This window comes from Nicotiana tabacum, chromosome 6, assembly GCF_000715075.1.
Source record: "Nicotiana tabacum cultivar K326 chromosome 6, ASM71507v2, whole genome shotgun sequence".
Classification (NCBI taxonomy): domain Eukaryota; kingdom Viridiplantae; phylum Streptophyta; class Magnoliopsida; order Solanales; family Solanaceae; genus Nicotiana; species Nicotiana tabacum.
In genome coordinates this window covers 99,832,430-99,904,518 of record NC_134085.1, presented here as the reverse complement: position 1 = coordinate 99,904,518, position 72,089 = coordinate 99,832,430, and the positions used below count along the sequence as shown (strand labels likewise).

The window sequence follows — 72,089 nt, the reverse complement described above, 5'->3', positions numbered from 1 at the left end:
GTCACGAACCGGATTTCCCACCCGTGGGGGGCGTGATGGCGCCTACTAATAGGAGCTAGGCAAGCCAAACTTAATTACTTTTTTCATTAGTAACATAATCCCTTTTAACAATTTTCGGCAATAGTGTAGAAGCAACGAAATTAAATATTAAGCGGAAGTCTTAAATTATAGAAAACTGAATAGCAATGTGGAAAATTCAACATAAGCCTCTACCCAAGACTGGTGTCACAATACTGAAAGAAAATGTAACTATTTGTCCCGAATTCAAAAGACAACAGACTGAAATGAAAGATAAAGGAGACGTCGGGCCCGCGGACGCCTGCAAGTCTACCTCGGTGTATCACTGGACTGAAGGCCTACTCTCACGCTACTGCTGCTGCTGTCCAAAACCTGGATCTGTGCAAAATAGCACAGAGTGTAGTATCAGCACAACCGACCCCATGTGCTGGTAAGTGCCTAGCCTAACCTCGGCGAAGTAGTGACGAGTGTTGTGGGGAGATAACAGTTTCAAATAAGTAATCTCAAATAAAGAAAGAAACAACAAGGCCAGAATATCAATATGAATAAGAAATCACAAACTTGCACGGCATCACCCTTCGTGCTTTACTCTCGTCCTCACCAAATCAATCGTATCAATAATCATGTGCACGACATCACCTTTCATGCTTTTACTCTCTTTCCTCACAGTATAATCAATGAATATCAGTATGGAATGGTACATCACCCTTCGTGTTTTACTCTCGTCCTCACCAAATCAATCGTATCAATAATCATGTGCACGACATCACCCTTTGTGCTTTTACTCTCTTTCCTCACAGTATAATCAATGAATATCAGTACAGAATGGTACATCATACGGCACGGCATCACCCTTCGTGCTTTACACTCTTTCCTCACAATATCAAGCAATGCACGACATCACCCTTCGTGCTTTACACTCTTTCCTCACCCAAACAACGATCACAAATAAGGGGCAAGAAAGTAAACTAATAATGATTGTAAGCACGTGATATTTGCTTCACGGACAACCGCTCCAAAAGAAAATAAAAAAATAGTGACAAATGACTTCGCTGTACAATTTTTCGAGTTTTCCGCGACATGTGTTGTTAGTCATTTGTGGGTCTGTCCATTTTGTATTTAATCATTATCAAACAAAATACAAAAAATATGTATGCATTTCTAGGTTGTAATTTAACCATTTAAAAGTTTTTATATATATATGTGTGTGAATAATTGTGTTAAGTATTGATTAATGGGTATTTCAAATTCATTTTTAATTTAGTTGTATTTCAAAAATTAGAAAAAAAAAGTGCAAGAAATCGGATTGGGCCTATGATATTTCAAAATTTTGAAAGCCCAAAACCAGTCCAAGTCAGCCAACCCAAGACCCATCCACAGGTCATCGAAACGACGTCGTCCAATACCAAGACTACGTCGTTTCAAGGACGGCTCATCTCAGCCGTTCCAACCAATCCAATCCAACGGCCTAGGCTCCCTGTCAGTAACCCATTTCCAAACCCAACCCAAGAACCAGTCCGAACCAACCCCCAACCGAGGCCAAACGGTGTCGTTCCGTTCTAAGTAAAAGATCCTGGCCATCAATCTCGATGCATCCAACGGCCAGGATCTAATTACTCTTTACGTATATAAACTTGACCCTTCACCCCACGCCCCCTATCCGAACCCCACCTTTCCTCATCTTCTTCACCAAGCCTTGACACCCCCCCCCCGAAACCCTAGCAGCCGCCCTAATTTCCCATTCACCAGAACCCGGCGGCACGAACGCCGGTGACCACCCCCTTCACACCCCTGAAACATCCAACCACCCTGAGCACGAATTCACTAACCATGTACCTCGAATCACCTCCCATCGTCTCGAATCTGGATTTGAAGATTCGAGACGAAACTCGATCTATGCCGAACCTCACCATCTTCATACCAGACACTCCCCTGACCTCCCTCGTGACCAAACCAGACCTGGTTTGGTCCGAATCTACCCACAACTCCTAAAAAACCAGATCTGAAAATCCAAAACCTAGAACACGAATAGCCTTGGAATCCGGCCGGCCTTAACAGGGGTTCGAGGTCTAATAGACCTTAATCAAGGTGTTCTCATGTGAGAACACCCTGGTTAAAGTTTGTTCGGCCTCAAATGGTCAAAGCTAAGTCGGACTTGGGTCATTTTGGTTTAAACTTTTCCAGTAAGTGTTCTCTTTTCTTTGTTTTAGTTTTGATTGAGTTGTTAGCATGATTTGTTGTGATTGTTTGTTATTATCTGTTATTTTTCCTAATTTCTTCCATCTCTGTCAAAGACCTTTTTATTTGGTCAATTGTTTTCTGTTTGTGTTCTGAATGTATCCTATGATAAACATGTCCGATTAGGATAGTCGTCGCATAAATAATCTATATAGGTTCCTAGTGATTGACCAAAGTTGTCCGAAGCCCTTTAGGTCCCTGTATGTATTTGTTTATATGAACGACTGATTGTTACCTGTTATAATTAGTATAGTCGACTTGATAAATGTCGTCGATTGACTTCCTACGACTGAATGTCCAAATATTCTAATTCGTACAAAGTGAACGAACCTGTTGATTGATAATTGGATGCTCGACATTGCCTAAGTTTAGCCTATAACTGCATTGTAAACAATGAAAAGAATCAGGCTAGGGCAGTCTTGAATTTGGACTTCCAGAAGTTCAAAAGGCCCTGATACTGCAGTGAGGCAGGACAGTAATAATCAAGGGCTAACAGGGGTAGTCTGGGATTTGAAAAGAACAGAAAAACTTAATTTAAATGAGCTAACAAGTAGGGTACTAAATTGGGATTAAACTCATGCCAATGGGGAACAAGACACAAGAGTATGGGGTTTAAAATGAATACTTAAATGAACCCATACTCTTGAACAAAAGGAATAAGCCAGGCGTGGGGAACAAATGGATGGCATCAAAAAGATGCTTAGGCATGGGGTTTAAAGGGTATGGGCAGTCTGCAAAGGGCAGGATCCAGGCAGCTTGACTGCACTGGTTGTTTGGCTTATAAATAGGCTATTTCAGAACTTAAAAAAGAGGAGGAGAAAGGCTGGAAATTTTAGTCTTGAGAGAGGTCTTGTGAGTTGAAGAAAACTGAAAAAATATAAGGAAATTTCCAGAAACACTGTAACCAAACACTGTCTGAAAACTACAGAAGAATTCATATTGGTCAAGTTGTCTTGGCCAAGTTCTGTTGTTTGCCCTGATTGAGCTGCTTGTGATTGTTGAACTGCTGGTGTTGCTGCATCGAATACTCTGTTATTTCTGTTGTTTCACTACTCTTTTCTGGGATTACTTGTTTGGTGCTCGACCATCTGTTGGTTTTCTTTGTTCTGGAAACTGTTGCTGGTTGTCTGTGGACTGTGGAAAACACTTGTGGTTGTTGGTTTGTTGCTGTGTTGTTGCTGTGTATCTGCTGTTGCTGTGTTTGTTGCATACTGCCCAGCTGATCATTCCTTTCTTCTTTTGTCCTCTATACCAGGTACACAACCAATACACTGTCAAATGTAATTGGAAAATTGAGCATGAATACAAAAAGAAAAGACCTGAAGTTGACTTTCATACATAGATTGTTACATTAGATATCATGTACTATATACTAATTTTCATTCCTGTGTTGACAATAGAAGTAGACTGTATGCCCAGTGTATATCAATATAGATTAGCTGAATGATAGTTTATATATGTATGCTGATAGGTGAAAATATTCCCAATGAAATAGGTTGTATCTTAGACTTAGTTTTACTTTGTAGTATGTCCTTTAATGTAGGCCAAGCATGAAAATCGTACTCTATTAGTTAAGTTCTTTCCTTTCTGATAAACTGCTTCATATAACTGGTAAACCATGTTTTAAGACAAAGAACACGGAGACTGCAATCTCAACCTCACGAAGGTCGAGCCCGGGTCGAAACAGACCAAGCAGGCCTGCATCGAACAAACAATGGCCCAGGTCTGGTCCATCACGCATGGGCTGGATTTGGGCCCTTAATTTTTGCTCGGCCGACTGCGTACGTGGCCGTGCTTCTGATTTTGTGCAAGCACTCGGAATTCTGTATAGATAACTTGCAAGCATGTAATTAACTAGGGCTATCTATTGTTTTCAATTAGTAGAGACAAACGCAACAAGAAACGTAGTTGCTATAGGATATCCTTTTAAAATAAGGACGAGATGAGCCTCGACAAAAAATAAAGAAAAACACACAAATTGCGGGGCCCTTGTTAAATATATATATGTTGAAGCATTCAGTCCCTAAGGTGGGTCGTTTAGCAAATCTCACGACCCTCCCGGAATAATAACGCGATAGCCTCTTTAAGCGCGTATTTAATAATTTTACCTTCTTAAATTCGGGTGTGCATTTATGTGACCCAAATCCAAATCTCGACGGATTCGAAATGTGTTTCTAATCACGGGTACATTGATTGTGACGTGGTTCGAGATGCATGTCCATGACATCGCAAATTCCTTTTAAAAATAGAACGAGACGAGCCTCGACAAACAAAACGTACAAAGCTGCGGGGCCCTCTAGATGCATGTATATATTAAAGTATTTAGAATTCGGGATGTGCCGTTTAACGAATTTTTACTACTTTCCCCAAAATAACAAGACGCTAGTTGCTTTAGGCGCGCCTTTAACAATTTATTTTCCTTAATTAGGGTGCACATTTATGTGACCCAAATCCAAATCTCAACCGAGTCGAGATATATCGATAACCACGGGTACATTGATGTAACGTGGTTCGAGATATGTTTTCACGACGTTGCAATTCTCGTAAAAATAATAATAATGACAAAAGCGGTTAAAAGATAAAATTTGCACATGGTTCATAATTGTATTTAAAATCAGATAAATAAGCCGAATATAAAAGTTGAGCGACCGTGCTAGAACCACGGAACTCGGGAATGCCTAACACCTTCTCCCGGGTTAACAGAATTCCTTATCCGGATTTCTGGTATGCAGACTGTAATATAGAGTCATCTTTTTCCTCGATTCGGGATTAAAATTGGTGACTTGGGACACCCTAAATCTCCCAAGTGGCGACTCTGAAATAAATAAACCAATCCCGTTTCGATTGTCCTTTAATTGGAAAAACTCCCCTGCGCCCTCGCGGGTGCGGAAAAAGGAGGTGTGACAATGATAGAAATCCCAGCAAGGGAATGCAATTAAACAGTTAAATCCCGGCAAAGGAACAATATCAATAAATTTCCATATCCCGGCAAGGGAGAAAATCAACAAAACAACAAAACGTCCAGGCAAGGGAATAAACCAATAACTCTTTCTCTTTCTTTCACTTTCATCTCATTGTTCACATTATCACTTGAACCAATGCTCCAAAGATTTAAATATCTCATATACCTTCACAATTTGTATTTCAACTCGAGCCAACACTCCACGAAGTTTAAAGATCACAATTTCCTTTCACACACTCTCTACAACATATAGAAATCATCAATCAAGCATGGAAGTTATAATAAAACCAGGATATTCGCAATATAAGGACTCACGGTCATGCTAGACACCAATGTATAGATACTCGTCACCATGCCTATACATCGTACTCGACAATTAGCAAGTAGCAAATAAGACTCAACTTCTATTCCCTCAAGCTAAGGTTAGACCAAACACTTACCTCAACTTCCACGGCCAAATCAATCCACAACAACCGCTTTCCCTCTCGAATTCGGCTCCAACTCAATCAAGTCTATACAATAGTGACTTCATAATATCAATATATGCTAAACAAATCAAACCCAATGCCTAATTATAGATTTCCTAGTTTGCTTCCCAAAATCCCAAGAATCGACCCTCGGGCTCGCTTGGTCAAAACGCGAGGTTCGGACCAAATTCATATCTCTCATTCACTCATGAGCCCGAATATATAATTTGTTTTCAAATTCGACCACAAAACGAGGTCTAAATCAAGAAAAAATTTAAAAGCCCTAACTCTACCCAAATTCCCAATTTTCTACCCTAAATTAAATGTTTTAGGTTTAGGAATTCATGAGATGTTGAAGAAAATGTAAGGAAACAAGCAAGGATTACTAACCCACGAAGTCTTTGGTGAAGGATAGCTTCAATGGACGCCTAAGGACCTTGGAGAAGAAGGAGTTCGTGAAAACTTAATGAAATCTTGTAGCTACTGTTTCTGAAAATTAAAAATATAACTGGGCGAAATTGCCCTTCGCATTCGTGATAGGCTGGTCGCGTTCACGAAGGGTAGGACTTAACAGACCATCGCGTTCGCGGAAGGAGGCACGCGAACGCGGAGAGTAAAATGGTGAGGCCCTGAAATTGGTCTATGCGAACGCGGAAAGAGCACGCGAACGCGAAGAAGAAATCCTTCAAAGCTACGTGAACACGAGTAGGCTTATGCGAATGCGATGAAGAAAAGAAGACTCAGCCTGTAAAGCCCCTGAAAATTTTGCTAAGTAATTTAAGATTTCGTGGAGCCAAGGTAGGCTAATTATTTTATTTTGTGTTCAAGTGAGGATTCATGATATAATGGATATCAATTGGATATGTTAATACGTGTATAATTCATATTAGAAGTGAATTGGGGTCTAAGGAGAGGCCTAAGTCTAAGCCAAGTTGGAAAATTTCATAATAGACGAAAGTTGTAAATGAGTGCGCACAAGACCTCACTTTGGACGATCATATATCCAGTTATGTAAGGAGTTGTGTGATGCACAACCTATCAAATTAAATCCCTTTGAGTCTAATTTCCAACTCAATAAACCGTTTGTCATTTGGAGGTGTATACATAAAGTTATGATCATTTTGCTGTGCATGTGTCACTAGCGTGACCATTAGCGCGATCGTGCTAGTAGACGCGCATATTACGAAGTATTTTGCCTCTGAACGCGCTAGTAGCGCGGCCATTAGCGCGAGCGCGCTAGTATCAGGTCTCTAAATACCCCAAGACCGGGTAAGAAGAGTCCCTAAGTCATTTTTTGAGCAAGGGCTTGCTCTAACAAGGGGGAATTCGTCCCATATTCCATTCCTATGATCCAAGATTTCCATTAAAATCCTTGAATTTATCAAGAACACCACAAGTGGGGATTCTCAAGATTCTTACTACAAGAGATTGAAGTTGCTTAAGTGTATTGGATCATTGTAGTATCTTTAAGGGGCAAATTTCAGGTATGTATGGCTAACTTTAACTCTTGTAGAATCCCCTTGTTGTGACGAGCATACGGTATGTGTACCTTGTATGAAAATATGTGTATTGATTGTCTTAGTTGATTTCCACACCACCATGTTATATGTGACTGTGAAAAGTGATTTGATGTGCCTACCTTATTATGTGCTAAGCTTGTAAATGCTTGAGGAGGATGATATGGGAGTATGTGTTGACGAATGAAAGAACGTTAATGTGTCCAAATGTGGAAATGTGTATAATGGCTAAAACCCTGCGTGGTAAGAGCTGTGTAACAAATGATGGAAAGAAATCGTAATTGATGCAATTGAAACAACTGTGGTAATATCATACGTGACTTGTCGTGGGCAATTATCGTTGTGACTTAAATTGTATACGGGCTGTTGCATAAGATGGAAATGGTATTGATGTTTATGAAAATTCTTTGTGAATTGTTGTTGTTGTCGTGTGAAATGTGATTGTCCGGTGGGATCGGGTTGCGCGCCGCAACACGAAGTTATAAGGTGTGGGTTATGGTGATAAGGGTGGCCGAGGTAATAAGGGTGGAAAAGTGATCGAAATCACTATTGAAATGAAAATATGTGAAAGTTGTGAAATCATTGATGTGATGAAATAATGTTGAAAAGGGAAAATGAGAGATTGTGAAACCTGTTTGGCTTTGGTTGTTCCTTTCAGGTACATTTGATTGTTGATTCTATTACTGTTTGTTATCTGTGTATTTCTTGATTTTACTTGGGCTAAAGATTGTTTATCCATACCAGTACAATTCAAATGTACTGACATCCCTTTTGCCGGGGGCGCTACATTCATGTTATGATTGTAGGTGGTTCCATAGCAGGTACTCCAGTCCACCGACAGTAGCACCTCCTCCACTTTCCGTCAGCTGTATTGGTGAGCCCCTTTTTCCTCTCGGGGCACTGCGTGGCTCATGCCGCTTTTCCTCCCGGAATCTTATTTTGGTATTTGTGTAAGATATAGCTGGAGCCTTGTTACCGGCAAGTATTGTAACACTCTTTTGTATTCCTAGAGGCTCCGTAGATAGGAAATGTGGGTTATGTACTTATGTATTTTGGGCGGTATAACTGGTAAACCATGCTAAGTAAATATGTATGTTCTGTAAATCTCGTAAGAAGGTGTTTAAATTTATAAATGGCTATTTCACTTGGTTGATGGGTAATGGAAATGCGGGGTAAAACGTGGAATAGGAAAGGCACCCAGGTCTGCTTGGTTGGGGCTACCCAGTCGAGCGCCGGTCATGTCCCTCAGTTTTGGGGCGTGACAAGCCCTCAAAGTCAAATAACCCTACGCGAACGTGAAGGCAGGGACGCGAATGCGAAGGAGGAAAAATTAGAGCATCGCGAACGTGAGAGGAACAATGTGGACGCATAGAAGAAACTGGGTCTGCAACATCTGAAGCAAATCTGCAATTTTTCTAAGTTTGAAACCACTCCGAAACACTCCCGAGCCCTCGGGGCTCCTAGCCAAACACATGCACTAACTCAACAACATTCTACGAACTTAACCATGCGATCAAATCGCAAAAAATAACATCAAAAACAACGAATCAAACCTCAAAATCACTAGTTTTTCTTCAAACTTCATAAACTTTCAAATTTAGAGTTTTAAGTCCGAAACACGTCAAACGATGTCCAATTTCAACCAAACTTCACAGAAATATCTTAAACCACATATAAGACCTGTACCGAGTGCCGAAACCAAAATACGAGCCCGATACCAATACGTTATAACCAAATTTTCATTTCAATTTTCTTTATAAATTTCAGAAAAACAATTTTACTCAAAAATTCATTTCTCGGGTTTGGGACCTCGGAATTCGATTCCGGGCATATGCTCAAGTCCCATATTTTCGGGTCCGGGTCTGTTTACCCAAAATATTGACCAGAGTCAAATTTACTCATTTTAATATCAAATATTAGCATTTTTCACAGAATTCCATATTTAAGCTTTTCGGCTACACGCCCGAACTGCGCACGCAAATTGAGATGACTAAAAATAAGGTTTTCAAGGCCTCAGAAGCTTGGAATGGGTAAGAAACAGGTGATGACCCCTTTGGGTCGTCACAATATTTCTTCCTTCGCAATTTTCAGAGGGTTTCACCATTTTTAAACGCGATTTCTAGAGCTTTAGGCAATTTTGAAGAGAGAATTCAAGGAGACTTCATTGAGGTATGGATCTTGGACCAAAAAAACATTCCTATAGTATTATTTCACGGATTAGAGCTATAATTAATGGAATTTAAGGGTTAAAATTGGGGAAACTAGGGCTTGGTATTGGAGACCTAGACTTGAGAATTTGAGGGACCATTTATGGTCAGATTTTGGTACTTTTGATATGTATGAACTCGTGGGGAGATAAGAAACCTATTGATGTGAATTTTATCGAATCCGAGACATGGTCCCCGGGGTCGGATTTTGGTAATTTCGGAATTTATGTTGTAGATTGATTATTTTCGTTTGGGCTTCGTTCCCTAAGCATATTTTGACGCCTTGATTCTGATTTTGGTTAGATTCGATGCGAGTGGAGGCCGATTCAAGGGGCAAAGGCGTCGCGGGCTAGAGTTTGGACCGGATTGAGGTGAGTAATGATTGTAAATGATGTCCTAAGGGTATGAAACCCCGGATTGCACATCGTTGTGGTATATTGAGGTGATGCACACACACGATGACGAGCGTGGGGTCGTGCACTATTGGGGATTGTGACTTAGTCCATCCCAAATAACTATTTTACCGCGTATTTGACTAAAATCTATTTGTGAACACTAAGTTTTGGGCTGAATACTATATTTGGGCCTCGTGCCAACTATTTGAACCCTTAGGGGATTTTTATTGATATTTCCTCACTGTTTTGACCTTATACATGAACTCAGTCATACTATATTCCATTGTTTTCATAACTCATCCATAATTACTCTGTTTTAACACTTAAATGATATTTTGGGCTGAGAACCACGTTTTACTATTGTCCGAGTGGCTTGTGAGAATTTTGACTGGGTAAGGCCGATGGCCTTGTTATGAGGAAACACTAATTATGATTATGAGACCGAGGGCCTGAGATTTGTACGCCACGAGGTGGCTTGTTGATATGAGGTCGAGAGCCTAGTGATGATGCCATGAGATGGCTTGATATTGCACTTGGGCTGTAAGGGCTCCCTCCAGAAGTCTGCACACCCCCAGTGAGAGTGGGTACCCATTGTGATGTGAGTTATGGTCCGAGGGGCTAGTATTGTTTTAAGATATTTCTCAAGGGGCGAATTTGTTGATATTGAGCCAGAGGGGCGAACCTTTATGTGTTTATCTTTCTGATTTGCTTGTCATTTACCTGCTTAATTGTTGGAAAGGCTTTTCACGAAGTTTAAGTTGAACTAAAATGACTCTTATGTATCCTTACTGATTTACTGTTTTACTGGCTTTTACTGCTTCATTATAGCCTGTAATGTGCCTTACGTGTTTTTCATATCTCTCAGTCGTTTATGTATGATTATTACTCACTGAGTTGGAGTACTCACTTTACTCCCTGCACCCCGTATGTAGATTCAGGCGTTGCTAATCCTGCTAGCGCGAGTTGAGAGCTCCCGACAGACTTCGGAGTCCACGAGGTAGCTGTTTGGCATTCGCAGTCCCGTGTTTCTCCCCCTTTATCTCATTTCTATCTCTTTATCAGTTATTCTGTAATAGTTTAGTAGGCATTTCAAATTTGTAGCGTATTGATAGATGTTTATAACTAGTGACACCCCAGTATCGGGCTGTGTTGGGTTGTATTTTGCAAATTGTTTGTATTGTCACTGCTTACTTTTGGATTTATATCATGTTTAAGACCAAAGCTTAATGTTAATTGCTTAAAACTGAATTGGAAATGTGTCTGCTGGCCTTGTCTTCACGAAAGGCACCATCACGACCGGGTCCGGGTTTGGAGTCATGACAAGTTGGTATTAGAGCCTAGGTTACATAGATCTCGCGAGTCATGAGCAGGTTTAGTAGAGTCTCGCGAATTGGTACGGAGACGTCTGTATTTATCCTCGAGAGACTGCAGAACCTTTAGGAAAACCTTCATATTCTTGAAATTCTTGTCGTGTGAATTTGTTGATACGAGTACTAAACTTCTGTTATTCTATTCTCTCACAGATGGTGAGGACACGCGCTACTGGTCAGGATAGACCAGTACCACCAGTTGTGGCCACTAGAGGCCGAGGATGTGGTAGGGGCAAAGGTGTGGCCCGCACAGCAGCTAGGCCAGCACCTTCAGACCCACCAGCCGCCCTAGTTCAGGATCAGGTCCCAGTTGTGGACGCTCCAGTAGCACCAGCTCAGGCACCAGCTTTGCCCATTATGATTCTGAATCTTCACGAGGCCTTGGCTCAGATTCTATCAGTTTGCACTAGCCTAGCTCAGGCGGTCTCAGTTACTATAGCCACAGCTACTTCTCAGGCCGGGGGAGGCACTCAGACTCCCGCCGGTCGCACACCTGAGCAGGTCGTGCAGGGACTTCAGACACCGGGGGCACATCCAGCCTAGGCGGTTGCATCTGCTCGGAACTATGTAGTTCCTTCCATGCCAGAGGACGAGTAGTGTAGGTTGGAGAGGTTTAGCAGACTTCAGCCTCCAACTTTCAGTGGTGCAGAGGGCGAGGATGCCCAGGATTTCTTGGATAAGTGTTAGAGGAGGTTTTGTACAACGGGTATTCTGGAGACCAGCGGGGTCGCTTTCACTGCTTATCAATTTTCTAGAGCTGCCTTCACTTGGTGGGAGGCTTTTGAGAGGCGTAGGCCTGTTGGTGCAACACCCCTTACCTGGTAGTAGTTCTCCGTTCTCTTTCTAGAGAAGTATGTGCCGCAGTCTCGCAGAGAGGAGCTACATAGGCAGTTTGAGTGGTTGCGACAGGGAGAGATGAATGTGACACAGTATAAGATGAGGTTCTCAGAGTTAGCTCGTTATGCTATTTGGTTGGTTCCGACAGATAGAGAGAGGATTAGGAGGTTTGTGGATGGCCTCACTTATCAGCTTCGTATTCTTATGACCAGGGAGAGGGTGACTGGTGCTACTTTTTAGGAGGTTGTAGACATTGCTCGAGAGATTGAGTCAGTTCATCGCCAGGAGCGAGATAAGAGGGAGGCCAAGAGTCCTCAAGGATCTGGTAGTTATATTGGTACTCTTTCGAGAGGTCAGTTTCAGCACGACAGAGGCTGTCCATTCAGGCATGCTCAACCAGCTCGCCCAGATTATCGTGGGGCATTATCGAGTCATGGTCTCACAGTTCTCATCAAGGTCGGTCATCACTTAATGCCCTACCAGCTTAGAGTTTGTCCTGTGCTCCATCAGTTCAAGGCTCTTCTATGCTAGGGACATCTGCTAGTCACTCCGGTGCTAGGGGTTCACTTCAGTCCCCTTCTTCAGCACCCGGGAGTTGCTATGAGTGTGTAGAGATGGGTCATATGTGGAGGCAGTTTCCTCGTCGTCTTGCGGGTTCATCTCAACAGAGGGGTCAGTCATCAGTTTCAGTGCTAGTTACTTCTCCACCACCCACCCAGCCAGCTAGGGGTGGAGGTCAGTCAGCTAGGGGCCGCCCTAGAGGGGGAGGTCGATCAGGTGGTGATTAGGCCTGTTTCTATGCACTTCTAGCTAGACCCAATGTTATTGCTTCCGATGTTGTTATCACAGGTATTGTTTTAGTCTACCACAGAGATGCCTCTGTATTATTTGATCCCGGTTCCACTTTTTCTTATGTGTCATCATACTTTGCTCGTTATTTGGGTATGCCTCGTGAGTCTCTTGCTTCATCTATTTATGTATCTACCCAGGTGGGCGATACTGTGGTTGTAGACCATGTGCACCGGTCGTGTGTGGTGACTATTGGGGGTTTGGAGACCCGTGTAGATCTTTTATTATTATGTATGGTGGATTTCGATGTCATCTTGGGCACGGATTGGCTATCTCCAGGTCGTGCTATTCTGGACTATCATGCCAAGACAGTCACATTGGCTATACCGGGTGTGCCACATATTGAGTGGCGAGGTGTGACTGATTATGTTCCCAGTAGAGTGATCTCATTCTTGAAGGCCCCGCGTATGGTTGGGAAGGGTTGTCTTTCGTATCTAGCCTTTGTGAGGGTTGTCGGTGTTGAGACTCCCAGTATTGATTCTGTTCCAGTTGTGAGGGATTTTCCCGATGTGTTTCCTGCAGACCTGCCGGGCATGCCACCAGACAGGGATATTGATTTTGGTATTGACCTGGTGTCGGGCACTCATCCCATTTCTATTCCGCCATATCGTATGGCACCAGCAGAGTTGAAGGAATTAAAGGAGTAGCTTTAGGAACTCTTTGATAAGGGATTCATTCGGCCTAGTGTGTTACCTTGGGGTGCGCCGATTCTATTTGTGAAGAAGAAGGACGACACTATGAGGATGTCCATTAATTATAGGCAATTGAACAAAGTAAAAGTTAAGAACAAGTATCCCTTGCCTCGCATTGATGATTTATTCGACCAGCTTCAGGGAGCGAGAGTGTTCTCTAAGATTGATCTCCGTTCGGGTTATCACCAGTTGAAGATCAGGGACTCGGATATTCTTAAGATAGTTTTCAGGACCCGATATGGTCATTATGAGTTCTTGGTGATGTCTTTTGGGCTGACCAATGCCCCAACAACGTTCATGCATTTGATGAACAACGCGTTCCAGCCTTATCTTGACTCGTTTGTCATAGTTTACATTGATGATATTTTGGTGTATTCGCGTAGTCAGGAGGAGCATGCGAAACATTTGAGAATTGTGTTGCAGATATTGGGGGAGGAGAAGCTTTATGTAAAATTCTCCAAGTGTGAGTTTTGGCTCAGTTCAGTGGCTTTCTTGGGGCATGTGGTGTCCAGCGAGGGTATTCAGGTTGATCTGAAGAAGATAGAGGCGGTTCAGAGTTAGCTCAGATCGTCTTCAGCCACAGAGATTCGCAGCTTTCTTGGTTTGGCGGGTTATTATCGCCGGTTTGTTCAGGGATTCTCATCTATCGCATTGCCCTTGACCAAGTTGACTCAGAAGGGCGCTTCATTTTTATGGTCGGATGAGTGTGATGAGAGATTTCAGAAGCTTAAGACAGCTTTGACCACAGCTCCAATATTAGTTTTGCCATCAACTTTAGGTTCATATACCGTGTATTGTCATACTTCGAGAGTTGGTATTGGTTGTTTATTGATGCAGGAGGGTAGATCTATTACTTATGCTTCTCGTCAGTTGAATCCCCATGAGAAAAACTACCCCGTTCATGATTTGGAGTTGGCTTCCATAGTTCACGCGTTGAAGATTTGGAGGCATTACTTGTATGGTGTGTCTTGTGAGGTGTTTACTGATTATCATAGCCTCTAGCACTTGTTCAAGCAGAATGATCTTAATTTGAAGCAGCGGAGATGGTTGGAATTTCTAAAGGATTATGATATCACTATATTGTACCATCCGGGAAAGGCTAATCTGGTGGCCGATGCTTTGAGCCGAAAGGCGGTGAGTATGGAGAGTTTGGTATAGGAGAGACCTCTTACGGTTGATGTTCAGGCCTTGGCCAATCAGTTTGTGAGGTTAGATATTTCGGAGCCCAGTCGGGTATTGGCTTGTGTGGTTTCTCGGTCTTCCTTATATGATCACATCAGAGAGTGCCAGTATGATGATCCGCATTTGCTTGTCCTTAAGGACAGAGTTCAGCATGATGATGCCAGAGATTCATCATCATTGGTGATGATGGGGTGTTGAGGATGCAGGGCCGGATTTGTGTGCCCAATGTGGATGGGCTTAGAGAGTTGATTCTAGAGGAGGCCCATAGCTCGCGGTATTCCATTCATCCGGGTGCCGTGAAGATGTATCAGGATTTGAGGCAGCACTATTGGTGGAGAATAATGAAGAAAGGATATTGTGGGATTTGTAGCTCGATGTCTCAATTGTCAGCAGGTGAAATATGAGCATCAGAGACCGGGTGGCTTGCTTCAATGGATGGATATTCCCGAGTGGAAGTGGGAGAGGATCACAATGGACTTTGTAGTCGGGCTTCCACGGCGTACTTTAAAGAAGTTCGATGTTATTTGGGTGATCGTGGATCGGCTGACCAAGTCCGCGCACTTTGTTCCTGTGTGTACTACTTATTCTTCGGAGCGGCTGGCAGAGATCTATATCCGGGAGATTGTTCGATTGCATGATGTCCCAGTTTCTGATAGCGTCAAGGACAAAGATATATTTAAGGACAATGATAGAGATGATAGAGTTTTGGAAGCTCCAAGGCCATTTACAAGATCTCAAGCTAAAGAGTTGCAAACTAAGGTTGCTGGACTTCAATGGCAAATAAAGAAGCTTTTAATTGTAGAGGAAGAGCTCAAGCCCAAATGAGATGAATTATCCAAGTTTTACAATTATTTGGTGGTCCAAATTGAAGTCCAAGAGGAGCAAGATTGGGTCACCAAATTAGCACTTGAAGTCCACCAAAAAGGCTCAAAATGACCTTAAAAAAGGTCCAAAAGGGGGTGTTTCAAAAGGAGCCCAATTGGAGTCCAAACCAATGGCCCAGACTAGTAGTTTTAAGGCTCAAATCTGCCCCAAAATGATTTGGCCGCCCCCACTTAAGTTTGATGACTATTGTGACCCCTAGCAGCCCCCTACCTAATTTAGATGACTTTTTAGCAACCCCCTAAATTATTTTTAAGGGCTTTTAGCTCCTATAAATAAGGAGTTCTTCTCATTCATAAGACACTACATTATTGATTAAGTCTATCATACTTTGAGAGTTCTTTTGAACCTTTGTTACTTGTGCATTCAGATTTGTCTTTCAACATTTACTAGTTCATAGTTCAAGGTAGTAAGATTATTTCTCTTTTGTGATATCTTTGATTCCTTTGTGGTATTCTTAGAAGGCGATTAATACTAGTTATTAATTGTTGTCTCAAGTTACTCGTAAAGCGGTCAAGATCCGAATATATTATTTTGATTTGCTTTTAAGTAAAGGCATTTGATTTCTTCCATAAATCAAGACGTTGTTACTTTGATCTTGTCAAGGCTATAGAACTTGCGTTCTTTGGAAGTTCTTGGAAATTCTTTCCTTGAATTTTCCCATATCCTTTATTTTCATCTCTTTAATTCTAGTTGTTCAATTCCTTGTTGTTAATGCTTCCGCATTTACTTCTCAAATTCTTACTCTAGTTTGGATTCCCGACCTAGTTGCTATCAAGTGGTATAAGAGCGGTTCTATCAAGATTTCGTTCTTGGTAAATCTTGGGATTTCTTGAATACTAAGATCAAAGAAAAGAAAAGAATTTTTTTTAAAAAAAAATAGAAAAAATGAAAATCAGTTTTTTAGAAAAAATACTTGCTCTCAAAAAAAATTTCTTTTGTATCTAATTTGTTTCCAAAAGTTAGCAAAGGAAACAAGAAAAGGGGATCCTAGATTTTCTTACTCTTCTAGTCTACATATTTATCCTTTCTTTTTTTTGTTCGTGTCTTGTTTCAACCGAGCCTAATAGTTCTAGGATTTGTTTTTTTTAGTTCCCAAAGAAATATCTGAATTTTACTACTAAGAACTTCATACAAGTTGGGTTTAACTATAAATCTACAAAGTATTTTGTTCAAAGGCTATTCCGAGAGGAAAAAAAAGAAGCTAATTTTTGTGATACAGTTTATACTTTTTTTAAAAATGTCGCGTACAGGTAGTGATAATGAACGAAGGATTCTCCAAGAAGCTGAAATCAAAGCAAGAAATGATCTTACCTTGCAAGCTATGCATCAACAATTTGAAAGGTTGAATTTGCAACTCCAAGAGATTAGGTATACCATTGTTGATCAAAATGATACAATAGCTGAACTTAGGAGGGAAAATAATGTTAGGCCCCAAGCTAGGAGAAATGTATCCCATGCTCCCATTGTAAATCAAAAAAAACCCTATAGATGATTTTAATGATATTGATTTTGATAGGGTGGGAAGAGATATGAGGGGACAAAGAGGTAGAGAAGATGACAATATAAGTAGTATAAAGTTGAAGATGTCATTATTCAAGGGAACAAGGGACCCAGACTTGTACCTTGATTGGGAGAGAAAGGTTGAAGCCATCTTTGATTATCACAACTACTCTGAGGGTAAGAAAGTTAAACTTGTTGTTGTTGAGTTTTCTGACTATGCTGCTATTTGGTGGAAAAAGCTAACTAGGGATAGATTGCAAGAAGGACAAGAACCAGTTGCTACTTGGGCTGAGATGAATAGGATGATGAGGAAGAGATTCGTGCCATCACACTTTCAAAAAGAGCTACAGCAACGTCTTCAAACATTGAAGCAAGGGTCCATGTATGTGGATGAGTACTTTAAGGCTATGGATATGACTATGATCCAAGCTAATTGTACAGAGGAAGAAGAGGCTAAATGTCTAGGTTTTTAAATGGTTTAAATAAGGAAATAACCGATGTAGTAGAGTTACAACAATATGTAACAATAGATGAGTTAGTAGATTTGTGTGTAAAGGTAGAAAATCAAAATAAAAGAAAGCAGACTAGCTCGTGGAAAGGTCGGACAGGCACCATCTCCTAGAAGCCATGACCAAATCATGAGATGAAGAGTTCTTCTAGACCTCAAGAAGACAAGGGTAAAGGTAAATTTGAGAACAAAAAGGGAGGTAAAAGCTTTAACCCTAAACCTTTTACACTTTCTAGTTTTATTCAATGTCATAAATGTAAAGGAAGGGGACATATGATGCATGAATGTCCAAGTAGAAGAAACATCATTCTTAGAGAAGATAGAGGATATGAGAGTGAAAAAAGTGAGGGAGAAGAAGAGGGAGATGTGAGTGATGCAGATGATGTAGAACTACCTAATGAGGGCATGATTGGGGTAGTTAGAAGGATTATGACTATCAATTTGGCAAGCAATAATGAATAACAAAGGGAGAATATATTCCATACTAGGTGTGGGATAAAGGGAAAAACTTATTTTTCCTCTATGATCATTGATAGTAGTAGTTGTGCTAATGTGGTGAGTTCATACTTTGTAGAAAAATTGGGACTTGCATGCATGAAACACCCTACTCCCTAGAGACTCCAATGGTTAAATGATAGTGGTGAACTAAAGGTAAAAAAATAGTGCATGATTTCATTTAATGTTGGTAGATATGAGGATGATATTCTTTGTGACATAATACCTATGCAAGCTTGTCATATCTTACTAGGTTGTCTTGGCAGTATGACAGGAATGAGTTTCATGATGGAAGAAAGAATAGATATTCTCTTGAATGAAATGGCAGGAAATTTACTCTTGTACCTTTATCTCCTTCTCAAGTGTTTGAAGATCAAAAGAGATTAAGGGAAACAATGGGAAAACCAAGGGGAGGGATAAAAAGTGAGCTTGAGGAAAAAGAAAAGAAAGGAGGCCAAGAATTAGAAAAAAAGAGAGAAGGCCAAGAGAAAGAGAGAGAGAGGGCAGCAATTTGAGAGAAGAGATAAAAAGGGGTTCGAATGAAAAAATAGACAGTCTTGGTGAGAGGAAAGAGGCAAAAGAAAGAAAATAAGAGAGTTTCTATATAAAAGCCAAAGAGTGTTTATATGCAAGAAAAAAGGGGCTGCCCATAATACTACTTACTTACAAAGAGGCTTTGATTAATTCTGAGTTGCTAACTTCTTCTTTGCCAAGTAGTATTTCTTCTCTTTTGCAGGATTTTGAAGATGTCTTTCCAGAAGATATTCCTAATGGATTGCCACCTTTACGTGGCATTGAGCATCAAATTGATTTTGTACATGGATCACAAATCCCAAATAGGCCAGCCTATATAAGTAATCCAAAAGAGACAAAAGAACTTCAAAGGCAAGTTGAGGAGTTGCTTGAGAAAGGCTTTGTGAGAGAGAGCATGAGCCCTTGCTCTGTTCATGTCCTATTGGTACCAAAAAAGGATGGAACTTGGAGGATGCATGTGGATTGTAGAGAAATCAACAAGATTACGGTAAAGTATCGCCACCCTATTCCTCGTCTTGATGACATGTTGGATCAATTACATGGATCCAAAATCTTTTCTAAAATTGATCTAAAAAGTGGTTACCATCAGATTTGAATGAATCCGGGAGATGAATAGAAAACTGCTTTTAAGACCAAATATGAGCTTTATGAGCGGTTAGTTATGCCTTTCGGCTTGACTAATGCACCTAGCACTTTCATGAGATTAATGAATCATGTTTTTAAGGATTTTCATGGAAAATTTGTTGTGGTGTACTTCGATGATATCTTGGTCTTTTCTAACACTTTAGAAGAACATGTAGAACACCTAAAACAAGTTTTTGAAGTTCTTAGAAAGCAATTTTTATTTGCTAATCTTAAAAAGTATACTTTTTATGTGGATCTTGTGATTTTCTTGGGTTTTGTAGTTAGTTCTAAAGGAGTTGAGGTTGATGAAGAGAAAATAAAAGCAATAAAAGAATGGCCTAAATCTAAGAGTGTAACTGAAGTTAGGAGTTTTCAAGGACTTGCTAGTTTTTATAGGAGTTTTGTGAGAGACTTTAGCACCATTGCTTCTCCTTTAACTGAAGTTATTAAAAAGGATAAGATTTTTAAATAGGGAAAAGAACAATATGATGCTTTTAACTTGTTGAAAGAAAAGTTATGTTCTGCTCCATTGTTACAATTGCCTGATTTTTCTAAATCTTTTGAAATTGAATGTGATGCTTCGGGCAAAGGAATAGGTGCTATTTTGATGCAAGATTCTAAACTTATTGCCTACTTTAGTGAAAAGTTGAGTGGAGCCACATTGAACTATTCCACTTATGACAAAGAGCTATATGCTTTGGTAAGGGTTTTAGCCACATGACAACATTACTTGTGGCCAAGAGAGTTTTTATTAAAACTAACCATGAATCCTTGAAATACTTGAAGAGTCAAGGTAAGCTTAGTAGAAGGCATGCTAAGTGGATTGAATTCATTGAAACGTTTCCTTATGTAATTTCTTACAAACAAGGGAAAGAAAATATTGTTGCTGATGCACTTTCAAGGAGGTATGTCTTAGTTTCTACCTGACTTCTAAATTGATGGGTTTTGATCAAATCAAAGGACTTTATGCTAATGATGTAGATTTTGGGAAAATTTTTGCAGATTGTAAGTTAAGTCTTTTTGAGAGGTTTAACCTCCAAGATGGGTTTCTCTTTAAGGAAAATAAGTTGTGTATTCCTAATTGCCCTTTATGTGAAGTATTTGTAAGGGAAGCACATTGTGGAGTGCTTATGGGACATTTTGGAGTCCCAAAGACACTAGACATACTGGCTGAAAATTTCTTTTGGCCTGGAATGAGAAAAGATATTGAAAGAATGTGCGCATAGTGTTATGTAAACAAGATAAATCCAAAGTGTTACCACATGGTCTTTACACGCCATTACATGTTCCTATTTTACCTTGGATTGATATTTCTATGGATTTTGTGTTAGGTTTGCCTAGAACAAGGTATGGTAAGGATAGTATATTTGTTGTGGTAGATAGGTTCTCCAAAATGGCTCATTTTATTCCTTGTTTAAAGACTAATGATGCTTCACATGTTGCTGATCTTTTTGTAAAAGAGGTTGTCAAATTTCATGGTATACCTAGAACTATTGTTAGTGATAGGGATACTAAGTTTTTGAGCCACTTTTCGCATGTGTTTTGGGGGAAGTTAGACACTAAATTATTGTTTTCTACTTCTTGTCACCCACAAACTGAAGTAGTTAATAGAACCTTAAGAAACATGTTGAGGGCTATTTTAAAAGGTAAATTAACTTCATGAGAAGATCACTTACCTATGATTAAATTTGCTTACAATAGAACAATCTATTTTTCTACAAGTATGTCTCCTTTTGAGGTTGTTTATGGTTTTAATCCCTTCGCTCCCCTTGATTTATTACCATTACAAACTAATGACATGGCTAATCTTGATTGTAGGACAAAGGCTGAGATGATGAAAAAAATTCATGAACAAACAAGGCTTACAATTGAGAAGAAAAATAAGCAAACTGCCTTGAGAAAGAATAAGGGACGAAAGCAAGTTATTTTTAAACCTGGAGATTTAGTTTGGGTTCACCTTAGAAAGGAGAGATTTCCTTCCAAAAGGAAGTCAAAGTTGCATCCTAGAGGAGATGACCCATTTCAAGTCCTTGAAAGGATTGGAGACAATGCTTACAAGTTGGACCTTCCTGGTGAGTTCCAAGTAAGTGCCACATTCAATGTTGCTGACTTATCTTTGTTTGATGTAGGATCGAATTCGGGGACGAATTATTTTCAAGAAGGGAGGATGATAGCATCAAGGACAAGGATATAATTAAGAACAATGATAGAGTTTTGGAAGCTCCAAGGCCATTTACAAGATCTCAAGCTAAAGAGTTGCAAACTAAGGTTGCTGGACTTCAATGACAAATAAAGAAGCTTTTAATTATAGATGAAGAGCTCAAGACCAAAAGAGATGAATTGTCCAAGTTTTACAATTATTTGGTGGTCCAAATTGAAGTCCAAGAGGAGGAAGATTGGGTCACCAAATCAGCCCTTGAAGTCCACCAAAAGGGCTCAAAATGACCTTAAAAGAGGTCCAAAAGGGGGTATTTCAAAAGGAGCCCAATTGGAGTCCAAACCAATGGCCCAAACTAGTAGTTTTAAGACCCAAATCTTCCCCAAAAGGATTTGGCCGCCCCCCACTTAAGTTTGATGGCTATTGTGATCCCTAGCAGCCCCCTACCTAATTTAGATGACTTTTTAGCAACCCACTAAATTATTTTTAAGGGCTTTTAACTCTTATAAATAAGGAGTTCTTCTCATTCATAAGACACTACATTATTGATTAAGTATATCATACTTTGAGAGTTCTTTTGAACCTTTGTTACTTGTGCTTTGAGATTTATCTTTCAACCTTTACTATTTCATAGTTCAAGGTAGTAAGATTACTTCTTTTTTGTGATATCTTTGATTCCTTTGTGATATTCTTAGTAGGCGATTAATACTAATTATTAATTGTTGTCTCAAGTTACTCGTAAAGCGGTTAAGATCCGAATCTATTGTTTTGATTTGCTTTTAAGTAAAGGCGTTTGATTTCTTCCATAAATCAAGACGTTGTTACTTTGATCTTGTCAGGGCTATAGAACTTGCGTTCTTGGAAGTTCTTGGCAATTCTTTCCTTGAATTTTCCCATATCCTTTATTTTCGTCTCTTTAATTCTAGTTGTTCAATTCCTTGTTGCTATTGCTTCCGCATTTTCTTCTCAAATTCTTACTCTAGTTTGGATTCCCGACCTAGTTGCTATCAGTTTCCATTATCTCAGATAGGGGCACTCAGTTTACTTCGCAGTTTTGGTGGTCTGTGCAGCGAGAGTTGGCACTCAAGTTGATTTGAGCACAACTTTTCACCCTCAGACGGACGAGCAGTCCGAGCGCACTATTCAGATATTGGAAGACATGTTGTGTGCTTGTGTCATTGATTTCGAAGGGTCATGAGATCAGTTTTTACTACTTGCAGAGTTTGCTTATAACAACAACTACCAGTCGGGTATTCAGATGGCTCCATATGAGGCCTTGTATGGGAGGCGGTGTAGATCTCCAGTTGGTTGGTTCGAGCCGGGTGAGGCTAGGCTATTGGGGACAGACTTGGTGCAGGATGCCTTAGAAAAGGTGAAGGTAATTCAGGAGAGACTTCGTACAGTGCAATCGAGACAAAAACGTTATACTGACAGGAAGGTTCGAGATGTGTCCTACATGGTTGGCGAGAAGGTTGAAGGTTTCGCCCATGAAGGGTGTCATGAGATTTGAGAAGAAGGGTAAATTGAGCCCTCGGTTCATTGGGCCTTTTGACGTGCTTCGGAGGATTGGGGAGGTGGCTTATGAGCTTGCTTTTGTTACGTCTCGCATTTTCGTACGTTAAAATTTTATTTTCAGTTAACCGACGTAGACTCGGGGATGAGTTCATCTTGACGTTAACATACATACGCTATTTATAACAAGTGTTAAATAAGTGGTATGAAGGACAAAGGGGTACACGGATTAAAGAAAACAAGTTTCGTTGAAAGTGGCCAATTTGGAATAAAATACGATTCGAGCGATAATACCCGATAATTATGAACTATTACCATGCAAGGTACTATATGACCATGGTAGTATAATGTATAAATTATATATGAAGTATTTTAAAAATAAATAGAATTTTAAGTAATTTGTGGTAATTTTTAAATTATGCGGGTAATTGATTAATTACCGGGTAACAAAACATTACCCAGTTAACTAATAAGTGGATAAATAACTAATAAATTAACCCCCACACACGTGTCAAAGAGCCACAAACTTAGAAAAATGACTAAGTAGTCATAATTCTAGGTGGCTACATAGAATCAAGACTTAAAGATTAAGTTTTAAAAAGCAACTTCACATTTCTGTCTTTAGTATGATTTTCTGAATGTAAATTTATGCCTTTTCAAGGGGTTTATGTTTAGTTTGAGGTCCTATTGAAGTTTACTACATTTTCAATGAGAGAGGTGTTTGTGAAAGGGGGAAGTTACAGAACTTTTATTGAATAGAATAGCTATTGAAATTGGAGGATAATGTTTAACCAGAATTCGTATTTAGTTATGCAATTTGATTTATCGGAGGAATCTCTCAAGTATTCCTTTGTTTAATTGATCTGCAAAAGCTAGAAATAGAAAGCAACTTCAACAACGTTGGAATTAATTTGACATTTAGATTTAATCCATTTTGGGTTCACAAAGCGTTAAACAGAAGCAAAATTCTGTTGAAGCAAATTTCAAGCTTCTAAAAAAAAGAGTACGGAGTTTTTCCTACTCCAGGTATGTTAAGGCTAAGCCCTTATTTCATTTTGTATGATCTTTTCATTACATGATTTTGTTAATGAGCCATAAAGAAAAATTCATATCCCGAAATTTACGTATATTTTGCTAGTCTCACAAATTGCGTATATTTTTCTAGTGTTGTAAGTTATAATATTCTCCTTATCGGGACTTCATATTCAGTTGAATATTTTCTTTTTCCAGTCAAGAGAGCAGAGAAGTTTATATATACCGTATTAAAAGTATTTTCATTACCATCGATCTATAATCGATGGGCAGGCCCCTATTGGGCAACCTCTGATCAGATGATAAGTTATATGATGATCCTACTATGGCCGAGCGCATTTGAGCGAGCCCAGTTGGTCGAGATACAGAGCCTAGTATGGCCATGCGCTTATGAGCGAGCCTACTACGACAGAGCAGATATATATGTATACCGAGCCTTATAGGGCCGGACCACTATTTTACTCACTATATTGAGAGAATTGAGTCAGTACTAGCAGATGAGCATACTTTCAGATTTTTTTAACTCCCAGTAGTTCTCAGTTATTATATTATCAGTTCAATTTCAGCTTCAATATATTGCCTTACATACTCGGTACATTATTTCTCACAAGGGCGCTGCATTTCATGCATGCAGGTTCAGACAGACAGACGGGTAGACCTCCTTAGTAGGTGTTGCCCGAGTTCAGCTTTATCGGTAAGCTCCCATTCTTTTGGAGTTGCCGGGTCTAGCAGTGTGGTGTGTATCTTGTGTATATATGTAGATAGGTTATGGGTAGGTCGGGGCCCTGTTCCGATCATAGTACACTATCAGTAGAGGCTTGTAAATACATCCTGTCAGTTAGTACAGTATGTTGGGCTTGTAGGCCCTGTATATATATTTTGTTGGCTTGTCAGTTGTAGTAATTATGATGGCCTTGCCGACCTTGCCGGCCCAGCTTTATGTTAACGGTTAGTCAGTATTAGTCTCTATTCAGTTTTATATTTTGCATCGCACATGATCTTGCAATGTGGCCCGTGGCCAAAAATATGATATTACATGTTCAGAGTCTCTTAGTCACAAGTGATACGCAAGGATAGTTGAGGCACTGAGTGCTGGTCTCACCCCTAGGCTTGGGGCGTGACAAAAATGGTATCAGAGCAATTCTGTCCTAGGGAGTCTCCAATCCGTCTCTAGTAGGGTCTTGTTTATAAATGTGTGGTGCATCATATTATATAAGCAGGGGACTACATGGCATTTAGGAGTTGGTTACCCTTCTTTCAAATCTAAATCGTGATGTAGCACTGAGTTATAGAAAATTTGAGTTAAACTTACGTGTTGACGTTTACAAGCACAAATGACGATAACTAGGAAGACTACGGCTAGCCAGAGGAGAGAACCAGCAGTAGGTGAGGGGACTAGCAGGGTACCGTCCAACAGATGGGGCCCAATCGGAGTCGCAGGGAAAGACCCCTACTCAGCAATTACCGGCTCCTCCACCACCTGAGGAGATTCCTAGGGAGACCGCACATCTAGTTCCCGCTCCGCTTCCATCAAATCAGGACTTGAGGAGTGCGGTGTATTTGTTGGCACAGTTGGTAGCTACCCAGCAACATGCTAGGCCATCCGCTAGTGCAGGACCTTATGAGGGATCTGGGAGTTCAAGGGTCCGAGAGTTTATTGCTTTGAATCCCCTAGAGTTCACGGGGACAGATCAAAGGGAGGACCCGCTGGATTTCATAGATCAGCTTCATAGGATCTTTCGAGTTATGCATGCCACGGAAAAAGAGGCAGTTGAGTTAGCAGCTTTTCGACTCCGAGATATAGCCATCCTTTGGTATGAGGGATAGGAAAGGTCCAGGGGACGTGATGCACCTCCTGCTATTTGGGAGAATTTTTCAGATGCCTTCCTTGACTAGTACTTACCACGAGAAATCCGACAGGCCCGACTCGATCAGTTTCTAGCCCTCAAGCAGGGCAATATGAGTGTTCGAGAATATAGTCTCCATTTTGACTCATTGGCCAGATATGCACCATCCATAGTTGCTACTATGCAGGATAGAATCCACAGGGTTATAGCAGGGTTGACCCTAGAGTTGACCGAGGCGTGTGCCACCGCTGCATTACAGGATAGTATGGATATCTCGCGAATTCAGGAATTTTCCCAGAATATAAAGAGGGGTAGGCGTCGGCAGCAGAGTACGGAGAGGATTGAGTCAGGGCAGCGTAAGAGGACGAGATTTGCCAGGTCTCAGGAGCAGTCTCAGGGGAGCTACAGGCCCCAGTACTTTGAACGGCCACCTAGACCTCCGCCACCTTAGCTATAGGGTTACAGGTATGACCGCTATACTTAGTCAGGACCAAGTGAGAGCCCCCAGGCATCAAGTTTGCAGCAACAATGAGGTTTGAGACAGACAGGGTCATTCCAGCCGTGATGTGCCATCTGCGGTCGAGGACACTTGGGCCAATGCCGAGCCGGTTCCAATGCTTGCTATACATGTGGACGTCTAGGGCATATGATGCGAGATTACCCAAATAAAGATTTTGGGGGTATGGCACAACCAGCAAATTTAGCAATATGATCAGCTATGTCTGTACATCCTTCAAGCATGAGTCTTAGTCTTCGGTTGGTAGAGGTCGAGGCAGAGGTAGAGGGTCCAGTTCAGGTGGTAACCAGAATCGTATCTATGCGCTAGCAGGTCAACAGGACCAAGAGTCCTCACCATACGTTGTGACAGGTATGTTGACCATTTGTTCTCACGATATTTATGCCTTGATAGACCCAGGATCTAATTTATCATGTGTTACCCCATTTGTCGCGCGGAAATTTGGCATAGTGCCTAAAATACTAAGTGATCCTTTTGCGGTATCTACACCGGTTGGAGAATTGATTATCGCTAGATGCATTTACCGAGGTTGTACGATAACAGTTTGTGGTTGTCAAACCTCAGCCGACCTAGTTGAACTAGAGATGTTGGATTTCGATGCTATCATGGGCATGGACTGGTTGGCAGCTTGTTATGCCACAGTTGATTGTCGAGCAAAGACAACTAGATTTCATTTTTCGGGTGAGCCAATCATTGAATGGGTAGGTAATACAGCGACACCCAAAGGTAGGTTTATTTCCTATCTGAAGGCAAGGAAAATGATCGCAAAAGGGTGCATTTATCATATTGTGCGTGTTAAAGATGCAGATGCTGAGATACCTACACTTCAGTCTATTCTAGTAGTAAAGGAGTACATAGATGTATTTCCAGATGAACTTCCAGGTATTCCTCCAGAGCGAGAGATTGATTTTAGCATCGATTTGCTTCCGGGAACACAACCAATATCCATCCCTCTGTATAGAATGGCACCTGCCGAATTAAAGGAGTTGAAGGAGCAGTTAAAAGATTTACTGGAGAAAGGTTTCATCAGACCCAGTACCTCACCTTGGGGTGCACCGGTATTGTTTGTACAGAAGAAAGCCTGCTTCGCTAAGGATGTGTATCGACTATAGGCAACTGAATAAGGTAACTATTAAGAATAAGTACCCCTTTCCAAGGATAGACGACTTGTTTGATCAGTTGCAGGGAGCTAGATGCTTTTCAAAGATAGATTTGAGGTCAGGGTACCACCAGGCCAGAGTTCGGGAGGAAGATAATCTCAAGACCGACTTTAGGACCCGATATGACCACTTTGAGTTCCTTGTTATGTCCTTCAGGATGACGAATGCACCTGCCATATTTATGGACTTGATGAATAGCCTATTTCGGCCATATTTAGATCTGTTCGTGATAGTCTTTATTGATGATATTCTGGTTTATTCACATTCAGGGGATGAGCATATGGATCACCTACAAGTACGAGCAGTACTCCAAACCCTCCTCGATAATAAATTGTATGCTAAGTTTTCTAAGTGTGAGTTCTGGTTAAAATCCGTAGGATTCTTGGGGCATATTGTATCTGACAGAGGTATAAAGGTAGACACTCAGAAGATTGAGGCTGTGAAATCCTGGCCTAGACCTACCACTCCGACAGAGATTCGTAGCTTTCTAGGCTTAGCAGGATATTACCGGAGGTTCGTAGAGGGTTTTTCTCCTCTTTCAGCACTATTAACAAAGTTGACGTAGAAAGCAACTAAGTTTAAGTGGACAGAGGCCTGTGAGAAGAGTTTCCAAGAGCTTAAGAACAAGTTGACCTCAACGCCAGTTCTAGCACTTCCAGAAGGTCCAAATGGTTATGCCATGTATTGTGATGCATCAGGTGTCGGGTTAGGATGTGTCCTGATGCAACATGGGAAGGTAATTGCGTATGCTTCAAGGCAGTTAAGGAAGCACGAGAGGAATTATCCGACCCAAGACCTCGAGTTAGCTGCGGTTGTCCATGCACTTAAGATATGGCGGCATTATTTATATGGTGTGCATGTTGATATATTCACAGATCATAAGAGCCTGCAATATATCTTCAAGCAAAAAGAGTTGAATTTGCGACAAAGGCGATGGCTTGAGTTATTGAAAGACTACGATGTTAACATTCTCTACCATCCAGGGAAAGCTAATGTTATAGCAGATGCTTTAAGTCGCTGATCTATGGATAGCTTAGCACATGTAGAGGCCAAGAAAAGACAATTAACAAAAGAGATTCATCAATTGGCTTGTTTGGGGGTTCGGTTAGTAGACTCTGGTAATGGAGGAGTTGTACTCCAAAATACTGCAAAATTATCTCTCATAGCTGAAGTGAAGGAGAGGCAATACGAGGATCCAGAGTTAGTCAAGTTGAGAGAGCGGGTTCCACAATAGAAGAAGCCGTTGTTAGAACTCAATGGAGATGGGGTTCTCAGATACAAGGGTCATTTGTGTGTTCCAGATGTAGTAGGGCTATGAGACACGATTATGTCAGAGGCACATTATTCATGGTATTCCATTCACCCTTGGTCGACAAAAATGTATCATGGCATTAATGATGTGTATTGGTGGAACGATATGAAGAAGAACATTGCTGAGTATGTCGCTCAATGCCCTAGTTGCCAGCAGGTGAAAATAGAGCACCAGAAGCCCGAAGGGCTAATGCAGACTATAGAGATCCCAACATGGAAATGGGAGGCGATAAACATGGACTTTATCACAGGGTTACCTCATTCCCATCGTAAGTTTGATTCCATATGAGTGATAGTCGACATGCTCATGAAATCAGCTCATTTATTACCGGTCAGATCTACCTATACAGTAGAGGATTATGCAAAATTATATATTAAGGAGATAGTGCGACTACATAGAGTACCCATATCTATTATATTTGACCGTGGGGCCTAGTTTACATCATATTTTTGGAGGTCATTTCAGAAAGGTCTAGGAACTCAGGTGAATCTCAGCACAGCTTTTTATCCACAAATAGATGGACAAGCTGAGCGCACGATTCAGACGCTCGAGGATATGTTGCGAGCATGTGTGCTGGATTTTAAGAAAAGTTGGGATGAACATCTACCTCTTATCGAGTTTTCATATAATAACAGTTACCATTCCAGTATCCAGATGGCTCCGTACGAGGCTTTGTATGGGCGCAGGTGCAGATCTCCCATAGGGTGGTTCGATGTTAGAGAATCTGGGTTATATGGTCTAGACCTGGTTCAGAAGGCCATAGAAAAAGTAAAGCTTATCCGGGAGCGACTGTTGACAGCTCAGAGTCGACAGAAGTCATATTTTGATGTGCGACGACGAGATTTAAAGTTCGGGGTTAATGACTGGGTATTCTTAAAGGTGTCGCCTATGAAAGGTATAATGAGATTTGGCAAGAAAGGCAAGTTTAGCCCACGGTATATTGGGCCTTATAGGATCATTCAGAGAGTGGTCCAAGTAGCTTACGAGTTAGAATTGCCCTCGGAATTGGAGTCTGTCCATCCAGTTTTTCACGTATCTATGTTACGAAAGTGCATTGGCGATCCTACCCGAGTAGTGCCCACGGATGATGTACAGATTACAGAGAACTTAGCATACGAGGAAGTTTCAATTGCCATCCTAGACAGACAAATCCGCAAGCTGCGGAATAAGGAGGTAGCCTCCGTGAAAGTACTTTGGAGGAACAACAATGTGGAAGAAAGGACTTGGGAGGCCGAGGAAGACATGAAGTCTAGATATCTCTACCTATTCCCTCCTCCAGAGAAGGGTCCGACTATGACGTCAAAATCATAAGGTACGTGTATAAATTCTTGTGTTGGTTATTGCTATTGGTCACAAGAGGCCATTGTCATTATGCATAATCATGGTCGTGTGTGTTGTTAGGTTATTAAGCTTCTACGAGAAGAATTGGTAGTGGTGTTGTTACAAAGACGACCATGCCAAAGTTATACAGAACATGGGGAGTTGAACATTCGAGGACGAATGTCTCTAAGGGGGGAAGGATGTTACGTCTTGCATTTTTGTACATTAAAATTTCGTTTTCAGTTAACCGACGTAGACTCCGGGATGAGATCATCTTGACGTTAACATACTTACGCTATTTATAACAAGCGGTAAATAAGTGGTATAAAGAATAAAGGGGTACACGGATTAAAGAAAACGAGTTTCGTTGAAAGTGGCCAATTTGGAATAAAATACGGTTCGAGCGATAATACCCGATAATTATGAACTAGTACCATGCAAGGTACCATATGACCACGGTAGTATAATATATAAAGTATATATGAAGTATTTTAAAAATAAATAGAATTTTAAGTAATTTGTGGTAATTTTTAAATTATGCGGGTAATTAATTAATTACCGGGTAACAAAACATTACCCAGTTAACTAATAAGTGGATAAATAATTAATAAATTAACCCCCACACACGTATCAAGGAGCCGCAAACTTAGAAAAATGACTAAGTAGTCATAATTCTAGGAGGCTACATAGAATCAAAACTTAATGATTAAGTCTTAAAAAGCAACTTCACGTTTCTGTCTTTAGTATGATTTTCTGAATGTAAATTTATGCCTTTTCAAGGGTTTTATGTTTAGTTTGAGGTCCTATTGAAGTTTACTACATTTTCAATGAGAGAGGTGTTTGTGAAAGGGGGAAGTTACAGAACTTTTATTGAATAGAATATGTATTGAAATTGGAGGATAATGCTTAATCAGAATTCATATTTAGTTATGCAATTTGATTTATCGGAGGAGTCTCTCAATTATTCCTTTGTTTAATTGATTTGCAAAAGCTAGAAATAGAAAGCAACTTCAACAACATTGGAATAAAGTTGACATTTAGATTGAATCCATTTTGGGTTCACAAAGCGTTAAACAGAAGCAAAATTCTGTTGAAGCAAATTTCAAGCTTCTAAAAAAAAGAGTACGGAGTTTTTCCTACTCCAGGTATGTTAAGGCTAAGCCCTTATTTCATTTTTCATGATCTTATCATCACACAATTTTGTTAATGAGCCAAAAGAAAAATTCATATCCTGGAATTTACGTGTATTTTGCTAGTCTCGCAAATTGCGTATATTTTTCTTGTTTTGTAAGTTATAATATTCTCCTTATCGGGACTTCATATTCAGTTGAGTATTTCCTTTTTCCAGTCAAGAGAGCAGAAAAGTTTATATATACAGTATTAAAAGTATTTTCATTACCATCGAGCTATAATCGATGGCCAGGCCCCTATTGGGCAACCTCTGATCAGATGGTAAGTTATATGACGATCCTACTGTGGCCAAGAGCATATGAGCGAGCCCAGTTGGTTGAGATACAGAGCTTAGTATGACCGAGCGCTTATGACCGAGCCTACTACGGCAGAACAGATATATATATGTATACCGGGCCTTATAGGGCCGGGCAACTATTTTACTCACTATATTGAGAGAATTGAGTCAGTATCAGTAGATGAGCATACTTTCAGATTTTCTTTAACTCCCAGTTGTTCTCAGTTATTATATTATCAGTTCAGTTTCAGCCTTAGTATATTGCCTTACATACTCGGTACATTATTTCGTATAGACGTCCCTTTCTGGGGGCGCTGCATTTCATGCATGCAGGTTCAGACAGACAGACGAGTAGACCTCCTCAGTAGGTGTTGCCCGAGTTCAGCTTTATCGGTAAACTCCCCTTCTTTCGGAGTTGTCGGGTCTAGCAGTGTTGTGTGTATCTTGTGTATATATGTAGATAGGTTATGGGTAGGTCGGGATCCTATTCCAATCATAGTACACTATCAGTAGAGGCTTGTAGATACATCCTGTCAATTAGTATAGTATGTTGGGCTTGTAGACCCCATACGTATATTTTGTTGGCTTGTCAGTTGTAGTAATTACGACGGCCTTGCCGACCCAACTTTATGTTGACGGTTAGTCAGCGTTAGTCTCTATTCAATTTAATATTTTGTATCACACATTATCTTGCAATGTGGCCCGTGGCCAAAAATATGACATTACATGTTCAGAGTCTCTTAGTCACAAGTGATACGCAAGGATAGTTGAGGCACTAAGTGCTGGTCTCACCCCTAGGTTTGGGGTGTCACAGCTTTGTCACCCAGCTTGTCGAGTGTGTACCCAATATTTCATGTTTCTATGCTCCTAAAGTATATTGGGGATCCGTCTCATGTTCTGGATTTCAGCACGGTTCAGTTGGATGATGATTTGACCAATGATGTGGAGCCAATAGCTATTTTGGGTCGTCAGGTTCAAAAGTTGAGGTCAAAAGATATAGCTTCCGTAAAAGTGCAGTGGAGAGGTCCGCCCATGGAGGAGGATACCTGGGAGACCGAGCGGGAGATGCGGAGCAGATATCCTCACCTGTTTGAGGCTTCGGTATGTTTCTTGACTCGTTCGTGGACAAACATTTGTTTAAGTTGGGAAGGATGTGACGACCCAACCAGTCGTCTCATGAGTTACCGCTCCATTTCCCCCATTTCTATTTCTTATTGCTTTGTCTATCGATTCTATATGTGATCGAGTTGGTTGGCTCGGGTTCGGAAAGGATTTGGTAAGGTTTGAGACACTTAGTCTCTTTTGAGGAAGCTTAAGTTGGAAAAAGTCAACCAGATGTTGACTTATGTGTTAAAGGGCTCGGATGTGAGTTCCGATGGTTCGGATAGCTTCGGGAGGTGATTTGGGACTTAGGAGCGTGATCAGAATGAAGTTTGGAAGTCCGGAGTAGATTTAGGCTTGAATTGGCGAAATTAGAATTTTGGTGTTTTCCGGTTGATAGGTGAGATTTTGATATAGGGATCGGAATGGAATTCTGAGAGTTGCAGTAGTTCCGTTGTGTCATTTGGGATGTGTGTGCAAAATTTCAGGTCATTCGGACGTGGTTTGGGTGGGTTTTTGATCAAAAGCGAAATTCGGAAGATTTTGGAAACTTAGGCTTTAATCCGATGTGTTTTGATAGATTCGATATTGTTTGAGGTGTTTTGAAGATTGATATAAGTTTGAATAAGGTTATGGGATATGTTTGTACTTTTGGTTGAGGTCCCGGGGGCTTCGGGGTGATTTCGGATATGTTTGTACTTTTTTGTGAATGAGAACACATTAATAAATCTATGGGAACATTTTTTACACTAGTTTATTTTACTTCAAGTGACGTATTCAAAATCCTTAAATTACTTCAAAAAGATAATTATATTAAGTAAAATTATAATATCTAAGATTTTGCCTAAAATATAAGAATTTCAAGTTTAGCTGGGTACGGAAAAAAAATGTCACGACCCAAACTGAAGGGCCATGACTAGCACCCGACCACACTTGCCGAGCACCAACGTACATTTTATCTAACCTTCATTATTATCTTTTAGGGCTGACGAGATCAATATAAATGGTGGACCTAGATCATGGACAGCCAGCAATAAAATATGACGGCATGAACATACATAGCAGGGGATGACCAGACAATCAAGAAACTACATATAAGGTATGAGCTACCACGCTACTATGAAAGACTATACAACAAAAACTAGCCGACAAGGCATACCAAACTATACAGGAGCCGACACCTGTCTATGAGCCTCTAAAAGAACATAAGTGTTGCAACATAGCCGGAACAGGGCCCTGACATACCCATAATGTCTATAACAAAAATTGCATACCAAGACCAAGGCAAGTCCGGAGAAGGGATCTCGCCAATCACCGCTGAACTGGACAGTCTACTGTGGTGGGGGAGCTGCACCTGCCTGTCTATCAGGACCTGCAGCACGACATGCAGCGTCCACAAATAAAAGGACGTCAGTACGAATAAAGTACTGAGTATGTAAGGCAAGGAACCATAAATACGATCAGTAATGTAAGCAAGGATAGAGAATATACAACCTGTAACATCTTAGTACCTCTGAGGGCTACTTACATGAAATGCATGATACATATGTATAAATACATAAACCTTTAAAGCATTCGCCTCTGTGGGCATCATCATCATCATATCGTACCCGGCCATAATAGGCTCGGTAAAAAAAACGTACCCGGCCATCATAAGGCTCGGTATAATCGTACCCGGCCACGTGGAGCTTGGTAAAACCCAACTGATCAGTGGTTGCACAATAGGTGCCGTACCCGGCCAACTATAGCGTGGCTCGGTAGAGTAAAATAGATACATATATATAATGCATGCTCGACTCATGGAATCACATTCTAAACCTTTCGGAGTGACGTAAGGTCGGTATCCTCTGTGCACGTTATTAGGACTAACTCTTCACTATGAACCTTATAAGAATCAGGAAGTACCAACAACATTGATAACATAAGAATAAGAGAAGCAACATTAACATCAATCGTTCCATAAGAGGGAAAACAATGTAAGTACTGCTAGCTTCTAAGAGTAGAGTATCTTGGACGCTCGTTCATTACATTATGTACAATTGGAGTCGTGAAAAAGAAGGAAAGGGATAGCCTCACATACCTTGTATATACTGCCCCAATCTCAAGCTATGCAATTGTCAAAACTCCTTAGTCTACAATAAGAGAAACGATACTATCGTTATCATTTAAGCGTCATAACTATTATGTATCGACCACAACCTATTTTACGATGAAACGGACAGCACCTCCCCTATATATATGACCTCACACCATTCAAAACAGTCACCAAACAGCCTAAACAACATCAATAATAAACATATTGAGCCTCCCAAAATAGTCCACACACAGCCTAATCACTCCATACATACGACGACCACCGTAGTCGTGTCAAACAACCTGGAAATGTTACGAATAACTATCAGCCCATAACCCTACATATATATGGTGTTTCTCCACACCCTTACTCCTCCAAAACTCCACAAGATAGTAGTAAAATACGCAGCCCAACAACAACGCAAAATAGTCCACAAAACAATAACATTACTTCCAAGCCTTTAGATATATATTTCACAAGTTCTAGCTTCAATGGCTTAGCTGCAACTTGGATAATCTTAAATACATATAGAGTAAGAGGTTCCTTACCTTTATACAGAAAGAACAACTCCAATTTGACCTTAAATTTCCATGAAATATCCCTCCAATGCTGCCACAACAACAAAAAAGCGAAACTAGCGATCAATTAGTGTTTTTCGGCACTAGAATCACTTTAGAAGGCTTGAAATCACCTAGGATTGATATTAAGAATATGAGGGAGTATTTACAGAACATAAACCATTTAAAACAACCTCCCACACGAGCTGGAACGACACAAAAATGAGCAACAACAAGAAGAACAAGAGACTTACTAGCGCCACGGAATTTCCGACACTTGATTTTTGTTGTTTGCCCTTTTTTGGGTCTTGAATCTTGAGAGAACCTTGAGAGGTTCCTAGGGTTCTAAGGTCTGAAATAGTGAGAATAAATGACTTAAAACGGGTTGGAGGCATCCTATATAGGTCCAAATATCTTAAACCGCCTTAGTGGGCCCCATAGAGAGGTGCTTGGCGCAGTCTCGCGAAAACGTGAATATCTCTCTACTCCGAGATCGTATCGATGAACGGTTTAATGATTTTGAAACTAGACTCATAGATCTTTAATTTTATTTGTAGATCACCCCGTAATTCCTTGTAAATTATGAGAAAAGATTAGAAACATTTGACCTAATGTTTAAGTAAAATTATGAACCTAAGTTGCGACAACTTTTGTCGACTTTTGTTTCATAACTCGTTTGACTTCAAGACTTATGATACAGATATTATATGATTAAAATACCTTAATAAATGACCTCTTGAGTGTATTAAGCACCACTAGATTACCTGAAAATACGAGTTACAACATCCTTGATTCGTTTAACTTCTAATACTGGTTAATCACCCTTATACACTCTTGTATCACTTAAGACCAATAGGATTGACTTCTTATCATCTCAAAGATAATTTCTTCTTGGATTTATGTTAACTAATATATGGCATGAACTAACACATGTGGATATGGGTTGTAACACCCTCCCCCTTAGGAACATTCGTCCTCGAATGTAAGGGTTTATGGGGAGTTTAAATCATCGTGGATTCCAATGGAAATTTCCAATCAATTTTCCCCTATAAAATGGTCACTAGCAAAACTTGCAAGTAATTAAGCCCAACATATGGCTTCACAAGGCTACACAAAGCATTATGCGTATTTACATTATCTACATATCACCATTTTGTATTAAGGAGGAGTATTCTCAAATTATTGCTTACCTCATAGAGCCGTTTCACCTTCCAATGTATCCTGTCTTCCACCAGCATCCTTGTTATCTTCATTCTGGAATAAGTAAGGGTATTTAGACTTCATCTCCTCTTCTGCTTCCCATGTCATTTCTTCCATATTTTTGTTCCTGATGCATAAGCAATCACATTCCCACGCTGCATCAATACGCACCCCAAACCTATACCTGAGGCATCACAATATACCACATAACCTTCTGTTCCTTCAGGAAGAGTGAGCACTGGTGCAGATGTCAATCGATTCTTCAGCTCTTGAAAGCTACGTTCACAAGTGTCAGACCACTGGAATTTGGTAGCTTTTTGTGTTAACTTAGTCAATGGTGATGATATAGAGGAAAATCCTTCTACAAACCGCCTATAATATCCTGCTAGCCCTAGGAAGCTGCGGACTTCTGATGGTGTTGTAGGTCTCGGCCAATTCTTTACTGCATCGATCTTCTGAGTGTCGACACTAATACCCTCATCAGATATCACATGACCAAGGAATGCTACTGAGTTCAGCCAGAATTCATATTTGGAGAGCTTAGCATATAACTTACGATCCTGAAGCGTCTGTAATACTATCCGCAAGTGGCCCGCATGTTCCGTCTCCGAACGAGAATACACTAGAATGTCATCAATGAATACAATCACGAACACATCAAGATAGGACCTGAATATAGTATTCATGAGATCCATAAAAGCTGCTGGGGCATTTGTTAGCCCGAACGACATCACCAAGAACTCAAAGTGCCCATATCTTGTCCGGAAGGCCGTCTTTGGAATATCCTTCTCCCTAACCCTCACCTGATGATACCCTGAACGTAAATCAATCTTAGAGAAATACTTGGCACCCTGGAGTTGGTCAAACAGGTCATCACTGAAAAAAATCAAGGTGAATATTAGAGTCGAACACTTACGACTCAACTCTACGCACGATCTAGATTTAGGAAGAAGGTAACAACCCTAGATGTCATGTAGCCTCCTGATTATAAATGTGGCGCGCTACACATCCATAATCAAGACTCTACTAGACACGGCTCATAGACAACCCCTAGGACAGACTTGCTCTGATACCAAGTTTGTCACGACCCAAACTGAAGGGCCATGACTAGCACCCGACCACACTTGCCGAGCACCAACGTACATTTTATCTAACCTTCATTATTATCTTTTAGGGCTGACGAGATCAATATAAATGGTGGACCTAGATCATGGACAACCAACAATAAAATATGATGGCATGAACATACATAGCAGGGGATGACCAGACAATCAAGAAACTACATATAAGGTATGAGCTACCACGCTACTATGAAAGACTATACAACAAAAACTAGCCGACAAGGCATACCAAACTATACATGAGCCGACACCTGTCTATGAGCCTCTAAAAGAACATAAGTGTTGCAACATAGCCGGAACAGGGCCTCGACATACCCATAATGTCTATAACAAAAATTGCATACCAAGACCAAGGCAAGTCCGGAGAAGGGATCTCGCCAATCACCGCTGAACTGGACAGTCTACTGTGGTGGGGGAGCTGCACCTGCCTGTCTATCAGGACCTGCAGCACGACATGCAGCGTCCACAAATAAAAGGACGTCAGTACGAATAAAGTACTGAGTATGTAAGGCAAGGAACCATAAATACGATCAGTAATGTAAGCAAGGATAGAGAATATACAACCTGTAACATCTTAGTACCTCTGAGGGCTACTTATATGAAATGCATGATACATATGTATAAATACATAAACCTTTAAAGCATTCGCCTCTGTGGGCGTGTCAAACAATCTGGAAATGTTACGAATAACTATCAGCCCATAACCCTACATATATATGGTGTTTCTCCACACCCTTACTCCTCCAAAACTCCACAAGATAGTAGTAAAATACGCAGCCCAGCAACAATGCAAAACAGTCCACAAAACAATAACATTACTTCCAAGCCTTTCGATATATATTTCACAAGTTCTAGCTTCAATGGCTTAGCTGCAACTTGGATAATCTTAAATACATATAGAGTAAGAGGTTCCTTACCTTTATACAGAAAGAACAACTCCAATTTGACCTTAAATTTCCATGAAATATCCCTCCAATGCTGCCACAACAACAAAAAAGCGAAACTAGCGATCAATTAGTGTTTTTGGCACTAGAATCACTTTAGAAGGCTTGAAATCACCTAGGATTGATATTAAGAACATGAGGGAGTATTTACAGAACATAAACCCTTTAAAACAACCTCCCACACGAGCTGGAACGACACAAAAATGAGCAACAACAAGAAGAACAAGAGACTTACTAGCGCCACGGAATTTCCGACACTTGATTTGTGTTGTTTGCCCTTTTTGGGTCTTGAATCTTGAGAGAACCTTGAGAGGATGTTCCTAGGGTTCTAAGGTCTGAAAATAGTGAGAAGAAATGACTTAAAACGGGTTGGAGGCATCCTATATAGGTCCAAATATCTTAAACCGCCTTAGTGGGCCCCATAGAGAGGTGCTTGGCGCAGTCTCGCGAAAACGTGAATATCTCTCTACTCCGAGATCGTATCGATGAACGGTTTAATGCGTTGGAAACTAGACTCATAGATCTTTAATTTGATTGGTAGATCACCCCGTAATTCCTTGTAAATTATGAGAAAAGATTAGAATCATTTAACCTAATGTTTAAGTAAAATTATGAACCTAAGTTGCGACAACTTTTGTCGACTTTTGTTTCATAACTCGTTTGACTTCAAGACTTATGATACAGATATTATATGATTAAAATACCTTAATAAATGACCTCTTGAGTGTATTAAGCACCGCTAGATTACCTGAAAATACGAGTTACAACATCCTTGATTCGTTTAACTTCTAATACTGGTTAATCACCCTTATACACTCTTGTATCACTTAAGACCAATAGGATTGACTTGTTATCATCTCAAAGATAATTCCTTCTTGGATTTATGTTAACTAATATATGGCATGAACTAACACATGTGGATATGGGTTGTAACAAAAAATCTTTACGTTGACTTTAATATCCTTCAAAGTTGAATTATTTATTGAAATGTAATATCCTTCAAAGCTGAATTATTTATTGAAATATATAATTTATATTTGATAAATTAATTGTTATATAAGACTTTTTTGAAGTATACTAATGATATTTTTTGAATTTTTTTTTGCAATAATTGTGGAGTTACGACGCCATACTAATCACACTTGGATAGGCATCTTAAACCACTCAATTTGATACCCGCAAGACCAGAAGGATTTATATAGTGAGTATTTCCATATGAGTTCATTCTAAAATTATTCATCCAAGAATTTTTAGAAAATTCCACGCCGAGGTAAGGAGAGTTTTACTCAATATTTTATAGCAAGTGACTTTGTGGTCAACGAGTTTGTAAATTAAATAAAGAAGCTTCGACAAAGTTATTTGCAATATAAAACTTATCACAACACATCAGAGGAATTCGTGCCAATCTGAGGGGGAAAGAAATGAAGAAGTAAAAAATCATGTATCAACTAAATATATGGTAAACAGAAAATAATTTGACTGTTGAATAACTTGCCGACTACTTGTTCCTTTGCATTCAAAAGATCCAAATATCAGCCTCCTCCTTCGTTCTATGTATCAAAATAATTCTTAACGAGCAGTTCAAGTTCATTCACCAATATTATATAAACAAGTCTTAGGTAGATCACAATGCATATGTATAAACTATAAGCACACATATTATTATATATCTAACTATCTTAATTAATTTTTTATTATTATAGGTTTAAACAACGACCAATCAATTCAATTCAAGTAAAAGTAAAGTAATAACACTAATTTTAGGATTCAAATGATTGTTGTATTTTCACGTGAATATCTTTACAATAATTTTTTATTCTTGCAATTTAACTTTGTTTCTTCATATAAATAATTAAATCTACATGTAAAAAGAGAAGAAAGACGAGAAGTTTTATTTTGTGTCTCATACAACTGACACTAGTTGTATGAGACTCCTTTTTATCTTACAAATTTGTGGACCCCAATCTTACATTTATGGGTCCACAAAATTGTGACACAAAAAAATTGTCTCATACAACTAATGTCAATTATATAATTGTATGAGACACAAAATAAAATTTTACAAGAAAGACAAAGAAACAGGAAAATAAAAGCAACCAATCAAAATCATGGAGAAGATGAGGCATAGACGGTTATTTGGACAATGTTGTGGCGTTTGGCTCCTTTTTCTTTAAATATCCTTCCTTTCCCCTCGGCATATGCTCCCCGAATCTCTCCTTATCCTCCCCTCTGTCTCTTTCTCCCCTTACACTTTCAATTACAAAATCCTCACTCCAAAACCCGCTGAGCTAACAGCTAACAGCTTACAACTTACAACCTTCTCTCTCTAATGGCGTCCTCGGCGCCAGTGCTTCAGCAGCACAACAATTTCCTCTTCACTTTCAGCTCAAAAACTAAAAATACCAACTCAATTTTCTTCTTCAACTCTTATAACTCTTCTCTCAATTGCGTAACAAAGCCTCTCGCCTCTACATCTTCGTCTCTGTTTTCATCGCCATTTCAAACCTCCTCGCGTCCTTTAATTCGCCTCACGCGCGTTTCCACAGCACCCGTAGAGTACGTGCCGCCAGCTCCCGACTTCGATTTTCACAAAGAAATCGCCAGGCTTAAAGCTTTGAAATCGAAGCTTGATCATTGTACTAATTTGAAGGACAGAATCAGAGTGATTGACTCTGATAGTCGTGTGAATTCCTTTTTCTTTTCGCATAAGAATTCGTTTTCTAGGGTTTTGGAGACTTTGCATTTGGATGAATTTGAAGTTTTTTTGCTTAAATGTGTGGTTGCTGCTGGGCAACAGCATGTGTTCGGTGATGTTTGTACAGAATTTGAGCAGAAAAGAATTTCGCTGAAGAGTGCTTTGTATGCTTTGGCGGAAATGATTGAGAATTGGGATGTAAATGGCGGTAGTGGTGGCGGTGGCGGTGGTGTGAATGGTTATGGTATAGGAACTGAAGAGCATGAGGCATTGAGGTCAATGTTGAAAATTATTGGAGAGGTTGAGCGGTTTTATGATTGCATTGGAGGAATAATAGGGTTAGTTCTCTATGCTTTACTTTGTTTTGAGATCCTTCACTGGAGTATAGTCATAGCTTAGAGTGCCTGAACAGAGACATAATGGAAATAACAAATTGCGTTTGGCTAGAGAGTGAAGGCCTTTTAAAAACTTAAAATCGTAGTTAAAATTTGAAGCTTGTAAATAAATAGTTTTAAGTTACTTCCTTATGTCCTAGTGGGAGGCACGTACCCAGTAGAATAGTCGAGCTAGCCTGGACACCTTCGTCATAAAAGAAGAAGAAGAAAAATATAGTTTAAGTTACTAAATTTGAAGTACTTATGAAAATTCCTTTTCTAATTTGAAGTATAGAGTTTATGCAATCTGAATTCTTTGCTGAGCTTGTAACATAATTATTCTCTTTCATTTTAAAACCTCACTTATTCATCAAAAAACATAACCTTACTATGTGGAGGAAGTGTTTGCCATAATGTTTTTGAATGCAAGCATGAAGGTAGTACATGTTTGATTATTAATGAGCATATACAAACTTTTTGTGCTCAAACTTGCCGAAAGTTTTTGGCCGGATGTAATGTAACACTATTAAACATCTTTACCGTTCAATTCACTTTTTCAAAGTGTTTAAATAATATAAAGGAAGAAACAGCAAGTGTTCAAAAGTAAGTTCCTTTACAGATTTTTGTGGATAAACTTGAGATAGCATAAATTGTTTAAGGCTGCTTAACTACCTCCAACTTTTCCCGTAAATGTTAGTTTCCTTATTTATGTACTGTTCATCCATTTAACGTTTGCCGAGCCTCCATACTCTGATATCTTTCGCCAAATTAGCAAGCTATTATTATTCTACTTTATAAGTCTTTCCTTTAAGCTTTTTACACAAGTAGCATTGAGAAATCTTTCTTTATGATTTTCTTTTATGTAGTTATTGTGTAATTTTTTTGAACTATTTGTTGAGATGTTCTAGACCTTTTTAAGCTAGTTGAACTAATGAAATACAAGAATTTTGCTGCAGGTATCAGATAATGGTCCTTGAGCTTCTTGCTCAGTCAACTTTTGAACGACAGAGTCTGTCCCATCACTCAAATAAATCTCTCAAGCGTGAGATAATAGAAATTCATCCTCCACATGCACTTGATCTTTCTCAGGATTTAGAATATGCATCTCAAGCAGCTATTTGGGGAATTGAAGTTAGTCAATGCACTATATCTTGTAGATGTCAATGGATGTACTTATGGCATTGATCTAATCATTGTTTAACTCTTTTGAAGGGATTGCCAAACCTGGGAGAAATATATCCTCTTGGTGGCTCGGCAGACAGGCTGGGTTTGGTTGACCCTGACTCAGGTGAATGTCTACCTGCTGCAATGCTTCCGTACTGTGGGCGTAGTCTATTGGAAGGTCTTATAAGAGATCTTCAGGTAACAGAAATATCCTTATCAAGCGACTGTTTCTGCATTCATAGTGTTCTAAATCAAATCAAAACCAATACGATGATATCCTTTAACTATATGCAAGGCTAGGGAGTACCTGTATTTCAAGTTATACGGCAAACAATGCATCACTCCAGTTGCAATAATGACAAGTGCAGCAAAAAGCAATCATGAGCGTGTCACCTCACTGTGTGAGGAACTCCACTGGTTCGGAAGAGGAAGATCAAATTTTAAACTTTTCGAACAGGTAGAAATTCACATGCTTCCCATTCCTATGACTCGATGAATTAATGTGTGTTCTTATATTTATTACATAAGCTGTTCATTTGGTGATTTAAATTGTCAAATTGCTAGCCTCTTGTTCCAGCTGTTAGTGCAGAAGATGGACAATGGTTGGCGAGTGGACCATTCAAACCTATATGCAAACCAGGTGGTCATGGGGTGATCTGGAAACTTGCCTATAATGAAGGTGTTTTCCAGTGGTTTTATGATCATGGAAGACGAGGTGCGACTGTGAGACAAGTCAGGTCAATTTCAAATTGATATTTGCTGTTTCAAGATAATTACTAGCTTTCAGTGGCAAGAGATAATGGGGGATAATTTATGTCCTGAATATGGTAGACATTGTTGACTTTGCAGTAACGTTGTGGCATCTACAGATTTGACTCTTTTGGCTTTAGCTGGACTTGGTTTGCGTCAGGGAAAGGTAAGGTTTAACATATCATGTCAGTTTTAAAAGCATCGAATTTGGGCAGTAGAAAAGTTAGAGAATTGGATTTGATTTGACTTGTCTTCAAGCTATTCTTGATAGTTCTGTATTCCTGAAATTGGATTGAGAGAACTTTGCTGATTAGGCAAAATAATGAATCCTTTTAGTTCATGAAATTAGTGTCACCTTGGAAAAAATAATCAATTCTTTTAAATGCTTGGACAAGCTGGAACAATTTATGGAACACAAAATATATTTAGGTTTCTTGCCTGCTTGGACAAGCCAAAACAAGAGTATATTTAGGTCTAAGCCATGCGCTGAATCCTTGACTTCGTGCCTTATTTCTTGCTTGCTCTGCACTGGAATCAATCTTCTATTTACTTTTTATAATCTTTGGTCAAATTCAAAATTTCCAGAAACTGGGCTTTGCTTCATGCAAGCGAAATGCGGGTGCTACTGAAGGCATAAATGTTCTAATTGAGAAGAAGAATCTTGAGGGGAAATGGACCTATGGTATATCCTGCATAGAATATACCGAGTTTGACAAGTTTGGAATGACGGATAATTCTCTTTCTTCTTACAGGTACTCTATGTCCTTCCTTATTCAAATGCAAAGAATGATGGCTTTAATTGGAACCTTTTGGTATCTTCCATTATGGGTTTTAAGACAATTACAACAATCTCAGTGTATGTAAATTATGTCAAAATGACTTTCTGCTTGTGACAGTGGCTTTGGCAATTTGATGAACCCTGTATTTTGTCTGTTCAGAGTACCGGCTGATGTTTAGAATTCTCTACTACAAATTGATGCTGTCAACTGTAGATTTTGCAATCAACTTGTCTAAATAGTTTTTAAGTCTTGCTACTGAAAAGTTCCCTGAAACTGGGATTATGTCTCTGATTTGAGATTGATGATGCCATGGGGTCTTCCTAAAAATTACCTTCTGCTCTCAGTTGCTTTGCTGGAAGTGTAGAAACTAATTTTGTAGTGATGATATTAAACTTGAGATTTGGCGTTACTGCATAAAGGACTCCTATTTCATGCGGGAAAACCTATCACCATGATAGTTCGTTTTCTTGTTCATTGGGTTTGTTTGGTGATACAAGGGCATGTGTGATGCAAAAGAGTGAAGTTTCAAGCACTTCTTGTCTGTCTATATGATATTCGTTGTCCTTTTGGATTAACCACCCAACCCTTCATTTCCTGTGCTGTTCTTCATTTCTTTGTTGATGCTTCTGTGATATTGTATTTCACTGAGGTGTCAAGCTGGCCTCTTGGTTGTAGATATATGCATACTTTAGCTTATTAGGTTTTCATCCTTCTATCTAACTTTCCACGGTAATGATGATATTACTATAATTACATGTCATTCTGGAAAATTCTAATTTCCTACCTTCTTCCTTTGTTAAGTTTACAGGGCGAGTTTCCTGCCAATACAAATATTCTATATGTTGATTTGCCCTCTGCTGAGCTAGTTGCGTCAAGTAATGATGAGACTAGTTTGCCTGGAATGGTGCTTAATGTGAAAAAGGCAATCACATATGTGGACCAGTTCGGAAGCAAGCATAGGTACATCTTCCAGTTGTGAAAGCTATTCTAAAGGTCTCTTTGTCTTCACTGGATGGAACATGTGCTTATTATCAAATTTATTGCTGATAGATACCATGATTACAAAAAGTGCATTGAACTCCATAGTTGAAAGTATCTTGTTTTTTATAACTTCCAACTCACGTTCCCAAGTAGAAATTAGAAAGGATCATATAAGATTAAAATGGTTCCTGCATGAAATACAAAGTTCTTTTGTTACACCTCTTGCATTAGCAGTTTCCTGCCTCTAGCTGCAAAGGAACTAATATGTCACACTTGTCACCCAGAAAAAAGAAAATGTCCATAATTTTTATCTTGATGTTGTTGAGCACACCAAGTGGACTTCCGTTGGCATTCCTAGTCGACTTAGAAATTACGAAAAATTCAGTTTTAATTTGGTTTTGAAATACTAAGTAACTAACCGTGCAATCAGAAATATCAAGACTAGTTAGAAGTATGAACTTTGCCACATTTGATGTGACATACTCCTCATTTTTGAGAGGAACAAAAAAGAAGAATGTGACATACTCTCCTTTTCCTGAAAGTCTTTTTTCTGTTAACACGTGAACTTGAATGGCGCTCTAATGATGTGATTGACATTTTCAAAGAACCCAAATTTATAAAGAATTCAGAATTAATTTGTGTTTTAACTGTCACGCACAATAGCCGTATATTCATGTGTCTGCACTGCATTACTGAAAAAGAAGCATTTACTTGGCCTTCTTTCTTGGATTTGGTTACTTTTTAAGTTTTATGTCTATTTAAAGTTGCTATATGTGTTTGGAAGTCTTCACATCATACTATCTTTGTTACTGCATGATTACTGGGTCAAAATAATGTCCTTGTTACTGCAGTAGCTTCTTATTTTAATGAGTTCCAAATACAGGATTCAATGAGATTTTACTTTCTGTTTCGTTCCAGTGTCCCAGGTGGCCGCCTTGAGTGCACAATGCAAAACCTTGCTGATAACTTTTTCAATACACGCTCATGTCGATGTTATGATGGTGTTGAAGGTCTACATGGCCACTTTCAGTAAATTTTTCTTTTTATCACATACCATAAATCTTCCCTTCTGATCCAGTTTTAAATGAAATGACTTTGCTTATATTGCAGATGGACTAGATACTTTTATTGTATACAACGAAAGAAAGAAGGTGACATCTTCTGCCAAGAAGAAACGTAGACATGGTGACAAGTCGTTGCACCAGGTTATACAGAATTTAGTAGCTTCTTTATGAGAAATTTGGAACAGAGCATATTTTCCTTGATAGGCAGACACTCGACCCGGCCTTGAAATTCAGTTCTTCTAGCTTCTCGGTTTAAGTAATATTACAGAGGTCAAAAGAACTGCACTGCCTCTGTAGTAACAATCACATAAAGCTATGTCTCTGCTTTTTGAATTTTTGGGTACTGTTTCTTCTCATGAGATGCGTAGCATGTTCTTGTTCCCAGAACTCTGCATGGTTTTTTGGCCTCATGATGTGTGTCATACTAAAATACTTGAATCTCCAAATGTTCACATTTTCTTGTAAAAGTATCAATTAAATGAGGACACACCTAAGAAATGTGTCGAATCAAATGTCATGGGTTGAAGCTTTATCAATTATATGAGCTTAGTTACAGCTGAGGAGAAAAGAAACTAATGGCGATATATTTCTTGTCCATGAGAGTCAAAGCCCAGAGGCTAACATCACAGTTCTGGAGGATATGTATTTTAAAGTCTGTGTTTATTTTTTTCAGAAACTAGATTAGATCCGAAGTATTATTATAACTCATTGGCATTGAAATTGGTCCTTGCAGACTCCAGATGGCTCGCTGTTGGATATAATGCGTAATGCCTATGATATTCTTTCCCACTGTGAGATAAAAATTCCAAAGGTATTTTGCGGGACTGAACTTTCATCATTTGTATCCTTATCTATTGGAATATTCTGACCTAGTTACTTGAACTTGGTTAGTATATAACATGTTAGCGAGCAATTTATTCGAGTCTTCTTCCGCAAAGTACCTGTTTTTGTTGAAGTTGGTATACTTTTTTAAACTCCTTTTATGTATCTGCAGATTGAAGGTAACGAGAAGTATGTTGACTCTGGGCCTCCATTTCTTATTCTTCTCCATCCTGCTGTAGGTCCCCTTTGGGAAGTAACTAGACAGAAGGTAATCTGGCAATTGCCTTTCATTGTTTTAATATACTGCAGTTTTCCCTGATGTCGTGGATTTTCTTCTGAAACCCCCAAAACATAGAGTTTTGACTATGATTTGAAAAATTGACCTTGAAAGTTGATGTCTGCACCTAATTCATTCGCTGGCCTATTGTGTTCTTCTCCCGGCCATCATCTATCCATCGTCTAGGCTCTAGTAGCTAATTAATTGATTTACTATCTTCAAGTTTGACTACTATCTTCACTTTTTGTCCTTCTTGATTGTTTAGGAGAGAAGTCATGGGGCATGCTCTACTGTCATGAAAGTTGTAACCATTTCTTTTTGCTTTGTCTCTCTTAGTTCTACCGAGGTTCCATATCCAGGGGTTCAGAGTTGCAAATAGAGGTTGCTGAGTTCTTGTGGAGAGATGTGCAGGTTAGGATTCTTGGTTTGTGCAGCCAGGCCATGCTTTTCATATCGTTATGACCTATTTACTTGGCTGTGTTTTCCAGCTTGATGGGAGTTTGATCATTTTAGCTGAGAATATATTAGGTTCAACCACAATTGATGAAAATGGTGAAACCATTCTACAGTATGGAAAAAGGTAATGAAGTCTACCTGGTGAAAATTCTTGAAACTACTAGTTTGATAGATGTCCATTTAATGATAAAATCCTTTATGTAGGTGTGGGAGATGTAAGCTGGAGAATGTCAAGATATTGAATGATGGAATTAATTGGAATTCAAAAGAAAACTTATACTGGAAGCACGATGTGCAGCGATTTGAGGCAGTTAATGTGTTACTGCACGGAAATGCAGAATTTGAAGCAGCAGATGTTGTGTTGCAGGTTCGCTTAACCCTAGAGTATATGATTAGCATTTCAACATGCAAATGTGTAGTTGTTAATTTTCATTGTACTTTGGGAGGTAGTTAAGATTATTAGTGACTTCTTTGTGAAGTTGTATGTTAGTTTTTAGTCCCAGATTTCCCTTTGGCAGGCGGGGTAGGGGTTGTTTTTTGGTTAAACTTCAAAATTTTATTTTACCAAGCATATCAATATGCACATATGACTCATTTGGACTCATGAGTCAGTTTTGTTTTTTGGTTAAACTTCAAAATTTTATTTTACCAAGCATATCAATATGCACATATGACTCATTTGGACTCATGAGTCAGTTCTCAGCAAGCAGACTACTACCGAGTACCGACTATTCTGTCCTATCCTCAATCCAGTAGAGTTACTGGATAGTATCAACAATGGGTACAATCTCTAAGATAGTGTGCTATACTGGGTAACTATTCAGACACTCTAAATGCTTTTGCCATTTACAGAATTTCTGCCCATAGATGTGTAGCTGTAAAACAATTTCTCTTATCAGCTGCCAGAGAATCTTTGGTTCCTGAATCTTCTAGCATTCCTCTCGGACCAAATTTGATATACACTAGCTGCAAACAGGAACCCAATGATGCCTGCTCTGGCCTGGTGTTATTGCTTTTCTTAGCTGCCCATTGTACTTAATTGATTTATCTCCTCTCCTAGCCAGTCCAGGATGGTGTTCCATATAAGCTTTGAGTACAGTCAAAGAAGAGATGCTCCAAAGTCTCCATTACACTGGTAGGGGTTGTTGGAAGTAAATTAAAAAGCTAAGTGCAGGATAATATCACCTATATTGACAGTTAACTGCCTTTTCTAGGGGTCGTCTTACCATGATTTTTTGCTTCTGTTAAGAAGGAATTTGAAGTATATGGTTTACATGACATCTTATTATGCATGCCCTATTGGAAAATCTATAACTGTGCTTTTTTTTATTTTTATTTTATCAAATGCTGATATGCTCTTTTATCTTGTTTTCCAAATGCAGGGTAATCATGTTTTTGAAGTTCCAAATGGTTACAAAATGAAGATAACAACAGGAGACTCAGGTTTTTAGAAGATTTTGATCTAATATATTCTTAAGTTGCTCTTTTGTTATCATATTATTTTTACCAAGGCATTTCATATTGATTAACAGTTACATTAAATTGTTTCCTGTTATTGTACAAAAAATTTAATTTAGTAGCTAACTATTACTATATGAAACTGACTCTTTAATCAAGTCTCTAATAATCACAAAAACAACCACGACTACGCCTCAGTCCCAAACAAAGCTAGGTCGGTGATATGAATCCTCAATTCTTTCTTTAAGCTCTATTCATATCATCAAGACAAAATAACATAAGAGTAGTAGGGAAAATACGTGAAATATATATGTAAATAATACTAGTAATAATAAGAATAAATAATAATATTCCCTCCGTCTCATATTATCAGTCGTGGTTACTAAAAATAGTTGTCTCAAATTATTTGTCATTTTAGAAGTTCAACACAAAATTGATTATTTTTTCCCCTTTTTACCGTTAGTAATAATTATCCTTGAAGACTACAAACACCTTAATTACGGATAACTTTGTTCAAATTTCAATAAGTCAACCTTGTTTTCTTAAACACTTTATCATGTAAAATTACACAAATGCAATCAATTAACACCGGAATCCTAAAAACTTCTACCATTCTACACATAAATTGAGAAAATATTCAATGAAGAAAGATTAAATATTAAGACATGAATAAGGGTAAAGTAGTCAAAATCTCATTCTAACTAATTTTTCTTAAGGGGCGTGTATAAGAGAATCATGACAGATAATATGAGACGGAGGGAGTAATAATATTAAAGCTTCTCTAACAAATTTAGAGCTCCTAACTAGCAAGTATCACCTATATGGATCCTTTTCTTTCCATTGTACCCAATCTTTAGCTAAGCCTGCATTGATTCCAAGGATTTGTAGGTCTTTCGAGACAACTTCCTTACATGTGATTTTAGGTCTATCCCGTCCTTTTTAAGACTTTCACTCACTATTGTTTTACACCTAAGTACTGGTGCATTTATATTTTATAGAGAGCCGCAAGACATAACCAAACCATCTCAAGCGACTACCTCGCATTTTATCCTCAATGCGTGCTACTTGCATCTTCTGGCAAATGTGTTCATTTTTAATAATCACTTGTTAAATAATCAAAAACAGGTTTGATAATCCAAACCAAACAAGCCTATATTAAGGTATTGCTCTTCTGGACACTTAAGTGAGTTGGAGATATTATTGTCATAGTATCCCTCTTCGCATTTTGTCACAATCACATTTTCCTCTTAGTTGGTATTAGTTAAAATAGCATAGAAGATGTTGCACCATTATAGCTGGCAGCACATAAATGTACCTGGATCGATTAACAGAAGGTCTTGTAGAGTCTAACTCACTTCTTGTGAACGTGTTGTGAAATGTGGACAGAAGTGCAAAACCTTTAGTTGCATTCATAACATTTGTATATTGATTATGACAAATATGTGGTGAGCAAGGTACACATGCAGTGTCCCAGTAGGATAGCTGAAATACCTTGGCAGCATCGTATTGGGCGTAGACCTTTTCTTTGGGTTGAAAATACTAAATTTATTTACTAATTGTTGTTTCCTATCATTCAGGATTAGCAGTCGAACTTAAACCTATTGAGAAGAAGTTGATGGAGTGTGGAAGCTGGTTTTGGAACTACAAGATAATGGGCAAACATGTTCAGTTGGAATTGGTGGAGTTATAGGATGACTGACAGATGCCTTACCAACTTCGTTTGTGAATCGTGGTTCACAACTGGGGCTTGTAACTCACTTTCAGGCTTGGTTGAACAAAAGTTGAACCACTCGAACTCTCTGATCAGTTTTGTGATTAATTGCAGCTGTTTGTAATTTAGTTGTAAATCATGTCTAATAGTAATTTGACAACTCTAATACCACAGTAGTATTTTTTTCTTTCCTTTTTTTTCGTGTAAATGTAAATAATTCATGTTTCCCTCCGGGTTTCTTGGTCATTGTTGTATGCTTTTTGAGCATCTGTAACAAAATCGATTCCATGAAGATGAATGCTCGTGGCATCTATGTTTATTTTTATGTTAGGGATACCTCTTTATTTGATTGAAGTTGCAGGGCTTTATTTTTGAGAAAAAAAGGAAACAAGCCCAATAAAATATGAAGATAGTTAGAAGTTGCAGATTTTTTCTTTTCACGGCAAGGGTCTAATTAGTGTTTGAACAATGTATTATTATTGATTATGTTGGCCGGAGAAGAGGCTGTTTTTATCGGTAGTCTAATTGGAGAGAAACAACGTGCCAGCAAGCGTTTATGGCTGGATTCAAACACTTGGACATTTTACTCTTACTTTTCTCACGTTTCTGCTTTGCCACTTCATTCCCTATCCAGTGATCGCTTCTCTGGATACTAATGTTAATCCATAAGGTTTCATAGTTGTCAGAGGACCCATGAAATGCAATTATATTTCGAACTCTTTGATCGAAGTTTCCAGTTTAAATCTCCATTTGAATGTTCTTATCTTACTGTCTCTTGTTTGCATTTTGGCAGTGCTTTCACTGACTATGCTTTATGTGCTGACAAAGCAGGGACAATATTTGATGAGCGATGGTTTCCCCTTGATTTTCTCCTCTGTGCTCTTTCATGCTCAAAGAGAGCAGATTTTCATGAGCAAAGTGCTGAAAGTAATATACTGACTCATAATAATTTGCATTTCAATGTGGCTTCGATGAAGAAGAGTTTTACAACTTGATTGGATGTTATCAGGTTTATGGTGAAAGGGATAAAGGTTGAATTACAGTAACTTAATGTGAAAAGTATTTCCATCCATTTACATTCTTGTTAACAGTGTATTCATTTCTCTCATCCATCAGGCTTACTGAGATTGAGAGCAGCATCTATTAAGTAGTCTTAGAAGAGCGTCAGCCTTTCTTCGAGCTCTCAGGGATCCATCAGCAGCCAAGCTTTGGAGAGAAGGAATACTTCTTGGATTCATTAGTAATTTTCCTGCAACCTCCTCTCCACTATCCTTGCAGAGTCCCAGCAGTAGTGTTATTGAATGATCCTTCCCTTTTGAAGATCCAAATCTCAAGAGATCAACAAGAAGAGGAACCAAGATCCTACTCTTTCTCAACGCTTGTAGCCCTTCGTTGCAGCCCAAGACAAGTGCAAGAACCGCCAGCGCATCATCAGTTATACCAGCTTTGTCATCCATCAGAAGATTAATAAGTAGAGGAATAGCTCCAGCAAGCACTATACTTGGCCTGTTAGCATCATAGACTGCAAGGTTAAAGAGTGCTATAGCAGCATCCTTTTTCCCTGCTGTAGTTCCTTCTTCTAAGAGTCCGACCAAAGCTGGAATCGCTCTGGTACGTGCCCCTATGATTACTTTGTATTCGTCGATTACAGACAAGCTGAATATTGCTGCTGCTGCATTTTCTCTTGCTTCCATCGTTTTCCCACATTGGAGGACTTCAATTAAGCTGTCGATAACACCAGCAGACATAATCAGGATCTTGTTATTCTCATGTATTGAAAGATTGAGTAATGCTGTGACTGCATTCTCCTGGATTCTTGGATCACGGGAACTAAGTAGAGTCATCAGAAATGGAATAGCTCCAGACTCAGCTATGATCCTGCGATTGTCCATGCCAGTTTTTGCTAGCAATCTTAGTTCATATGCTGCCTGTCTCTGTATATCTGGAGATCCTGTTGCCAGTTTCCCAACTAAAAACTCTGCTGTCATTTTCACAGCATCTGTGGCAGCTTTAGTCGCAGAAATGTAGTCAATCGCCTTGTCACATTTCTTAATCTTACTGCTGCTGCTACTCTCTGAATCTGAAGGAGATAATGTAGGTTCTGTTATTGGGATGTTGTTCTCTTGGCACCATTGATGGATTAGACTTTTTAGTGCATAGTTAGGAATGAGAGCCATATGTATAAGCCTCTGCCCACTTTTTGGACAGGTGTGGTGCCCTGAATTTACCCACTGAGCGATTGAATTTCGATCATAAGTATGGCCTGATGCTATTATCACGGGATCCCTCATCAAGTCAAGTGAAATTGGACAGCGGAGTTCATCAGGGATGTCGGAAACCACTGAATAGCATGAGGAGGATTGATCAGCACGAGCACTCATCGGTGCTGGCTGCTTCAAATTTTGCTTAATCATTAGGTGTTCTTCCAAAATTGCAGTTTTTGATAAGGAGATCAAGGATATTAGGCTGTTGATATTCGAGATGGCGATCAGTCCACCCGTGCCTGCCTGTTTCTCAGCTTCTGCCTCCAATTTCGAGATCTCTTCCTCATAATCTAATGAGCTTCTCAAACCAATGCTTCTCATAGTGTCCTTCATTCTCCGAAAGTCAATGAAGCCTTTGTTCTTGCTGTTCTTATCACAGTTATTAGTAGCCATCAACTGGAGAATCTCTTCCCTTTTCTGAATTTCTCGAGGATCAATGAACAAGTCAGCCCTTTTCGCCTGCTTATGAAGTAGCACCACTTGCTCCTTGGTGTCTACAGTTACATGAAGCAATCTCAAAGGTAAAATATCAAGCGCCTTTTCCATCTCCTTCATCAGTGCATGAAATTGGTTTGAAATCAATTCTGTCTGCATGAGATTCCACAAAGAGCTGCTCTCTTTGCAACTTCCTATGAGGAGCTTTACCTTTCTTATGACAGAGAAAAGCTCAGTCAAACAGAGGATTGAGGATGGTGGAAGTACTGCAGTGGATGATGTTTCTTGAATTTCTTCAAACAATGAAGAAAGAATCTTGATCCTTCTTACCATTGTTGAGATGTTTTTCACCTGTAAAAATGGAAGCTTTTCCATTGACAATACTTCGTTAGAGATGTGAATCAGAGTTTCCACCAAATTCCCACTTGGGAGAAATCCTGAGGAAACCATGAGTGGAAGTGGAAGTTCATTCATGCTTGAGCAATGCGTTGAATATGTATCATCAGTTAATGACTCAGTAATGATCAAGGTTTTCTTGTAGGGTTTAGATTAGTTGTTGAAACTTTCTAAATTCTGTTAAGGGGAAAAAAATATTAAAGTTATGAACAGTATTGACTTTTCCTGCTTGTACTGTTTTGTGTAAGCGACAGTAAGATGGCTGGTTGAAGGGGAAAGCAAAAGTCTTGAATTGCTGCCACTTGGAGGACATACTAGGCTGCAGGTTTTTGTATTATTCCTATTGCTAATTTTATATTCCCATTTGACTAATGGGGTAATATATTTGTCAAACGAGAGAGGATTCCGTGTACTTTCATTTTGGTGGCCGAACTTTCTTATTCGAAAATCCCTTAGTTTTGTCCTATTCTACCTAGCTGCTAAAACTGGATTTCATGTTTTTATGTCTAAGTTTTGTGCACTTATAGCGTATGTATTTTTGCCCCAGGTTAAGTCAATGATCTTAATGATATGACAGTATGAAAATAAAATAATAGCTTGCTATAATTGAGTAATTTGCATTTATAATTATAGAAGAATCGTATTACACTGTTTGTTGTTAGAAAATAATAAACAAAAATGGCTTTGAGGCGTGAAAATCGACTGTCCTTAAAGAGTTATCGCCGGTATACTAATTTAGGGAAATACAAAACGATTCTCTTCAGGATACAACAAAGCCTGAAATAATACTTGTGATTTTCTATCCTACTTCGTTGGAAATTCTTCTGTATTTATAGGCAACTAACAGACCCTTTCAGAAAAAATGTCTTGTTTCACAAACAATCATATTCGGTTGGACCCTTTCATAACAGACATAACTATTTATTCGAATTTTGAATTTAAAATTCAAATAAATTTAATTTTTCTGTCACAAAATAAATAATTAATTTTAGGATCCGACCCGGCCCGCGCCAAAGCCTCAAGTCCAAGTCCAAGTCTTTGATTATAATATATAAATATATAGTGTACTTAATTGCACACACTTAAAAGTATGTGTCCTAAATCAAAGACATAAAAGGGACAAGTGCTTAAAAGGCTTCAAAATTGCCTTCTCTCTTCCGATGTGGGATCAACCCACTTCCCAACTGGAATAACAAACTATCTTACAATCCCCCTCTAGTTTGTTATTTCACTCCATAATACTTGTGAATAATAGAAAGTATTTTATATAGATTTGAACTTTCCTTTAGTGTAAGTACTTTAAAGCTTTGACGAAGTTATTGGTATTTTAAGATTTGAACCACAACTCCTTATGCCAAAACCGAAAGTACCATACACACAGTGTTATCTAGTAGCTTAGAAAATCCAGTATTCGCTTTAGCACGTCTACGACCATGTGCTCATCCTGAATTCATGAATATACAAGATCAACCCTTTAAATCTTGCTAGAAGCGGCACCACTTCAATATTCATATAGGTGAAATTAGTTACTATGTCCTTGTTACTCCAGACATTAATAATTCCATTAAGATTAATCAACCTTTTCATGTAACAATATGCACTTTGGAGTTTGTCTTTATGCCCCTGTTATAACAAGCATTTAACAACTCCTCACATAACAGTAAGTAGTACAATAGAATTAGGGCTCCTAAAGAGGAGATCAATGCTTAAACAATACAAGTAACTTGTTATTACCCATTGAACTTATATTGTTAGAGTATATACTAACTCAAAGTGAGGTTCCCATTCCTTGCATTTAATTTAAGGGTCTCAGCCCCATCCCTTTACAAGTTTGTTGTACTATATCTCTACCCAATGGCTTCGTAAATGGATTAACCAAATTCTTATTTGATCTCACATATATTATAGCTATAGCTCCATTTGTAATTAATTCTCTTATATAAGCATGTCTCAAGCTTATATGTCTCGATTTCCCATTGTATATTTTATTGTGAGCAACACACATTGTAGTCTCATAGGTTGTGGCCACAACTTTATATCAAGTAACATATTCCTCAGCCATTCATTCTGCTTCTTTTCCAGCAACTGCTAATGCAATGACTTCAGATTCCATAGTAGAATGAGAAATACATGTTTGTTTCTTGGATGCCCAACTAATGGCTCCACCACCTAGAGTAAATATCCATCCTGATGTGGATTATTATTATTAACACTTGTAATCTAACTTGCATTAGAATATCCCTCTAATACATTAGGAAAACCATTATAGCAAATGCCCAAGTGCTTTGTATATTTTAAATATCCAAGTACTCTACTTATTGCTTTCTAATGATCATTACCTGGATTACTGGTAAACTTTGAAAGTTTACAAACATCAAATGCTATGCTGGGTCTAGTGCAATGCATTGAATACATCATACTACCTATTGCACTTGCATACTCCAACTGTGCTACTGCTCTTCCAGTATTTGCAGATAGCTTAACACTAGAATCATAAGGAGTATTATACTCCTTTATTTCTAAATGACTGAATTTAGTAAGGATTTTATCAATATAATGCGTTTGTGACAAAGTCGTTCGCTTGTTATCTCTTTTGAACTTGATTTCCAAAATAGTATCAACTTCATTTAAATCTTTCATTTTAAAAACTGAAGTTAGATACTTCTTGGTCTCAGTAATTCCTCGCAGATTCGTACCAAAAATCAGCATGTCATCGACATATAAACAAATTATTACTCCATATTCTTTTGTAAATTTAGAGTAAATGCACTTGTCTGCACTATCATGTACGAACCTCGTTTGATAGTATTACACTATCAAATCTTTCATGCCACTGTTTAGGCGCTTGTTTGAGACCATAGAGAGACTTTATCAATTTACAAACTTCCTTCTCGTTTTCCGGAAGAACAAACCCTTCAGGTTGTTGCATATATATTGCTTCACTAAGGTTTCCATTTAAAAAGGTCATCTTAACATCCATTTGATGTACATAAAGATCATAAATGGAGGCCAAGGATAAAAAGACTCTAATGGATGTTATTCTTGCAGCAGGAGCATATGTATCAAAATAGTCTATGCCTTCCTTTTGGGTGAAACCTTTTGCAACTAATCTTGCTTTGAAGGTTTGGACAGAACCATCTATATTGTACTCTCTTCTAAAGACCCACTTACAACCTATAGGCTTTGATCCAAGAGGAAGATCAACTAAAATCCAAGTGTTGTTGGATATAATTGAGTCCATTTCATCATCACTGGCTTCTTTCCAAAAGGCAGCGTCTCTAGAAGACATTGCTTCTTGAAACGTCTTTGGGTCTTCTTCAACATTCAATACAAAAGGAATTTGATTACAAACGTTTGTCCTATCTCCTTCAACAAGTAATACTATAGACTGTGAAGAAATAAAATCAGAACCAAGATGTTTTTCTTTTCTTATTCTTTGGCTTTTCCTTGGTTCTATTTGCATATCATCACTTCTTTCTTTATTTGTAATAATTTCAGAAGGTGACAATCTATTAGCATCAATACGTTTTCCATTTACTTAAGTCATTTCATTAACATGTTATAAATCTATTTTTAATAAACTCAATATGTATAGATTCTATAATGACATTAGATTCTAGATCTAGCAGTCTATATGCTTTGGAGTGTTGTGCATATCCTACAAAAACACTTTTAATTCCTCTAGAACCCAATTTTGTTCTTTGATGGTCAGGTACTCTATATTAGGATATACAACCCCACACTTTAAAATAATTTAAATTTTGTTTTCTACCATTCCAAAGCTCATAAGGCGAAATATACATACTTTTTGAAGGCACTCTATTTAAAATATAACATGCAGTTAGTAGTGCTTCACCCCATAAATTATGTGGCAAATGTGCATTAAGTAACATAGCGTTAACCATGTCCACCAAAGTTCTATTTTTTCTTTCCGCTAACCCATTTTGTTGAGGAGTATAAGGGGCACTCATTTGATGTATTAGGCCATGCTCTTCACAGAACTTATTAAATTCGTTAGGAAAATATTCTCCGCCTCTGTCACTTCGAATAATTTTAATTTTCCTACTCCTTTGATTTTCCACAACAGACTTGTATTCTTTAAACTTTGGAAAGCTTCATCTTTAGTTCTAAGTAGGTAAACACATGTAAATCTAGAGAAGTCATCTATAAAAGTAATAAAATATCTTTTGCCTCCTCTAGTTAATTCTCCATTTAATTCACACAAGTCTGAATTATTAAATCTAATAGTTCTGTGGATCTTTCAACTTTACGAAATGGTTTCTTTGTCATCTTTGCTTGTATGCAAATTTCACATTTTATATGTTGAGTTTTACATGAGATATAATCATTTTTGGACATATAATTCAAGGAGCGAAAATTTAAATGTCCTAGTCTAGCATGCCATAAACAAGAATCAGACTCAACGATATAAGCAGAAACATAATTTATTTCATTAATATTCAATTTGAACATGTCGTTACAGTTATAGCCTTTTCCAAGAAAAACTCCATTCTTAGACACTATTACATGATCAGACTCAATAACTATCTTGAAGCCTTTCTTTGACAGCAAAGCATCGGACATTAATTTTTTCTTCATATCAGGAACATGATACACATTCAGTAATGTCAACTTCTGGCCGGATGTGAAGTTAATTTTGTCACGACCCGGATTTCCCATCCTCGGGAGTCGTGATAACGCCTACTAATGTGAGCTAGGCAAGCCAATCCTTAACAACTTACTTCATTAACAAATCACTTCTTTTAATGATTATCAGTGATAGCATGAAAAAAACGGAATTTAATTAATGTACGAAAGACTTAAATTAAAGAAACTGAACATAATGCGGAAATCAACATATGCCTCTAGCCAAGAACTGGTGTCACATTACTCATGAACTTCTAAGAGTACTAAATACAACCGTTTGAAAGAAAAATATAAACTGTTTGTCTCAAATACATGAGATAACAAACTGAAATAAAGATAGAGGAGACGCCGGGCCTGCGGACGCTTGTAAGTCTACCTCGGTGTCTTACTGGACTGAAAGCTGGTTCCCGCGCTACTGCTGCTGTCCAAGATCTGGATCTGTGCAAAAGGGCACAGAGTGTAGTATCAGCACAACCGACCCCATGTGCTGGTAAGTGTCGGGCCTAACCCCGGTGAGGTAGTGACGAGGCAAGGACCAGACTCCAGATAAACCTGTGCAATTATATACTATATGGCGGAAAAGTAAACAGGTAATAAGCAATCAAAACTGGGAAAGGGGAAACATGCTCCGGGAGTAGCAGATAAAACAAAATACCAAAGAATAGTAAGGAAACTACAATTTAACTTCTAACACGGATAAAGAGAAATAAGGCAACTTTCACTTTCAGTTTCATCTTGTTGCAGGCGTGCAACCCGATCCCATTTCTCATATCTTGTGGTAAGCGTACCACCCGCTCCCATTTCAGTATATCTTGTGGTAGGCGTACCACCCGCTCCCATTTCATTATATCTCGTGGTAGGCGTACCACCCGCTCCCATTTCATTATATCTTGTGGTAGGCATACCACCCGCTCCCTTTTACATTTCATCACACAATCACAAGAACAAGAAATCCCGGCAAGGGAACATAAATAATATAATAACTTCCCGGCAAGGGAACACAACAATGTTATAATGTTCCCGGCAAGGGAACAACAATATTGAATTAGTCGTCCCGGCAAGGGAGAATCAGTTATAACCAACCTCAACTCAACTTGTACTCAGTTCAATTATTGAAAATGCTCAATCATAGAAGATCATTAAGTAAAGCACCCAAGTGTCATTTAAGAACACAACAACTTTCAATTTAAGACTCACGACCATGCTTGACACCAACGTATAGATACTCATGACCATGCCTATACGCCATACTCAACAAGAAGCAAGTAGCAAGTATGACTCAACTCCTAATCCCTCAAGCTAGGGTTAGACCAAACACTTACCTCGATGCCTTGATCACCACTCAAGTCTCAACTATAGCTTTACCCCTTGATTCCACCACCAATCCACTCGAATCTAGTCACAAGTTACTTAATTACATCAATAAGTGCTAAATGAATCAACCCCAATGCATGAAAATGAGTTTTCTAAAGTTTTACCCAAAGTCAGAAATCACCCCCGGGCCCACGTGGTCGAATCCCGAGGTTCGGACCAAAACCTGATTACCCATTCCCCCACGAATCCAAATATATAATTTGTTTTGAAATCGGACCTCAAATTGAGGTCCAAATCCCCAATTTTACAAAACCTAGGTTCTACCCAAAACACCCAATTTCCCCCATGAAAATCTTTGATTTGAAGTTGAAATCATGTTAAAAGATGTTAAGGAGTGAAGAAAATGAGTTAGAAATCACTTACCAACATTTTGGAGAAGAAAGATTGTTTGAAAAATCGTCTCTTATGTTTTTGGGGTTTTGAAAAAGTGAAAAATAACTAAAATTCCCGTTTATTTATACCCCTCTCAGACCCCCAGTACGGACCGCATCAAATGGACCACGACTGTACAACTTCCACCGCGGACCGCACAAAGGCAACCACGCTGCGCTGGCCCCTCCCTAAAGACCTGCAGTTCAGCACCCTGGGCGGACCGCACAAAGGCGACTGCGGTCGCACAGCCTCCGTCGGGGACCGCACAAAGGCGACCGCGGCCGCGGCCGCGCTGGCCCCTCCGCGGTCGCACATGATTTCTCGCGGACCGCACTAGAGGGTTCAGAGACTGCAACTTCCTAAACCTGCAACATCTGTCTTTCTAAGCCTAAGGCATTCCGGAGCCCACTCAAAACTCACCCGAGCTCTCAAAACTCCAACCCAAGTATACACACAACCTCAAAAATATCCTACGGACATATTCGTGTACTCAAATGACCAAAATAACATCACGAGCATCGAATTAAACCTCGAGATCAATGAAATTTCTCAAAACTCTTTTAAACATCAAATTTCTCAATTAAGGTCCGGATCACGTCAAACGACGTCCGTTTTTAACCAAATTTCACAGGAATGGCTCAAGTCATATATAAGACATGTACCGGGCGTCGGAACCAAAATACGGGCCCGATACCATTGCTTTCTAATCAGTTTTCACTTCAAATTTCCTTGAACAATTTCTGAAAACAAGTTCACTTAAAAATTCATTTCTCGGGCTAGGGACCTCGGATTCCGATTTCGGGCATACGCCCAAGTCCCATATTTTCCTACAGACCCTCCGGGACCGTCAAATCACGGGTTCGGGTCAGTTTACCCAAAATGTTGACCGAAGTCAAATTTATTCATTTTAAAGTCAATACTTAACATTTTTCACAGAATTTCATATTTATATTTTTCGGCTACGCGCCCGAACTGCGCACGCAAATTGAAGCGACTCTAAATGAGGTTTTCAAGGCCTCAGAAGCACATAAACGGGTAAGAAAATAGGTGATGACCCTTTGGGTCGTTACATTCTCCACCTCTAAAACAACCGTTCATCCTCGAACGGACAGAAGAAGGAAGTACTTGAGTCGGGGAATAAATGACGATAACGGCTCCGCATATCGAACTCGGACTCCCAGGTCGATGCCTCAAGAGGCTGACCTCTCCACTGAACACGAACCGAAGGAAAACTCTTCGATCTCAACTGACGGACCTGCCGGTCTAGAATAGCCACTGACTCCTCCTCATAAGACAAGTCCTTGTCCAACTGGACAGTACTGAAATCTAACACGTGGGATGGATTGCCGTGATACTTTCGAAGCATGGACACATGAAATACTTGATGCACGACTGATAAGCTAGGCGGCAATGCAAGTCTATAAGCCACCTCTCCCACTCGATCAAGAATCTCAAATGGACCAATGAACCTAGGGCTAAGCTTGCCCTTCTTCCCAAATCTCATCACGCCCTTCATAGGCGACACTCGAAGCAATACCCGCTCACCAACCATAAAAGCCACATCTCGAACTTTGCGGTCTGCATAACTCTTTTGCCTGGACTGAGCCGTACGAAGCCTCTCCTGAATGATCCTGACCTTGTCCAAGGCCTCCTGAACCAGATCCGTACCCAACAACCGAGCCTCCCTCGGCTCAAACCATCCAACCGGAGATCGACATCGCCTACTGTACAAAGCCTTATAAGGAGCTATTTGGATACTTGACTGGTAGCTATTGTTGTAGGCAAACTCTGCTAAAGACAAAAATTGATCCCACTAACCTCCAAAATCAATGACACAAGCTCGGAGCATATCCTACAGAATCTGAATAGTCCGCTCGGAGTGGCCGTCCGTCTGGGGATGAAAAGATGTACTCAACTCCACCTGAGTGCCCAACTCTCGCTAAACTGCTCTCCAGAAACACAAGGTAAACTGCGTACCTCGGTCCGAAATGATAGACACAGACACACCATGAAGGCGAACAATCTCCCGGATATTGATCTCAGCTAACCTCTCAGATGAATAGGAGACTTCCACAGGAATGAAATGCGCTGACTTGGTCAGCCTATCAACAATGACCCAAACTGCGTCGAACTTCTTCTGAGTCAGCGGAAGTCCAGTAACGAAGTCTATAGTGATCCGCTCCCACTTCCACTCGGGAAGCTCAATCCTCTGAAACAATCCACCAGGCCTCTAATGCTCATACTTAACCTGCTGATAATTCAAATATCGAGCCACATATGCAACAATATCCTTCTTCATTCTACGCCACCAATAATGCTGCCGCAAATCCTGATACATCTTCGCGGCGCCTGGATGAATAGAGTACCGGGAACTATGAGCCTCCTCTAAAATCAACTCTCGAAGCCCATCCATATTAGGCACACAAACTCGCCCCTGCAATCTTAAAACTCCATCATTACCTAAGGTAACCTGCTTGGCACCTCCACGCTGCACTGTGTCTCTATGGACACACAAATGGGGATCATCAAACTGTCGATCACGGATACGCTCCAATAATGAAGATCGAGCGCCCGTGCAAGTTAATACTCGACTAGGCTCAGAGATATCCAATCTCACAAATCGATTGGCCAAAGCCTGAACATCCAATGCAAGCGGTCTCTCACCGACCGGAATATAAGCAAGACTGCCCATGCTGGCTGACTTTCTACTCAGAGCATCGGCCACCACATTGGCCTTTCCCGGGTGATATAAGATAGTGATATCATAATCCTTCAACAACTCCAGCCATCTCCTCTGCCTCAAATTCAACTCCTTTTGCTTGAACAAATACTGAAGACTCTTGTGATTAGTGAACACCTCACATGCCACGCCATACAGATAATGCCTCCAAATCTTCAATGCATGAACAATGGCTGCCAACTCTAAATCGTGGACTGGATAGTTCTTCTCAAGAATCTTCAACTGCCTCGAAGCATAGGCAATGACCTTTCCATCCTGCATCAACACTGCACCAAGCCCAATACGGGAAGCATTGCAATAGATTGTGTAAGGCCCTGAACCTGTGGGCAAACCCAACACCGGTGCAGTAGTCAGAGTTGTCTTAAGCTTCTGAAATCTCGCCTCACACTCGTCCGACCATCTGAACTGGCACCCTTCTGGGTCAACCTGGTCATCGGGGCTGCAATAGATGAGAACCCCTCTACAAACCGACGATAGTAGCCTGCCAATCCCAAGAAACTCCGAATCTCTGTAGCTGATGTTGGTCTAGACCAGTTCTTGACTGCCTCAATCTTCTTCGAATCAACATGAATACCCTCTGCTGATACAACATGACCCAGAAATGCAACTGAACTCAGCCAGAACTCACACTTCGAGAACTTAGCATATAACTGACTATCCTTCAGAGTCTGAAGAACCACTCTGAGATGCTGCTCGTGCTCCTCCTGGATACGGGAATATATCTAAATATCTTCAATGAAGACTATTACGAACGAGTCCAAATAAGGCCTGAACGCTCGATTCATCAAATCCATAAAAGCCGCTGGGGCATTTGTCAACCCAACTGACATGACCAAGAACTCATAATGCCCGTACCGAGTGCGGAAAGCTGTCTTAGGGACATCAGATGCCCTAATCCTCAACTGATGGTAGCCAGATCTCAAGTCGATCTTTGAAAATACCTTGGCACCCTGAAGTTGATCGAACAAATCATCGATCCTCGGCAGTGGATACTTATTCTTGATGGTGACCTTGTTCAACTACCGATAATCAATGCACATTCTCATCGAACCATCCTTTTTCTTAACAAACAACACCGGCGCACCCGAAGGCGAACACTGAGTCTAATGAAACCCTTCTTAAGCAAGTCCTGCAACTGCTCCTTCAACTTTTTCAACTCAGGCGGGGCCATGCGATACGACGGAATAGAAATGGGCTGAGTGCCCGGAGCCAAATCAATGCAAAAGTCAATATCCCCGTCGGGAGACATACCCAGCAACTCACGAACCACGGGCACAAAATCAATAGAGGAAACCTCCGCACTAGAATCACGAACATTAGCTAAATAGGCCAAGCACCCCTTCTCGACCATACGCCGAGACTTCACATAAGAAATGACATTATGGGTAGAATGACCAGGAGTCCCTCTCCACTCTAAACGAGGCATACCCGGTAAAGCTAAGGTCACAGTCTTGGCGTGATAGTTCAAGATAGCGTGGTAAGGTGATAGTCAGTCCATCCCCAATATGACATCGAAATCGACCATGTCTAGAGGCAACAAATCCACACGAGTCTCAAGACCCCCAATCACAACTACACAAGAGTGATAGACTCGATCTACCACAATAGAATCACCCACCTGCGTAGACACATAAACAGGAATACTCAACGAATCACTAGGCATGACCTGATACGGTGCAAAATAAGATAACACATACGAGTATGTAGAACATGGATCAAATAACACTGAATCATCTCTATCACAAACCAGAACTGTACCTGTAATAACTGCATCTAAAGCCTCAGCCTCGGGCCTGGCTGGGAGAGCATAACATCGGGGCTGGGCCCCACCACCCTGAACTACCTCTCTAGGACGGCCTACTGCTGGCTGGCCTCCACCTCTGGCGGCCAGAGCTCCACCTCTAGGACCTCTACCTCCACCTCTAGCACCTCTACCCCCACCTCTAGCTGGCTGGGTGGGCTGTGGAACATCTGGTGCCTGAACCATAGCACGGGAACCCTGATTCGGAGAACTGCTCGAAGGCTGAGGGCAATACCTAGCAATGTGCCTCGTGTCGCCACAAGTAAAACAAGCCCTTGGCTGCTGGGGCTGACGACCCTGAAAACTCTGAAGCGGTGGTGCACTGATAGGTGCTGGTGGTGCACTGAAGGACTGCTGATCAGAATACTGAATCGGAGGACCACGACCACCTAAAGAGCTAACTGAAAGGGCCTAGAAGGATGGCCTCTACCATATGAATCTCTACCTCCAAACGAGGTACCACTGAATCTACCTGAATGACGGGGACACTTATCCGAACCCTGACCACCTCCCTGCGACAGAACCATTTCAACTCTACGGGCCACATTTAGCCGCCTCCTGAAAAGTGATCTCAGTCCTAGCCTCCTTGGCCATCTGAAGACGAATCGGCTAAATAAGACCGTCAATAAACCTCCTCACCCTCTCTCTCAGTAGGAAGTATGACAAGAGCATGGCGAGCTAAGTCGATGAACCTGGTCTCATACTGGGTGACAGTCATAGAACCCTGCTGGAGGCGCTTGAACTGCCTCCGATAGGCCTCTCTCTGAGTAACGGGGAGAAACTTCTCTAGAAACAATATTGTAAACTGCTCCCAAGTCAAAGATGGCGACCCGACTGGCCTAGCTAAGAAATAATCCCTCCACCAAGTCTTGGCGAATCCAGACAAGCAAAATGTAGCAAAATCGACCCTATTGGTCTCAACAATACCCATGTTCCTGAGAACCTTGTGACAGCTATATAGAAAATCCTGGGGATCCTCAGAAGAAGCACCGCTGAAAGTAGTAGTGAAGAGCTTGGTGAACCTATCCAGCCTCCACAAAGCATCATCAGACATAACCGCTCCATCACCGGCCTGAGCTACTACACCCAGTTGAACTGCTCCAACTGGCTGAACCGCTGGAATCTGAATCTGAGGAGTTACCTACTCTAGAGTGCGTGTAGCAGGAGTCTGAGCCCCTCCTCCAGCTTGACAAGTGGCTGGGGCTACAGGAAGCAAACCTGCTCGGGTGACACTCTTCACGAGGCCCACCAATCGTACCAGAGCATCCTGAAGAACTGGGGTAGCAATAAACCCCTCTGGGACATGAGCTGGGCCCACCGGAACTGCTGGGGCCGGAACCTCTTCCTCAAAATCAACCTGAGGCTCCGCCACTGGTGCTACTGCTCGGGGCTGAACTCTGCCCCTAACTCGGCCTCGGCCTCTAGCACGGCCTCGGCCTCTGCACCTAGTGGGAGCTGCTACTGGGGGCTCGGGTTGCTGAGCGGTAGATGAGGAAACGCGTGTTCTCGCCATCTGCGAGAGAATAGAGTAGAAATCCAATTAGCATTTGAGGAACAAATCCGCACGACAAGAAAGAACAAATGTGAGATTTTCCTAACTCTGTAGCCTCTGGGGGATAAATACAGACGTCTCCATACCGATCCCTCAGACTCTACTGAGCTTGTCCGTGATTTGTGAGACCTATGTAAGCTAGAACTCTGATACCAACTTGTCACGACCTGGATTTCCCACCCTCGGGAGTCGTGATGGCGCCTACTAATGTGAGCTAGGCAAGCCAATCCTTAACAACTTACTTTATTAACAAATACCTTTTTTTAACGATTATCAGTGATAGCATGAAAACATCGAAATTTAATAAATGTACGGAAGACTTAAATTAAAGAAAATGAACAATAATACGGAAATCAACATATGCCTCTACCCAAGAACTGGTGTCACATTACTCACGAACTTCTAAGAGTACTAAATACAACCGTTTGAAAGAAAAATATAAACTGTTTGTCTCGAATACATGAGATAACATACTGAAATAAAGATAGAGGAAACGCCCGGTCAGCAGACGCTTGAAGGCTACCTCGATGTCTCACTAGACTGAAAGCTGGCTCCCGCGCTACTGCTGCTGTCCAAGACCTGGATCTGTGCATAAGAGCACAGAGTGTAGTATCAGCACAACCGACCCCATGTGCTGGTAAGAGTCTGGCCTAACCCCGGCGAGGTAGTGACGAGGCTAGGACCAGACGCCAGATAAACTTGTGCAGTTATATACTATATGGCGGAAAAGTAAACAGGCAATAAGCAATCAAAACTGGGAAATGGGAAACATGCTCCGGGGGTAGAAGATAAAATAGAATACCAAAGAATAGTAAGGAAACTACAATTTAACTTCTAACACGGATAAAGAGAAATATGGCAACTTTCACTTTCATCTTGTTGCAGGCGTGCAACCCGATCCCATTTCTCATATCTTGTGGTAGGCGTACCACCCGCTCCCATTTCAGTATATCTTGTGGTAGGCGTACCACCCGCTCCTATTTCATTATATCTCGTGGTAGGCGTACCACCCGCTCCCATTTTATTATATCTTGTGGTAGGCGTACCACCCACTCCCATTTCATTATATCTTGTGGTAGGCGTACCACCCGCTCCTATTTCATTATATCTCGTGGTAGGCATACCACCCGCTCCCATTTTATTATATCTTGTGGTAGGCGTACCACCCGCTCCCATTTCATTATATCTCGTGGTAGGCGTACCACCCGCTCCCATTTCATTATATCTCGTGGTAGGCGTACCACCCGCTCCCATTTCATTATATCTCGTGGTAGGCGTACCACCCGCTCCCATTTTACTATATCTTGTGGTAGGTGTACCACCCGCTCCCTTTTACATTTCATCACATAATCACAAGAAATCCCGGCAAGGGAACACAACAATGTTATAATGTTCCCGACAGGGGAACAACAATATTGAATTAGTCATCCTGGCAAGGGAGAATCAACTATAACCAACCTCAACTCAACTTGTACTCAGTTCAATTATTGAAAATGCTCAATCATAGAAGATCATTAAGTAAAGCACCCAAGTGTCATTTAAGAACACAACAACTTTCAATTTAAGACTCACGACCATACTTGACACCAACGTATAGATACTCGTCACCATGCCTATACGTTGTACTCAACAAAAAGCAAGTAGCAAGTATGACTCAACTCCTAATCCCTCATGCTAGGGTTAGACCAAACACTTACCTCGATGCCTTCATCACCACTCAAGTATCAACTATAGCTTTACCCCTTGATTCCACCACCAATCCGCTCGAATCTAGTCACAAGTTACTTAATTACATCAATAAGTGCTAAATGAATCAACCCCAATACATGAAAATGAGTTTTCTAAAGTTTTACCCAAAAGTCAGAAATCATTCCTCGGGCCCACATGGTCGAATCCTGAGGTTCGGACCAAAAACCCGATTACCCATTCCTCTACGAATCCAAATATATAATTTGTTTTGAAATCGGACCTCAAATTGAGGTCCAAATCCCCAATATTAGAAAACCTAGGTTCTACCCAAAACACCCAATTTCCCCCATAAAAATCTTTGATTTGAAGTTGAAATTATGTTAAAAGATGTTAAGGAGTGAAGAAAATGAGTTAGAAATCACTTACCAACGTTTTGGAGAAGAAAGTTGTTTGAAAAATCGCCTCTTATGTTTTGGGGTTTTGAAAAAGTGAAAAATAACTGTAATTCCCGTTTATTTATAACCCTCTTAGACCCCCTGTGCGGACTGTATCAAATGGACCGCGGTGGCACAGTCTCCACCGTGGACCGCACAAAGGCGACCGCGGCCGCGCTGTCCCCTCCCTAAAGACTTGTAGTTCAGCACCCTGGGCGGACCGCACAAAGGCGACTGCGACCACACAGCCTCCACCGCGGACCATACAAAGGCGACCGCGACCGCGGCCGCGCTAGCCCCTCCGCGATCGCACACAATTTCTCGCAGACCGTACTACAGGGTTCAGAGACTACAACTTCCTGAACCTGCAACTCTGACTTTCTAAGCCTAAGGCATTCCGGATCTCACTCGAAACTCATCCGAGCCCTCGAAACTCCAACCCAAGTATACACACAATCTCAAAAACATCCTACGGACATATTCGTGTACTCAAATGACCAAAATAACATCACGAGCATCGAATTAAACCTCGAGATCAATAAAATTTCTCAAAACTCTTTTAAACATCAAATTTCTCAATTAAGGTCCGGATCACGTCAAACGACGTCCGTTTTTAACCAAATTTCACAGGAATGACTCAAGTCATATATAAGACCTATACCGAGCCCCGGAACCAAAATACAGGCCCAATACCATTGCTTTCTAATCAGTTTTCACTTCAAATTTCCTTAAACAATTTCTGAAAATAATTTCACTTAAAAATTCATTTCTCGGGCTAGGGACCTCGGATTCCGATTCCGGGCATACGCCCAAGTCCATATTTTCCCACGGACCCTCCGAGACTATTAAATCACGATTCTAGGTCCGTTTACCCAAAATGTTGACCAAAGTCAAATTTATTTATTTTAAAGTCAAGACTTAACATTTTTCACAGAATTTCATATTTAAGTTTCTCGGCTACGCGCCTGGACTGCGCACGCAAATTGAAGAAACTATAAATGAGGTTTTCAAGGCCTCAGAAGCACATAATGGGTAAGAAAACAGGTGATGACCCTTTGGGTCGTCACAAATTTCAATGCTTCCTTTTCCAGCAATATCTGCCGCAACATGGTTTCCCATCAAGACTTGTTCAAAATCCTGCACTTCCACATATGTCTTGAACATCTTCCTGTCATAACAGACATGAATAATAGCACCTAAATCTAGCCACCAGTCATGAGTATTTGTAGCAGCAATAGCCATATTCAATTCGGTGACCATATCAATTTGCATTGCGGAAACCATGGTAATCAGTCCTTGGGCAGAATTTTCCACTACGTTTGCCTTTTCAGAATTTCCATATTTTTCAATCTTTCCAGACTTTTCGGTATTGCCTGCATTGAAATTTATTCCCGCCTTTCTATATCTACAATCCCGAATCATATGACCTTTTTTCCACAGTGATGACAACTAAAGTTCTTTCTCTTTTTAAAAGAAAACTTTTTGGAAACTTTTAGATTTTTGTTCCCACTTCCAGAACCATTCTGACTAACAAAATTGGTTGCAGAACTCGAGGGCTGATTAATAGCATCATGAGCACGAGTCTCACTTTCAATTTGAATGTGAGTACAAAATTGTTCCACGGTCATTTTATCCATTGAATGTAGGATTTTCTTTCTATAGTCATTCTTGGAGGAAGGAAATTTCGAAAGAATAGCACCTATTTGAAGTGCATCAGGAATTTTAACTTCAAGATCACTTAGTTTTGATACTAAGATTTGCAGTTCATGAATCTGATCCATTATAGGCCTAGTATCAAATATTTTAAATTCAAAATACTGCAGAGCAAGGAATTTGTCAATACCTCATTTTTCGTTCTGGTATGCAGTTTGTAGAGCAATCGAAATTTCCCTTGGTGACTTCAGATTGCAGTAGAGATCATAGAGTCGATCTGTCAAGGTATTCAGAATATGACCGCGACACAACAGTTCATCATGTTCTCATTTCTTCCTTTCTTCCTTGACTGCATCAGAATCTTCTGTTGTAGGCTCAGGCATCACAGGCAAGGCAGAATCAAGAACATAGTAGATACTGAGAGCAGAGAACAAGAATATCATCTTTTCTCTCCAGGGGGTAAAATTCGTTCCATCAAAGCGATCAAGTTTAATGAACTCCTTCGGATTCTCAACAACAGACATCAATTTCTCCATAGCAGAATAACTCTTTAAGATTGTTAGAAAATAATAAAAAAAAATGGCTTTGAGGCGTGAAAATTAACTGTCCTTAAAGAGTTATCGCCTGTATACTAATTTAGGAAAATACAAAACGATTCTCTTCAGGATACAACAAAGCCTGAAATAATACTTGTGATTTTCTATCCTACTTCGTTGGAAATTCTTCTGTATTTATAGGCAACTAATAGACCCTTTCAGAAAAGATGTCTTGTTTCACAAACAGTCATATTCGGTTGGACCCTTTCATAACAGACATAACTATTTATTCGAATTTTGAATTTAAAATTCAAATAAATTTAATTTTTCTGTAACAAAATAAAAAAATTAATTTTAGGATCCGACCCCGCCCGCGCCCAAGCCCCAAGTCCAAGTCCAAGTCTTTGATTATAATATATAAATATATAGTGTACTTAATTGCACACACTTAAAAGTATGTGTCCTAAATCCAAGACATAAAAGGGACAAGTGCTTAAAAGGCTTCAAAATTGCCTTCTCTCTTCTGATATGGGATCAACCCACTTCCCAACTGGAATAACAAACTATCTTACAATCCCGCACTAGTTTGTTATTTCACTCCATAACACTTGTGAATAATAGAACGTATCTTATATAGATTTGAACTTTCCTTTAGTGTAAGTACTTTAAAGCTTTGGCGAAGTTATTGGTATCTTAAGATTTGAACCACAACTCCTTATGCTAAAACCGAAAGTACCATACACACAGTGTTATCTAGTAGCTTAGAAAATCTAGTATTCACTTTAGCATGTTTACGGCCATGTGCTCATCCTGAATTCATGAATATACAAGATCAACCCTTTAAATCTTGCTAGAAGCGACACCACTTCAATATTCATATAGGTGGATTTAGTTACTATGTCCCTGTTACTCCAGACATTAATAATTCCATTAAGATTAATCAACCTTTTCATGTAACAATATGCACTTTGGAGTTTGTCTTTATGCCCCTGTTATAACAAGCATTTAACAACTCCTTAACTCCTCACATAATAGTAAGTAGTACAATAGAATTAGGGCTCC

At 39.9% G+C, this 72,089-nt stretch overlaps 2 protein-coding genes across 2 annotated transcripts; one reads left to right on the top strand and one right to left on the bottom strand.

Moving 5' to 3' along the window:
- The first annotated feature begins 40,733 nt into the window (after positions 1 to 40,733).
- LOC107775776 (UTP--glucose-1-phosphate uridylyltransferase 3, chloroplastic) lies at positions 40,734 to 51,426 on the top strand. The gene is made up of 17 exons (XM_016595553.2): positions 40,734 to 41,636; positions 42,629 to 42,803; positions 42,885 to 43,034; positions 43,132 to 43,293; positions 43,401 to 43,573; positions 43,686 to 43,752; positions 44,172 to 44,338; positions 45,167 to 45,325; positions 46,265 to 46,356; positions 46,457 to 46,551; positions 47,144 to 47,221; positions 47,405 to 47,500; positions 47,846 to 47,920; positions 47,998 to 48,089; positions 48,170 to 48,332; positions 49,348 to 49,408; positions 51,001 to 51,426. Exons 1-17 carry the CDS (start codon positions 40,933 to 40,935, stop codon positions 51,111 to 51,113), a joined length of 2,622 nt encoding a protein of 873 aa, XP_016451039.1. The 5' UTR covers positions 40,734 to 40,932; the 3' UTR covers positions 51,114 to 51,426.
- A 560-nt stretch (positions 51,427 to 51,986) lies between these two features.
- Positions 51,987 to 54,592, bottom strand: LOC107775777 (U-box domain-containing protein 1-like). Its single transcript, XM_016595554.2, has one exon. The coding sequence runs from the start codon at positions 54,305 to 54,307 to the stop codon at positions 52,253 to 52,255; it is 2,055 nt and encodes a 684-aa protein (XP_016451040.2). The 5' UTR covers positions 54,308 to 54,592; the 3' UTR covers positions 51,987 to 52,252.
- Between the last annotated feature and the right edge of the window lie 17,497 nt (positions 54,593 to 72,089).

Bases quoted from the DNA above. Each gene is read 5' to 3' on its own strand.
- LOC107775776 (XM_016595553.2), top strand. From the start codon at position 40,933: ATGGCGTCCTCGGCGCCAGTGCTTCAGCAGCACAACAATTTCCTCTTC. The intron at 43,753-44,171 runs GTAAGGTTTAAC...CAAAATTTCCAG, and splicing joins TTGGTTTGCGTCAGGGAAAG to AAACTGGGCTTTGCTTCATG. The intron at 44,339-45,166 runs GTACTCTATGTC...TCCTTTGTTAAG, and splicing joins AATTCTCTTTCTTCTTACAG to TTTACAGGGCGAGTTTCCTG.
- LOC107775777 (XM_016595554.2), bottom strand. From the start codon at position 54,307: ATGAATGAACTTCCACTTCCACTCATGGTTTCCTCAGGATTTCTCCCA.